The sequence below is a fragment of the Ictidomys tridecemlineatus genome, chromosome 2 (genome assembly GCF_052094955.1).
Source record: "Ictidomys tridecemlineatus isolate mIctTri1 chromosome 2, mIctTri1.hap1, whole genome shotgun sequence".
NCBI classification, from domain to species: Eukaryota; Metazoa; Chordata; class Mammalia; order Rodentia; family Sciuridae; genus Ictidomys; species Ictidomys tridecemlineatus.
The window spans coordinates 47740465-47805834 of NC_135478.1; the positions used below are offsets into that span (position 1 = coordinate 47740465).

General features: G+C 50.9%; 1 protein-coding gene across 6 annotated transcripts; it reads right to left on the reverse strand.

Annotated features, from left to right (window-relative positions):
- Positions 1–4650: 4650 nt before the first annotated feature.
- Positions 4651–35435, reverse strand: Prkcd (protein kinase C delta). Of its 6 annotated transcripts, none has more exons than XM_005317202.5 (19): positions 35298–35435; positions 31918–32030; positions 19139–19261; positions 17984–18183; positions 16363–16423; positions 16016–16178; positions 15894–15925; positions 14728–14813; positions 14321–14450; positions 13520–13620; positions 12660–12756; positions 12338–12438; positions 12012–12185; positions 11568–11659; positions 10912–10974; positions 9504–9642; positions 9157–9345; positions 8444–8572; positions 4651–5287 (listed from the first exon to the last, which is right to left on the reverse strand). In XM_005317202.5, the coding sequence occupies exons 3-19, from the start codon at positions 19251–19253 to the stop codon at positions 5129–5131; spliced, it is 2031 nt and encodes a 676-aa protein (XP_005317259.1). In that variant the 5' UTR covers positions 19254–19261; positions 31918–32030; positions 35298–35435; the 3' UTR covers positions 4651–5128. The 6 variants fall into 6 exon arrangements, with proteins under 6 accessions (XP_005317259.1, XP_021586736.1, XP_040145658.1 ...); XM_021731061.3 differs by having other exon boundaries at positions 12338–12441; XM_040289724.2 differs by having other exon boundaries at positions 12338–12489.
- Between the last annotated feature and the right edge of the window lie 29935 nt (positions 35436–65370).

Below are 65370 nucleotides of genomic sequence, written 5' to 3' on the forward strand. Positions count from 1 at the left end.
GGAATCACCTGCTGGGCACAGTCAGGGTGCAGGTGGAAACCAGAAGTCCCATCCAGCTTGGAGGGGACCAAGGAGGAGGCAGGTACATGGGGATCTGCAAAGGTGTGAACACTCAGCCTGTAGAGTGGGTTAGGGCCACAGTGGGAGGACCTGGAGTGCCCCCAGACCCCCCACACTGGAAAATGCTGGGCATGCTATCTTTCATTTTTTTCCCCTTTTTCTGGTACCAGGGATTGAACCCAGGGGCGCTTAACCACTGAGCCATACACCCAGTCCTTGAATATTTTATTTAGAGACTGGGTCTCAGTGAGTTGCTTAGGGCCTCGCTAAATTGCTGAGGCTAGCTTTGTTCTAATTTCAGAGATCACCATGCAATTAGACTAGGGCAACCCAGCCAACGGGTTCCAGTGTAAAGCCTGGGCTGAGACACGCTGGTTAGATCTTGGCGTGGTGGATAGAAATTAACCAGTATGCCCTGCACACTCCTTGCCTCAGCCTCCTGAGCCACTGGGATTACAGATGTGCGCCACCAAGCTCAGCTTGCTGGGCATGCTCTTATTTCTTGTTATTAGAACCTGTTGAAAACAGGGAGCTCCCAACTCTTATCAGTTATTCACACCTTAGTAAGGAATGTATTAGGGGAATGTGGCTGTCACGTTGGGATGGGTGCCAGAGAATGGGGTTGGATCTGGGGTAGCCACTCTTAAATGCCAGGGAAGGTGTAAGGTGTGTTACCTCCACGTTTCTGGGCCTCTACAAGATAGTTCTCTAGCATCTCCTTGCAGGCAGGTAGATCACACGCCTTGGAGCCCAGAGTTTCTTCCCATGGTGTCCTCACCTTCTAGGTCTGCGCCCTCTGCATAGCCCGCTAGGAAGCCACCACCAGAGGGCACTGTAGGCCAGCCAGGGCGGCGACTTCGCCACGCCAGAACCCGCCCCCCTACCCCCGGGACCCTCAACCCTTAGCATGTGATCCGAGCACAAGCCCGAGTTAGTTCAAGGAGTCAGAGTTGGGGCCTTCCCCACCCATGTCTGGGACGCACTGGCAGGTGACTCCGCCTTCCAGGGTGTAGCCTGTTCAGAGCAGCATTTCCCAGCTTCACCAGGAAGCCTGGACAAAATGCAGATTTCCTGATCTTGCCAACTAACTCTCCATACTGATGCTCCTTGGGCCTCAGGAGAGCTTCCAAAATACTGGTGCCAGACCCTCCTTCAGAGATCACCATGCAATTAGACCAAGGCAACCCAGCGATCGGGTTCCAGTGTATAGCCTGGGCTGAGACACACTGGTTAGATCTTGGTGTAGTGGATAGAAATTAACCAGTATGCCCTGCACACTGAATTTGAAAGGCAGTGCATTACTTCCCACTTGGACTTTGGGCAATCTATGCATTCATTCACCCAGTCCACACACTCCACTTTCATTTTTGCAGCCCCATCCTATGCTACCAGACTTTGAGTGCCCTCAAGAGTTGGCACATGGAACCATAGGGTATAATCACACCAAACCATTGATTTTCTGACTTATTTTTTTAACTGACCCGTTGGCCCTGCAACACTTCCCATGCCAGAAAAGTATTTAACCAGCTCCCCAGTTGTTGGGTCTTCTGCTTGATTCCGGTTATTCCCAATTAATCCACTCAGAGAGGTGGGCATCCTGGACAACCTTCCAGGGCCTGTAGGCAAGCTTCCTCAGTAGCTCCGGGCTGGAAAGGGGACTACAGGCTAGGCCATGGGGTAGTTGCACATTAGTTGCCCACCTGCAGCCCAGTCAGAAGGCGGGAGGAGTCCAGTGTGCAGCAGACAGGCCCACTGCCTTGAGCATGTGGGGTAGGTCACAGTAGGTGCTATTTCCTAAGCACCTACTGTGTGCTCAGCTCATGCCATGAACTTGTGAATATCACGGTCATCATCATTGTCTACAAGGCATCCTACTCATCCCCATTGCACAGTAGAGGAAATTAGGGCTCTGGGAGGTTGTCACTCACCAAGGTCAATAGGAACATACAGGATTTGAACCCCAGGCAATCAGCAAAGCTATGTTCCTGCCACTAGGTCCTGCTGTACCATGTTTCCCAGCCCAGTACAGGAAGGGTGCTTTGCTTTGCTCTTGCAGTGGAGGCTGATGTTGATGCTGCTCACATCTTCACTTGGTAAGTGTGGGGAGGGGGGAAGTGCCTGTTTCCAGGCCCCTGGAACCCAGTGAAAGTGTGGCTCAGGGCCCAGCCACGAGAGGCATTTCCTGAGGCCTCTGGGTCAGGTCTGGCACCCACCCAAAACTGGAAACAGGTCTAGAGCTGTGCAGTCTTCCAGGCAACTTGGCAGGGTCCCCGACAGCTGCTTCCCCATCCCAGGTCTCTTGAGGTGGACCCCACAGGCCTTGTCCTATCCTTTTTGCCTAGCACTACTGGACATCAGCATTGGCACTGTATGGAGGCCCCCAGAACCAGGAGCTCCACAAGGCAGCAGGAATTGATGGTTCCATTTTACAGATGAGGCCAGATGAAAGAACTGATCCAGATGACACTGTGGGTAGCAAAGTGGAACTCAAATTTCACATTCAATTCCAGGTCCCATGCTCTTCCCACTACCACCCAGTGCCTCAGACTGAGAGCACTTAATCCCCTGAGGGGCATTCCTGTTCAAAGCCCACTACAGATGGCCTCATGAGGGATCTTGGGGCCTGTGTGTGTTGTGGGGACGGGAACCCCAGGCAGCATCTCTGGATTCTCACAATCCGTGTTCCCTAGCCCAGCCCCCATCTTCCCCACCTGAAGGTCCCTCCCAAGGGGCTAAAGGTCTCTCCCAAGGGGCTGAACGTCATTTGTGGGGTTTTCATTGCTATTCTGGATGCCCAGGTGGCCCAACACAGGCATAGCAGGGGGGTAGGGAAGGGAAGTTCAGCTTCTATCCCTGCAGCCCCCTCCCCTTACCAGCCCTGGCCCAGATCCAGTCCTCTCCAGCTGTGGAAACTTGTACCTCATCCCAGAAGAATGAACTTGCTGGCAGTCAACTGCTGGGCTGCTGGGATCAGCCAATCAGGCACCGAGCAAGCCTCGCCTACCTCCAGGGACAAAGGGCCCTGCCAAAGACCTGTGCCCCAGAGAGCAGGGTGGGAGCAGTAGTGAGAAGAAGGGAGAGGCAGAGGGGAAGGCCCTGGAGAGCCAGGACAAAAATGGCTGCAGTCCATTTTGTCTCTTGGAACCAGGTTCATTCATCTGAGCAACCAGCACTCTGGAGCACACCTCTCGGCCTGGCCTAGGTACTCTGCATTTTCTTTCTTCCTTTTTTTTTTTTTTTTTCTTTTGTACCAGGGATTGAACTCAGGGCTCTTGGCCACTGAGCCACATCCCCAGCCCTATTTTGTATTTTATTTAGAGATAGGATCTCATTGAGTTGCTGTGGGCTTTGCTCAATTGCTGAGGCTGGCTTTGAACTTGCAGTCCTCCTGCCTCAGCCTCTAAACTGCTGGGATTGTAGACATGCAACACCACACCCAGCCTCTGCATTTTCTTACCTTCCTCTCCCACCCTGCCTTCCCCTTCCCCAGGTAGGCAAGGGCTTCTGAGAAATAGAATAACATTCCCCTGTCTTTTGGCTACTCTGGGGTTTAAATCCAGGTGTACCTGAAAGCTGAGCCGTTTCCTTCCTCTTCCTGGTTCTCTTGCCTAGTCTAGGGCCAACCTCCAAGCCTTTCTTTTCTTCCTCCTATATTGGAGATTAAATTCAGGGGTCTCTATCCCCTCACACACACTGCCTATTCCTTTTTTGTAACAGGGATTGAACCCAGGAACACTTAACCACTGAGCCACATCCCCAGCCCTTTATTTATTTATTTAGTGTGTGTGTGTGTGTGTGTGTGTTTGTGTGTGTGTGTCTGGGGGGTTTCTGGGGATTGAACCCAGGGCCTTATGCACGAGAGGCAAAGCACTCCACCAACTGAGCTATATCCCTTGCCCCCCTTCCTTATTTTTGATTTAGAGACAGGTTTTCGCTAAATTGCTCAGGGCCTTGCCAAGTTGCTGAGGCTAGCTTTGGACCTGCAATCCTCCTGCCTCAGCCTCCCTGGTCACTGGGATTATAGGCATGTACCACTATGTCTGGCTCCACCTACCCCTTTTGAAACAGGGTCTTAGTTAAGTTATCCAGGTTGGCCTCAAACTTTGATCCTCCTGCCTCAGTCTCCTGAGTCAGTGGGATTACAGGTGTGTGCCATTACACCTGGTTAAGCCTTTTTTTTTTTTTTTTAACCATTTTCTATGTTATTCTGGGGATCAGATCCAAGGCCTTGAGCATATTAGGCAAGTGCTGTACTACAGAGCTACACCCTGAGGTCTAAGCTTTTGTTCACGTTCTGGGCCTGGCCTCCATTTCTCTTCATTTCCAGACTGGCCCTCACTCTCCAGGTGGACCCACCTCCTCCCATCACCCCACAGAGACATCCGGGGCTCCTGCAGCCACCCAAAAAAGCCTCTGCTTTAGGCCCAAGGCTGAAGGGCCAGAGGAAATGCATAAATAAAAACACATTTGCATGAAGGCCCGGGGCTCTGCATCTGAAGCTAACAGTTCGGTTAACTTCTGGGATAGGGCTACCAGAAGTGAAAGCAGCTGCTACCAGCCTTCTGGGACAAACATGTCCCCGTAGCCAGGTTGGTGCCATTCAGTGTTTATTTAGATACACAAATAAAAGAACCTGGTGGTTCAAACAGCTTGTGTTTTTTTTTTTTTTTTCCCTTTTGGTCATACATATATATATATATATATTAAAAAGATCAATACATTGCCAGTCCCACATGCTTTCTCTCTACTGAGCAATATATACAGCCTATTATATATATGCATATATATATATATAATATATATATTTTCAATAGATAACTACATTCAAGTAATGAAACACAGGATTTACAATTTCCCTCTGAGGGCAGAGGAAAAGCAAATTCACACACAGTTCACAGAGGAAGTACCATAAGAGCCCAGCCAGCAGGAGCCGAGCCCCTCTGGGGAAAAGAGGGCAGCAGCAGAAGTCACGACAATCACACTGCTGCTTACCAGGGGCAGCGGCAGGTGCAGATGAGGGTGGGCTAGCCTGCTCTGCCCAGGGGGGTGAAGGACCTGTCTGGGAGCCTCAGTTTTCCAAGAGGTGCTCAAATCTGGGGTTTACAAAGGAGAAGCCGGCGAATGCTGTCTGGTCCATGGAGTCGATGAGGTTCTTGTCACTAAAGGAGAGGCGCGGCTTCTCCTTCAGGAACTCCAAGTCGAAGTTGCTGTAGTCTCCTGGGTGCTTCTGTAAGTAGAGGGCAAGAGATGGGTGAGTGGGACCTAAAGGGTTAAGGGCTCCAGGTATCCAGGCCTGGCATCCCTGTTGGGCTGGGTCAGGCCAGACCAGTGCAGTCCTTATGCAGAACAGGAAAGGGGGCCTCTCCCAGCAGCCTGAGTGCAGCCCCCACCACAGGTGCACACTGTTTCCCTAAGGGGATGAGGAAAGCAAGCAGATAGGTCTGGGCCAGGGTAAGGACAGGTGGACATCCTCCTGAATAGGGGCCTACAAGTTATGTGTGGCCTATAGGTCAGATCTCATTGGTTGCTACTTGTTTTTGTAGGGCCCAAAAGCTAATAGCTTTTACATTTAAATTTTTTTTTTTTCAATTGCAACGAACTTTTATTTTATTTATTTATTTAGATACAGTGCTGAGAATCATCCCCAGTGCCTCACACATGCTAGGTAAGCACTCTACCACCAAGCTATGACCCCAGCTCGGCTCTTTGTTTTTTAAAATATTTATTTGTTTTTTAGTTGTAGTTGCACACGATACCTTTATTTATATGTAGTGCTGAAGATCGAACCCAGGGCCTCGCACATGCCAGGCGAGCACTCTACCACTGAGCCACAACCCCAGCCCTCTTATATTTTTATACGGTTGAAAAAAAAAGAATAATAATAGTGCATGATGTGAAAATAAAATTCAAGTTTCAGTGCCCATAAAGTTAAGTTTTATGTATATGCAACTATGGCCATTTGTTGACATACAAATGTCTATGGCTACTTTGAGTCTGCAAAGCTCAACATGTTTACTATCGAGCTTTTTATAGGAAAATTTGGCAGATTTCCCACCCCTAAGAATATGAGATGATTAAAATAAAGAGGTCTCAGCTGGGGGCCCTCAGGCCAAACTGAAGTGGAAGGTACATTCATTTGGGGGTTTTTGTTGTTGTTGTTTTCATTGGGTTTTGTTTTTCTTCTTTTTTTAATGGTGCTGGGATGGAACATAGAGTCTCATATATGAAAGGACTCTACGACTGAGCTACATCTCCAGCCCCTAGTACTAGCTTTTTGATAGGATTTGAGCTAATATTTTCAAAGTGGACAATGCAACATAAAAATCCAGATTTTGGCCAGGCAGGGGTGGTGTGCGTCTGTAATCCCAGCAGCTTTGGAGGCTGAAGCAGGAGGATCTCAAGTTCAAAGCCAGCCTCAGCAACTTGGCGAGGCTCTAAACAATTCAACAAGACCTTGTCTCTAAATATTTTAAAAAGGATGTGGCTCAGTGGTGAAGTGCCCCTGGGTTCAATCCCTGGTGCAAAAATGAATAAATAAGTAAATAATCCAGATTTCTGGCTTCTTTTGAAAACTGGCAGATTAATGCAGCCCTGGGCCCACTTCCTATATTGTCTTTTTTTGTTGGAGGGTGGGCAGGGCTTACTGAGGATTAAACCTAGGGGCTTTCTACCACTGAGCTATATCCTTAGCCATTTTTTTTTTTTTAAATTTTTGAGTCAAGGTCTCACTAAGTTGCTTAGGGCCTCCCTAAATTCCTGAGGTTGGCCTCGAACTTGAGATCTTTCTACTTCAGCCTTTCGAGTTGCTGGGATCACAGGTGTGCACCACCGAGCCCAGCTCCTTATGCTATCTTATTTATTTTGCACCACAGTCCTGAGAGGTGCTACTATTTTGCTTGCTGATAAGGAAAAAGGCTCAGAAAAACTAGAGCTTTGCCAATGTGGCCAGAGAGTAGTAGGACAAGAACTGGAACCAGATCTTTATTTTTACTTGTCTAGCCTGCAAGAGTGCTTTACCACTGAGCTACACTCCCAGCCTCACAGGACAGGACCACTCTTGGATAGCAAGCTTGCCATCTCCCATGGGCAGGTGTTGCTTATCATCACATCTCCCTTATATGTTTCTCAGTGTAGAGGAAGAAATCAACCTCTATCAGCAGTGAGAGCCTGAGAGAAGGCTGTGTGCTTTCCGCAGAGCTGGGTCAGTCTGTTAGCTCTCTGCCCAGCTCAGGAGGCCTCTGAGTTTGAGATCCCTGCTACAGGAAGTGTTCTGCAGCCTCAAAGCACAGATGTAGGCCATGTTTTTGAGGATGCCCAGTGGGAACAGTAGGTCCTAGCGGAAAGGGAAAGCAAGGGAGAAAAAGAGTGGGATCTGTGATCATAGAAGGGCCAGAGTCCCAACTTCTAAGTGGCCCCAACCTGCCTCTGCTGACAATGCTGGTCCCTAGAAGCTTCTGTAGATTGTGAGCCTGGTTCAAACCATCCTCCACTCCACTTTGAAGGCCTCCAGCTGCCTTCTGCTAGGCCCTCTCTCCCTAGACCACTCACATACCACTTCTTTCAAGGGGACCTTTCAGACCACCTCATTTCCTGTACTCAGAGCTCCTTCGACAGATCCTCCCAATAAAAACTGATCATAATGGTCAGTGATATCTATCATACACATTTTTTTTTTTTTTTTTTGTACCAGGGATTGAATCCAGGGGGCATTTAACCACTGAGCCACATCCCCAGCTGGTTTTTTTTTTTTTTTTTTTTTTTGGGTATTTTATTTAGAAACAGGGTCTCACTGAGTTGCTTAGGGCCTCACTAAGTTGCTGAGGCTGGCTCTGAACCTGTGATCTTCCTGCTTCAGCCTCCCTAAGTCACTAGGATTATAGGCCTGCGCCAATGCTCCCAGCAAGTAATTATCAGACTCTTATGTCACAGATTATCATCAGTGTGCAAGTCTCAGAGCTGGGCTCCTCCAGCTCTGAGACTGTCTGCATGGTGGTACAACCCAACCCTGTGCTCTGTACCAGCAGGACTTAGCATTTCCAAAATTTACTGGAAAATGTGTTGGTTGGATGGATGGATAAAGAGAGGGAATGAGGCCTTAACTCTGAAACTCAAAGTATAGTCCCCTGCTCACAGCAAGTGCTAAAAAATATATTAAAAGGCAGTGGGATCCACAGTCCCCAATGTTTGTTGAATGATTGAGCAAGGAGAGGGGATGAGAACAGAAGTGCAGAGGCTGTGGCTAAGTGTCCCAGGGGAGAAGAGGGAAGAAGGTTTGCTGGAAAAACGGACAAGAGGAGAGTGTGTTGAATGATGCAGGAAGGAGGCATGCAAAGGAGAAGGAGCCCACCGGGATGGCAGGCAGCGTAGGGATGGAATCACATACCACTTTGGGCCTGAAGGGCGGCTCCACCTTCCTCTTCTCCAGCAGAGTCCAGTTGATGGTCTTGAAGAAGGGGTGGAGTCTGATGTTTCCTGTCATTCCCAGCCTCTTGGGTGGGTCCCTTTCAAATAACTGCAACCCAGCAGGGGCCCTGGTTAGTATTCTCGGGAAAATGGAGCTTTAGCAAATTGCCAGCAGGCCCTGGTGATGCCAAGGTGGGCCTGGCTCAGCATAGTGATGTAACCCAGGGAACTCTGGGGTGGAGGGAGGCTACTTCTGGGTGCCTGAGACAACAGGTCCTGGTCTGGAGTATCTAGGATTCTGAAGGTGGGCCTTATGAGTAAAAGCAGTGCCATTTATTGACTGTTAGTATCCTAGGTTTCTATTTACTTCCCAGTAACTCTGTGAGGTAGGTTCTCTCAACCCCTTTTTGCAGATAAGGAGACAGAATCAGAGAGGAGGGTTAAGTGACCTGCCCATGGTCACCAGCTAGTCACAGGCAGAGCCAGGGTTTGGTTCAGGTCTGTCTATATCCTGACCCTAAGCCTAGAGTCACCATGCCAGGCTGATTCCACGCATGGGACTCAGACAGGAGCTCCTGGGGACCTGGTGAGAGAGCAAGACCCCCAATATGGAATAGCAAGGCTGTTGTTCCAGAGCCAGAAAGGTGCTGCCTTCCTGCAGCCAATGTCTGCCAGGCCCGGCTCAGCCCCCACCTTCTCCAGGATGTCCTTGGACTCTTTGGTGATCCAACGGGGATAATGCGGTGTGTCCAAACGTATGGACTCGAAGAGTTCGTCCTCATCATCACCATGGAAGGGGGACTGACCAATCAGCATTTCGTAGAGGAGGACCCCAAAGGACCACCAGTCCACAGAGAATGTGTACTTCAGGCCCTGCAGGATCTGGGGGGAAGTAGTGGTCAGGGACAAGGTACCAGTGCAGACAGGACCCTGTGCATGTGCCCTGGCTAGGCCCCTTCACCCTCAGGGAGCCTTCCAGGAGCTCACCCTGCTGAGGCAAGGTATCTGACTGGACTGGGGGCGGAAAGGTATCCACTTACTTCAGGGGCGATGTAGTCTGGGGTGCCACAGAAGGTGCTGGCTAGGTTCTCCCCAAATATGTTCTCTTTGCACATCCCAAAGTCGGCAATCTTGATATGGCCATGCCGGTCTAGCATCACATTGTCCAACTTGAGGTCCCTGAAGAGGAAGGGCAGGACAGTGTGTCATCAGGGGCCAATTCCTCTCCTCCCTAAGACTTCCCACAATGAACCCATTTGGGGCCCAATAAGTCCAGGACTTTCCCAAAGAGTATAAAAGAATGAGGAAGCAAATGGGAAGCAGAAAAGGAAAGAGATGCTACATCCCAGTGCTCCTGATAAGGCACCTACTGTGCACTAAATGCTGGACACAAGAGATCCTACTCCCCGGAGCCCAAAATGAGACTCCAAAGAGATGGTTATCACATGCGCTGGGTCATCTAGCTGGTAACAGATGTGAACCCCAGCTCAGGAACCACAACCATTTTTATGTCTTTAGTTATTTGAGTAGATAATTGATGCACAAAGAAACAAACACTAAACATTTCAAAGTTTATCTTCCACTAAGCTCCACCTTTCTCCCTGGAGCAATTCTAGGCATGGACAAGAGCACTGTGCACCTAACTGAAAAACTGAATTCTGGGCTCAGTGGTGGAGCGCTTGCTTAGCATGAGTGAGGCACTGGGTTCGATCCTCAGCACCACATAAAAATAAATAAATAAATAAATAAATGGTATCATGTCCACCTACAACTAAAAATAAAATAAAATCAAATGCTACTATTTGAAACACACAGTCCCATGGGTTGGTTTTCTATTTGACAACATAGCTGGGTGTTACCCCCACATCAGTGTATAGAGCATGGCCTCTGTTTTTTCTTTTTCTTTTGTACTGGGGATTGAATACAGGGGAGTTGAACTACTGAGCCCCATCCCCAGCCCCTTTTTATATTTTATTTAGACACAGGGTCTCACTGAGTTGCTAGGGCCTTGCTAAGTTGCTGAGGCTGTCTTCGAATTCATGATCCTCCATATCTCTGCTTTTTTGATGGGCATAGAACATTCCATCATAGGATGTGACTATAATTGATTGCACAAGAATTTATGGAACCAGTCCCCGTGGAACCAGTTCCAATGGGTGGAAGCTTAGATTGCCCAGATGGGGCTTCAGCAAGAGACTAATGGGTCCAAGAAAAAAAGACACTGTGCCTATTAATGGCACCAAGGATAGGCAGAGAGTTCCCAGGTTCTGGAGCTGTGCCAGCTTCAGCTGAGGGGCCATAAGAATTCTAGCACTGGAATGGGGGTTTAGGCAAATACCCAGCTAAAGACTCACTCCTCGCAGCAATGAAACTGTGACTAGGCCAGGCCTCTTTGAAGCAAAGATATGCTACCCCTCCCAAGAGCCCCCCACGGCCCCACCTCTGCACCTGTAAATGATCCCTTTGTGGTGTAGAAACTGCAGTCCACAGATTATCTCAGCTGCGTAAAACCTGGGCAAGAGAGACAGTGTTCCAGAATTCTTACCCACCAGTCCGCTTCTCCTTGGGCCCTCCGTCCCACCCTCAGGGGCAGGAAATGCTGTAAATAACTCATAGACAACCTGGACCTGATCAAGCACATCTTGTATCAGATCAGGCAAGCGAGGGCTGGCAGCCCAAGCACAAAATTTTGAAGGGAAAGCTCCAAATAAGCCGATTCTGTCACAGAGTACGATGTACACGATATACACATGTGGGCACACATGCATACGGTTAGTGGGGTGGGGGGCATGCAAATGGGGAAAGGGTCACCATGCTAGTCTAGGGACCACACTCCAGGATCTGGAGTTGGGCAGGACCACTATCTATGAGGCTGCTCTGGCTGAAACCCAAGAAGGGGACAGGACCTGGCATGTTTGTGCTGTTCCCTCAGCCAGAACACACTCCTCACCAGGGCTTCCCACAGCCCAGGCCATCCCCAGGGCTCCCCAGCTCCAGCTCTAGTCTGGTTGGCTTCTCCAGGGAGAGGAAAGCCAGAAATCAGGGCAAACTGGCAATGCCCTCTGAGCCAATGTCCCTGCCCCACCACAGGACCGTCTACGTACGTGGCCCGGTAGAGTTCAAAGCGACCTTTATCCTGGATGTGATACATCAGATCTCCCCCGCTGAGGAACTCCATCACAAAGAACAGGTGGTCCTGGGGTGGGGCAGAGGGTGGGAACTTTAAAGGGGGGATTGGGCTCAGTTTCACCCGGGGCATCATCCCCAGAGACTCCTGGCTTCTTCTCGAAACCCTGGTATGTCCCAACAGGCTCCGGAGATTCTGAGTCCAGCTTCTTGGAGGATCTCTGGGGAGGGGACAGAATCAGAGGCAGGACAGCAAGAAAGTAGAGAGAACAGGTTCTGGACTGAGGGGGGCAACTCAGCCCTGGGAGGTATGAGCAGGGAAGACCCTGCCTTAAGCGATCTAGAAGGAAGGTGAGGCCCGGCTGTCGGGGAGTCTAAGGGGGCTGTGGCACTTGGGCAATGATGGGTGGAAGGCCAGGCACCTTGGTCTGAAAGGTGCAAAAGAGGTGGGTGAGGAAAGGATTCTCCCCGGCGAGCGCCAGCACTCGCTTCTCCACCATGGTGCACTCCACGTCATCATCGATCAGAACCACGTCCTTCTTGAGGGCCTTGATGGCAAAGAACTGTCCTTTGCCCTTCAGCTCTGCAAGTAGCACCTGCGAGGTGAGGGGGGGTGCAGATAATGAGCATGATGGGACTGGGCACAGGCCACCCATAGATGCCCAGCCAGAAAGAAGCCAGGGTAGTTTGGGAGGCAGGTGGCCCTGGACTCCTGAGCCCATATGTCTTGGGCTGCCTAGGGACTTACCTTCCCAAAGCTGCCTTTGCCCAGGATCTTGTGGAAAGTGAAGTTCTCAATGCGGCACCTGGAGCTTCCCTCCCAGATTTTGCCATACGTCTCACTGTTGTCTGCTTGAGAGATGGTGCCTGTAAGATCTTGGTCTGGAATAGTCCCCTTCCCTGGGATCCAGGATGGTTTAAGTAAGGAATATTGGAAGGGAAGAGGCCTGGCTCCCCAATAGGCTACACCTTTTGCTAGAACTCACTCAGTAATGGGAGGGAGGGTACACCCGTTTCTTTTCCCTGTTGGAAGGTGGGAACTTTAAGGGGGGGATTGGGCTCAGTTTCACCTGGGGCATCGTCCCCAGAGACTCCTGGCTTCTTCTCGAAACCCTGGTATATCCCAACAGGCTCCGGAGATTCAGAATCCAGCTTCTTGGAGGATCTCTGAGGAGGGGGCAGAAGCAGAGGGCCAAGCAGTCAGAACACTGTCAGAACTCCCAGACCAGAGAGAGCACTCAACCATACCTCTCCCTCAGCACCAGGGAAGACAAAAGAAGCAGGGTCCAGAACACCCCAGTGGTGTGTGCATGCACAAGTATGTCTCCCCATCCCTTTCTTACTCTCCCAGCAGCACGGGGAAGCCTCAGAGGTCAGGAAGGCACTGATCACAAAGAGAAGCTTTGTAAATTAAACTCCACCTTCCTAACAGTTACTCGATACATTTTACAACTGTCTTTTTTTCTTTTCTTGTTTTTACTGATTCTAGAATTTTCCTTTAAAGTTTTGCGGTGGCATCCTTGAGCCATACACACATAATCTTAATTCACAGTGTTCTAACCCTGCAGTTTCCCAGATTCACCCTCAGGAAAAAAAAAAAAACTGTCTTAATAATTGATTCATTTTCTCTCCCTTCCTTCCTAGAGATTGAACCCAAGGGTTCTTTACCACTGAGCCACATCCTCAGCCCTTAAGTTGCTTAGGGCCACACCAAGTTGCTGAGGCTGGCCCCAAATTTGCAATCCTCTTCCCTCAGGCTCCCAAGCAACTGGGATTACAGGAGTACACCACTGTGCCCAGCTCTGCTGCCTAAATTCTTGAATCAGATCTTCCAGAAGTGATTCACTGACCACTGGGGTTCCCCAAAACTGCTGCCAATTCAGACTACCCTCTGTGACCAGGGTCCCAGAGTCCCACAGCACTTGCCCACCTGGCTGACTTGGTTCAAGGCTTCAGCTAAGAGCTTCTGGTTGATACCACAGAGGTTGGCTACCTTCTCCCGGCATTTATGGTGCACGTTCATGCCACAGTCTGGGGTGAAGAAGAAGCAGAGCCATAAGTCTTGGGGTTCAACCAAGGGTAGGAAGGGATAAGGAGGAAGCAGGAGAAAGGGCTTTGGTGGGGTCTGCTAGGCTTCCTGTCTTTAGGAGGGAAAATATCTGTATTTGAACATTTCAAATATTTCATGATTTAAGAAAAAAATACCGAAAAAGGAGAAGATAGACAAGTACTCTTCCCCTGAGCTACATCCCCAGGAAGGGACCTAAATGCTTTAAAGATTGTCTGGGACAACTGAGATGAGCTGTTTTACTCCTTCTAGTTTTTACTCTGGGGATGAGGGGAGGTCTGGGGGACACATTTGGTCACTGAGTACCTGCTAGTGTGCAGCAGATCTTGGCTAAATGCCTTCCAGACACCTGACCTTCTCGGAGAGTCTCTGGGTCCTATTCCTCCCGTCTGCGCCCTACTCCCCATTTTACACTTGAGGATCCAGCTCAGAGAGACAGAGTAATCTGTCTGGTGGTCACAAACAGGTAAATAGCAGTGCCAGTCAGGCCAGTGGGGAGAGGCCACTGAGGCTCACCCATGTGAAATTCCCAAATGAGGTGTATACAGATGGGATTCCTTTGACCTTCAGGCCCCATCTCAGGGTAAGGGGGTGAAGGCTGCATAAGATAGCTGGGGTTCTCGGGGTCCAGGTGGGCAGCACGGGGAGCTGAGTGGTACACACCTTCACATTTCAATCCCTGCTTCACCAGCCCCCACAGCAGGCTGCCACAATGGTCACAGAAGGTGGGGCTCATATAGTTGTTGACCTTGAACCGGTGCGGCATGTCAATGTTGAAGCGTTCTTTCTGGAACTGGAGGGAAGAGAGCATCACCGTTGAGCTGCCAGCTCCAGCCCCTTCCTCAATGTTTCCCTCTCCCCCAACCCAGTGCATTCCAAGATGCCCACGAGGGCTCCACTGGGAGGCTGGGAAATCAGAGGCCCGAGGAGCCAAGGCGGAGTACAAAGAAAGACTAAGAAAAATGGAGAGGCAGGGTAAATCCCACAGGGAAGGGTGCGGAGGGCCCAGATCCCTCCCACCCACCCAAGTCCCCCAAGCCCCCAACCCCCCATTCCCTGCCCCGGCTCACGATAGTGTCCCGGCTGTTGGCGGCAGTGCCGGTGCACCGGCCAATGATCTTGTCAATACATTTCTTGTGGATGGCAGCATTGCATTCTTGAAGAGGCACAGGCCCAGGAGGAGGAGGGGAAGGAACCAGGCCGGACAGTCGTAAGCCAGCGTCTGCCAGCCTGGTCCAACCCTCTACACAAAGCCAGCCTTCTCCCTGACCTCCCACACCCTCACCCCACAGAGGCCTAGGGCCCAAGGCTCCATTTTTCCCTCCTCCCACCAGCCTATGCAGGAAGGGCCAGGAGAGGGTGGGGCAGGGGAGACAGGCCCATCTATAGAAATTAGGGAAGGCTCATGGACCTGGTAGGCAGGGGGGTGGGAAGAAGTGAGGGGGGAATGCAAACAGGGGGACGAGAGGGCCAAGAGAGCCCTCTTTCCCTCTTCTATGTCACAGGACAGCATACTGTTCCTAAGCATGCACTCTCATGTGCACTGAGACAGGCCCCAACATATACATCCAAAGCATGAGCAACCATGACAATGGACTTAGACTGAATGCTTACCCCGTGCAAGGGACTTAGAATACAGCTTTACATATTTTACCCATTGGATCTTCACACTATTAGCTCTAATTTGTGGATAAGGAAGCTAAAGCACAGAGAGGTCAAGTAACTTGCCCGAGGCCCTACAGCAAGTAGTAGATCAGCCTGTTGCTCATAACCCCAGCTGCAGAGCTCAGTGCATACAGGGAAAGGCGCACATTCAGGGAAAGGTGCGCACCTCACACACCTGTGCACCAGAGATACTCATATCCATGGGAAGCCCACAGCCAGGGGCACTAGCAAAGGCCTCAGAACCACCCTTTTGTGGGGAAAGGGCCCTGATAAGTGGTCTCGCCTGATTTTTGTGTAATACTCGACTGCAGCCTATTTTAGTCTACTGCCCTGATGTCCCAAGCACAGAGCAGGGAAGGTATGCACAGGACTGGCTTTGATGAGCTGCAGCAAGCCAGCCCTGGCGCTCACTAAACATGGCTATTACAGCTGCACACACAGTCTGACGGGAGAGTGCTGGCAGGTACATACTCACTGATGCAGAGCCCCTGTCCACACACACCACCTGGACCCGGGGACCCACGGGTAAACACACTCTCTCATGCACCAACTAGGCTGCGGAGGTACTTACGCCTGCATTTGTAGCCTTGCTTGTTGAGGCCCCTAAAAGGTAAACCAGCAGGGTGAGTGCAGGGAATGCTGGGATTGGGCACCCCCTACTCTGACCACTCCCCGCAGGTACCCAGCCCTCACCAAACAAAGTCCCTGCACACAGAACAGAAGGTGGGCTGCCTAAAGAAGGTGGCGATGAACTCATGATTTTTGATGTAGTGGATCTTGGCCTGCTTGATGGCTCCACGGCGATTCATCGTTGGAAACTTGGCCTCGTCCTCACTACGCATAGACTGCTTGCAATCTGGGGGTCACAGAGTGATGAAGTCAGCCCCAGTGACCAGGAGGGGTAGCGCTCCTGCAGTCCCTTCTAGATTGATCCTAGATGGGACTGCTGAGGGGGCTGCTTCCCTGGGCCTTAGTGCTGGCTCTGGCCTCTGCCTGGCAGGTAAGCCCTGTCCTTAGTCCCGATGGATGGATGGTCTTACCTCCGTCCTCCAGGAAATACTGCACAGACATCAACACTTTGGCCTGGGGCTGTAGGTCCAGCTGTGGGGGTAAGAGGAGGGGCCATTAAGCTCAGTGAGGCGGGCCTGGGCCAGATCAGACTCTCAGAACCCGCCCCCATGGCTGGGGTTCCTTGGCCTCCCTGAGGCCAAGGGAGCCCCCTAAAACCTAATCAGACACCTGTCTGCCCAGTGTGGGCAGGGCCCCACCCCAAGCCCCGCCCCAGCCTGCACCCAGGGGTATTATTACATTTGGGGAAGTGAAAGGATCCAGCCCACACCCAGCCAGACCTCAGAGCCAGGGAACAGAGTGGGAAAGGAAACTCCCCACCCTCACCCGCTGCTGTCCACAGCGAGGAGCTTAGAATGGAGGCTTGCTACCCCACATGCCATGCAGAGACACAGACATACTCAGCCTACCACACCCACACTGGTTCTCTCTGGCATGGGGCTCCTCATGGACTGGACAATCTGGAGGACAGGACCTGAGCCTCTATTTCCTCACCTCCCCCAGGACCCAGACCTGGTAAGGGACATCCTCCCTTAGGGGAGTGGGGAGAGCACATAGCCAGAGGCCCCTCTGTCCCTGCTTGATTGGCCAAGGGTCAGTACAGACCCTGTGTCAGCCTCTCTCTTATCTTGACCCCTTTATTTCTCACTGGAGGCTGATCAGAGCCTCCAGTGGTCACGAGGCCTTTGCAGTGGAGAAATCTGAGTTGTAGGAGTCCATGTGTAACCCAGGGAGGTTTCTTCCAGCACCAGTACCCAGAACACGGGCACAGCTGCATGTGGCCATGTGACCACAGGCCTGCACTGAGTCCTAGTTTCGGCAGGTGAGTGAGTGGTGTCCTCGGCCTTCCCCTTGTCCCACCTCCTTTCTGCTGCCGATCAGGAGGAACCCCCCACCACGCCTGCCTAGGCCTGGTATATCTGCAAGGATTCTAAAAAGCACTGGAACAATGGGTGCCTCTGAGAAGGAGCCTGTGGCCTGGTTTTGGGGAAGGTACACACCCTTTCACAGAGTTTGAAATGTTTCACTATGTGCATATCCTGTCTTTTCAAAATTAAAAGGGAAAAAAATAGTCACAACAATGAGGGTGACTTCCTTTAGTACCCAGTATGTATCAGGTTCTTTTTTTTTTTTGGTACTGGGGGTTGAATTCAGGAGCACTTGACCACTGAGCCACATCCCTAGCCCTATTTTATATTTTATTTAGAGAAGGCATCTCACTGAGTTGCTTAGCGCCTCGCTTTTGCTAAGGCTGGCTTTGAACTCCCAATCCTCCTGCCTCAGCCTCCCGAGCCACTGGGATTACAGGTGTGCGCCCCCACGCCCAGCTGTGGGCCACCATGCCCAGCTATGAGTCAGGTTCTTGACATCCAGAAGCCCTTGACCATCAGATGCTCGTTTCATCTAACAACAGACCCTGAGGTAAGAACTTTAAGCAGCTTCTCCTTCACAGAAGTGGAAAGAGAGGCTCAGAGAAGCTGGGGACCTGGAGCCAGGAACTGGAGCCCGAGCTGCACTGGTAGCAGATCTGCACTGGCAGCTGGGCACCCCCACAGCTGCCCTCAGTGGGTCCCTCACACACAAGCCCCTCACCCAGAACTCAGCCTTGCCGTTGTTCTTCTTGCAGCGTTCGGCCAGCACCGACACGCCCACGGTCACCTCCGATACTGGGTCCTCAGCTGCCCGCATCAGCACAATCTGGATGACGCGGCCCTCGTAGATGTGAGCATCAAACGTGGTCTTCCACTCAGGATACATGGTCGGCTTCTTCTGCACCAGCGTCTTCCCTCGTTCTGCAATGGGGTCAGGCAGGTAAGGTCAGTAAGGACCCTGTGTCCCACCCTCCCCAGTCTTCACCCTGCCTGCCTCTCCTGTCCCCAGGATCTGCTGTGACTCCATAGAATGCCCCAGAACACTGAACTGTCCCTAGCAGGGTCCACCTCTAGGGCTTTGCTCTTGCTATTTCCCCTCCTGTGACCCTTTTGCTCCAGCTTCACTGAAGTGTCCCCTTCCCTCAGGCATTCACTCAGTGAACCTCTGCTGAGAGTTGCCAAGTGCCAGCCACAGCACGGGAGGTGAGGAACATGGCAGAAAGAAAAGTCAAACCTGGGGCCTGTCCTCCTGGAGCCCCAGTCCAGGGCAGAGACACAAACCAAGGCATTCCTTGAGTAACCACTTAAGTCACAGCTGTGACGAAATTAAAGAAGGCAAGGCCAGTGGTTCTAAGGCCATCCATGGTCAAGTGGCCTGACCCAGCCTAAGGGTCAGGGAAGGTTTCCTGGAGGAATGGACAGTCAGCTGGGTCTTAGAGGTGAGCAGAAGCACAAGGGACTGGTAGGAAGTGTGCCTTCTCCTCCAGGAAGTCCTCCTAAGCCTAGGCCATGGTGGTGCCCTCTGTAGCTTTCCTCTCCACAGGACTCATTGCCTGGTGATATGTCCAGCTCCCCACCTAACTGTGAACCCCATGAGGGAAGGACTTGGACGGTCCAGGAGCATGACAGGGTCCTCAGATGGACACATGGAAACGGTTAGGTGGAACAACCAATAAAGCCAGAAACTCCAAGGCCTGGTGGGGTTCAATTTAGCCAAGCCTTGAGACCCTGTGGCCTCAGCTTTCCTGCATCCATAGCTGGGCAGGGAGATAAGAACAAGGAAGATACCTTAGAGGTTCCACAGAACAAAGTAAGGCCCCTGGCCCCTCCTGCTGAGCCTCACACCGCCACCCCAGGGTCTAGGCTTCGGCCCTACCTGTGCTGAGAGCCTCCTTCATCTTCACGGCACAGAAGGGCTGGTTAGCCTCATCCTCAACCTGCAGGGAGCCCAGCTCGTAGGAGTTGAAGGCGATGCGCAGGAACGGTGCCATGGTGGGGCCTGCAGCAGGGTTGGATGTAGAGGGCTGATGAAGTCAGGCAGCACTGGGACAGCCCCAGGACATGCTCAGGTACCTACTGCCCCCGGGGCTCCCACTCCTTTGGACTTGGCCCACATGGTGTGGAAAATGCACTAGTCCTAGTTGCCAATGGTAAACATGGGGATGTTTTATGTATGTCTGGACTTGAGGCACCCCTGGTAAAACTGGAAGATGTGCCACTAGGTCAACTGGACAGTAGCCTCTGGATGGCTGCCTCTTTATCAAGTGACACCAGGCCAGGGACACTGTCTTCACTGCTCTCCAAAACCTGCACCTTGGAGGCATCTGAGTCTGTGACCTCTGAAGCATTCATTTGGGGTCACTCAGTCAGTGCCTCTGTCAGTAGCCAATCACTGGGCTCCTGCATCTCAGTGCCAGCAATCATCCAGCAAGAGGAACAAGAGAGCACCTCCTCTCACCCTGCCCCTGGCAGCCCTTCTTGGCTCCGATTTTGCTCATAACTACCCAGGCAAAAAAATGGGGCCAAGTGAGCACCCCCACGGAAAAATGAAACTCTGAGGTTTAGCCACAACTAAAAGCAGGGGTTCCACTAACTTAGCACCTACTTTGTTCTAGGACCAGGGCAGTCAGAGGCTCTGCCCACATCAGTGTACTTGACCCTTCTGAACTCACCCCTTGGCGTCACATGCCTCCCGCTGCCTGCACTTTCAAAATGAAAATTTTTTTTCCCCAAATGTAGAACTGTATTTTAATTTTTTTCTTTTTTCTTTTTTTGGGTACCAGGGATTGAACCCAGGGGCACTGAACCATTGAGCCACGTGCCCAGCCCTTTCTAATATTTTATTTAGAGACAGGATCTCACTGAGTTTCTTAGGGCTTTGCTAAGTTGTTGAGGCTGACTCTGAACTCATGATTTTCCTGCCTCAGTCTCCCGAGCTGCTGGGATTACAGGTGTGCACCATGGTGCCTGGTTGTATTTTAATATTGACTGTAATGCCAGTTTCCACACTGTCCTCTTTCTTCACTATTCCTCAGTCAAGGGTCATTACAGGAGGTTGATTCTCAGGGTCCTCCTGGGTTGTTCATTTGTGGAGGACATTCATGTGGAAGGCCACAGGTGTACACTCATACTCCTCTATGGACACTGGCTCTTGGCCCAGGCCCCACGTCCGGGTGCTCCATAACCATAGTTGAACGAATGCTCATTCATGCTCATTCCACCCTGAACATTACCTGCATATGTATGCGTTCATACAGCAGCTGCCCAACCCCCAAACAGCCCCCTCCAGCTCCTGCACAAGGCAGCCAGCATAGTGGCCAGGTCTGCTGGGAGCTCCCAGCCCAGATGAGCTCACAGGAAACACTGACCTCAGCCTGCAGCCCAGCCCAATGTGCCCGGCCAGTCCTCTGGGGCCAGCTGCCAGAGCAGAGCGAAGGAACCTGGTGAGACAGATCCGACCACATCCCCTGCTCTGGCTCCTATTCAGTGGGAATAAGAAGCCAAGGCCTCAAGCCTCTGGCCTGAGAGTACCAGGTCCCAGGCCAGCTGCACACAACCTCTTGGCAGGTGGGGAGGGGGAGCCAGCAGTGGCCTGCTAGGGGTTCATCCCATAGCTGGAGCACATGTGAGCATGTGTGTGTTGGGGGACGTGAGTGTACATGTGGGTGCGATGGGTATGCACAAATGTGACTTAAGTAGCCAGAGAAATGCATGTGCCTGTGAGGCCATGGGAGTGGCTGGCATGTGGTAGGAGTAGTTAGTGGTAAGAGTGAAAAGAAGCTGCATGGGCCTGGCCTAGAGCCCATGTGTAGGAGTCTGGGTGTGTGTCCCAAACTCCCAGGCAAAAAGGGTATCTTTCCCCTGGGCTGCTTTGCCTAGCCCTGAGGTCCAAGGCATCAAGCATCCAGATGAATGCTGCCTGGGGTCTTAGGTGATAAGCAAGATCCCTGCACAGCACACACTGGCCACAGGCCTGCGCCTACACACTAAGAGACACAGCTCAACCTTGCCTCTCATAAGGACAACCTGGAGACAGAGCTGGGGTAGTGAGCAGCTTTCTGGGGTAGTGAGAGGATGAGGGAGGGCTGAGTGACAGGAGGGCAGAGAAAATGAAGGAAAAAGATGCTGTGGCCTTGGCTCCTGGGAGACGGGCTGAGGGCTGACCAGGTGGCAAAATCACAGTCAGTCTGGCTGGATGCGACACCCACAATATCAATGCTGCCTTGGCTGCAGGACTGTACAAGTCTCCCCTCCCCCCATCTTCCAGATGAGGAATAGTCCCTTAGTTCAAGGGTCATCATGCTGATGAGGATCAACACCAGCCTGATAGGCCCCAGAGAGGGGGTATCTCTCATCAATATCACTCCCTTGCACTTGGGAGCACCCATCTCTCATCCATGCACCTCCCTTTCCAAGCTACAAAATGCAGTCACTCCCCCAATGAAGGCTTCTGCCTGCCCACCAGCCTGGGGAGACGGTCCTGGCTCTGTCCCCATTGCTCAACAAGGAAACCAAGTCTGTAGTAACATTTGGCAACTCATCCTGGGGCGCCAGGCACTCAGCACACCTGCTGGTCAACTCCTCCTCCCTACCACCTTCCCCTGAGGCCTGGTTCTGATGGCCTGTAGGCTCCATGGCTCCCCTTGCCCCCAGTTTGGCCAGCAGGAGCTATGTGACCAGGACTATATGGAGGAGAAGAGGGCGTCAGAGAGGGTGAGGCAGAGCCAGGACTGGCCCCCTGCCCTATTCTGCGGGCTGCCCTAAACCTGCCCTCGGGCTCACAATCTGAGCATTTGCTGCTTACAGAAGCCACTGAGGGAAAACCACAACCACAGCGGGCTGCGGCCCCAGCCCTAAAACTGTGTAGCTAGGCCACAGTGCACAAGCACAGGGGATCCATGGTCTTGGTGGGCTGCCATGGGGCTTCTCAGTAGTAACCTTAGGGCCAGAACCTGTAGCCCCAACTTGCTACGACTAAAACCAGGTCAAAGGCCTGGCCCAACGTTCCCATTCCCTCAGCCCTAAACTGGAATCTCCAGACCCCAGGAAGGAGACAGTCACCATGAGCTGGCATCTGCTTCCATTACTGTGTGATCCTGAGAGAGGTCCAGGGCCTCTCTGGGCCACAGGTGCCCCTCTGCACAATGGAGTGTGAATTACTCACCTACCTCGTGGTGTCTGAGCTGTGGCGGGAACGTGAGGGGCGAGGCAGCAGCACAGAAGCAAGGTGTGCCCACTATTTATAACCTCCATGCAAATAGGCCCAGGCCCACAGGCCCAAAAAAAGGCCACCAGCTCAGCCCCAGATTCTTCACAACTCTGCAGGGCCAGAGTCGTGGCAGGAGCTGGACCCCACACAGTGTCACAGGAGGACCAGGCCTCTCTCCCCACTGGGTGGGCTCCTAGCCTCTGTTCTAGCTTCTCAAGCCCACAGCAGAGGCAGCCCTGGGAAGCAGAGAGCACTGGACTCAAGCATCAGTCTAGTGGAGTGTCAGAGCGTATACCCATAATCCCAGCAGCTCAGGAGGCTGAGGCAGGAGGATCAAGAGTTCAAAGCCAGCCTTAGCAACTTAATGCAGCCCTAAACAACTCAGCAAGATCCTGTCTCAAAAAAAAAAAAAAAAAAATGGGGGGGGGTTGCTGGGAATGTGGCCCAGTGGTTAAGCATCCCTGGATTTAATCCTCAGTATCAAAAAATAAAATAAAATAAAATGGGCTGGGGATGTGGTTCAGTGATTAAGCATCCTTTGGTTCAATCCCTAATTCCAAAAAAGAAAAAGGAGTCAGTCTAGGTGTGAATCTCAACTCCCACTTCTAAGAAGGGTTGTCCTTTTCTGAAGCTAACAGTGTGCTGCTGGATTGGCTTTGTAACTGCATTAGCTCACTTTATCTCTATGTAGCTCCAGAAGGTGAGTATTTTACATATGAAGAAATCAAGGCTCAGAAAAGCTAACTGATTTGCCTAAGGTAACACAGCTAAAGGTTTAGACCCAGGCATGCCTAATGTTGCATCTCATGTTCTTTCCAGTATACCATTTGGGGAAGAAGAGACAAATGGAGGTAAGGGTCTAGGACCCTGTGGTCAACCAGTCTATTCAGCCCTCCCTACTCTTCATCCCCAGGCCTCCACTTGCCATAACTTGAGGAACTGGCCCTGCTCCCCACTCTGCCCTGCAACAGCCTGGAGGTAAGGAAAGGCAATAGCTAGACCAGGCCCAAGTAGGCAGGTTGCCTCCTCCAAGAGCAAACAGAAACCTGTTTTAGGCCAGTCCAGGGTAGTAGGCAAGGCCAGCCTCAAGGTGACCAGAGTGACCTTGCTGTAGGTAGACCCCAATAGAACAGTATGTGGGTTGCAATTCCACACATGCACCAGCAAAGAAACTGGGGTTCCAATAGGAACCCAGAATGCATTTTCTAACTCTTCTACATTACGGGTAACTTGTTTGAAACAACTTTGTCAAAGATAAAAAATAAAACTCACCAAGCTGAAACCAATATGCTCATCTCCTCATTGTAGAGAGGGAAACTACAGCTAAGGTCCTGCATTGAGGATCCCTCAGCTCCCAGACCCAGCTTGGTCTCTTCCCTGCCAGCCCTTCCTACCTGAACAGTTCTGCCTCACAGGGTGCAAGATGGTGCCCAATGAACAGAGAGTAAACTGGGGTTGGAACTAGAGAAGAGGCATCTTGGTTCAGCTGTTGGGAGAAGGTGTCAACAGGCTCATGAGAGAGATCAGCTGCAGCCCCTGGTGAGGAGCAGGGGATGCCCCCATGCCACCTCATGCAGCCCTCTCCCACCTACCTTGGGCCTGTCCCTGCCTTCTGTGCATGGAGGGTACCATTGCCTGTCAAGCCAGACTGGATGGCAGGTGATAGCAAAGTGAGGCCCTCCTAGGGACGCAGCCCTAGCTGTTATGTAGGCCTTGAGGGATGAATGAAAGCAGGAAGAGCAGTCAAAGGCCTGGTCAGAGTGGGGAGGGGGTTCAGAGTGAGAGGTAGTATGGCCAGCAGGCAAGAACAGAGCAGGCCCTGGCAGTTAGGAAAGGCCAAAGGCGCAGGCTCGGCAGAACAGCCTGGCCTTTCCAGACAGAACCAAATCAAGGAGGCCACAGGGTTTCACAACCCAGGAAGTGGGCTCAGCAAGAGGAACAGGAGGTGGGGGAAGAAAGGGCTAGAAACTCCCTTCCAAAGACCTCCACCAGGAATCTTGTCCCAGCCCCCATGTGCCCAGCTCTTCCTGAGAGAAGAACCACACCTGGGCTCTCAGTTCATGCCTGAGTGCCACAGCAGGGAAGGCTCCCCAACTCTGCTCCTCCCCAGGACTGGCACCTCATTTTCTGGCCAGAACTCCTCTTCCACTCTTCCTTCACCCTACACAGACCAATCACTGCCCACGATCTCTCCTCCTCAGACTCCCCAGGGCTCTGCTATTCCTCACTGCTCTCCTTCTCCGGCACACTCTCCCAGCTGTCACCATCCTGGTCCCTTTCCTAGCCAATCTTCCCACTATGTGGAACCCCCTTGGTTCCCACTGCCCTGGGACCTCAGCCCAGACCTTGGCCTGGCATTCAGGGCTCCCCACACCTTGGCTCTGCCCTGTTCAACTCCCATTCTGGCCACTCTATACCTCATTTTCAAGTCTCTATGGACTTGCACATGCCGTCCCCATAGCCAGAAGACCTTCCTGAGTCATGTGTCCTTCCAGGCAATTCAAAAGGCCAGCCTGGGGATCTTTCCCCCTTCCTCAAGATACCAGCTACTTCCCTGCTGGTGACCTATGCCAGTATCTGTGGTCAGTTGTATCTGAGGACTTGGGTTTGTGGTCTAGGGGTATCTCTGCCTCCTGGTCAGCATGCTCATCCCTGGTTACAGAGCTGACTTTCTGGGGCCATTTCAAAATCCCACTGGCAGGCCCAGCCCAGTCATCTGAAATTCAGCAGGAATCAGAGGTGGGGCCCAGGCGGCACGAGTGTACCTTTTAATTGCAAAGGGGGTCCTGTTATTATAAGAATCCAATGAAAGCCAGGAGTCCTCTTCCCAGGAAAACACACTCATGAGATGATATGACTGTGTGCACACACAGAGTTAAGAGCTGAGGCCCCCAAGGCCATATAAGCCCCACATCACCTTCAGCCCACCTCGGGCCCAGCTAGTGGGCATCACAATGACAAGACATACCAGGCTGATGGTAACTACAACCTGGTGGGGAATATCACATAAACAGTGGCTACAGAGCAGGATGACACCATACGTTGCTCAGGCAGTGAGAATAGCAAGACAGGGCAGGGGATAGAATCAGGGATGGGCTGGTTGGCAGGGAGGGAGCTTCCATCTCGGGGAAAGCAAAGGTGTTACAGTCCACTTATCCAGAGGGTTTGGAAGGCACAGAGGGGCAGGACTAAGGATGTTGAGTGTCAATTGGCTCAAACCATCTGGGCCAGGTTGAATAGGACCTCCTTAAAAGCACAGCCCACACTAGGCACAGGCCTGAAGTCTCCCAGTTGGCCCTGGGTTGGGGAGCCCTGGGTTCAGTCAGAAGGAGGGCTCCAGGCACCCTTGAGGGAGTAACAAAAGCTCCTTCATGGCAAGAGCCAGAGAGTCAGCTCCTATGAAGACAAGGGGGCCTCTGTGTGACCCTGGGTGTGGGGAAATATATGGACTTCTCCAAGAATAACGACACACATGTGCACACATGAGCACACCCACAAAACCAAACATACAGTTACAAATGGGGAGCCTCCCTTGAAGTTGGACGTATACGCACACATTTATAGCCACAGTCACATGTGACAGCTCAAAAGGTGCACACATACACACACCCACACACAGTGCTCCCCCTCCAGTAGTTTCTCAAATATCAACATGCATCCAGGCCCACAAAGACCACACCCAGCCATACAGGATCCATGTGAATAAGCCATAACACACACACGGGGACAGGCATACTGGGCAGACACAGAGATGAATACATGAACTTGGAAGGATCCCATAAGCCTGACTAGAATCTGGTACCCAAATGCCACTGTTCCTACTATAGTCCCCCTGGGGCACAATGGCTGGAGATGGGAAGGGCATCTAGGAATCAGGCCAGGCTGGGCCTCCCCACTGAAGGAGGTCCAGAGCAAAGTCCAAAGTGTGTAAGGAAGGAGTGGGTGGATCATGCACATCCCTGTGCAGACCTGCCACCTTGCCTGAAGGGCCTGGGAGGAGTTGGGAGGGGGGGGGAGTCAGTTGAGGCTGAGGCTGGGAGGTCACAGGTGGCAGTCACAGGCTTGGCACACGAGAGCAGGGGAGGGCTGGAACATCTGCAGGTGGGGACAGCCCACATATGACCTCCATGAGCTCTAGGCTTACCATGCAGAAAATGACAGAGAGGTTAAGTAATTCAACCAAAGCCACAAAGCCAATGGGGCAGACCCAGGTGGAGGGGGAGAGAGACTCCAGTTCCAGTGCTCAAATGGCCCATCTGGCCTGCAGTGCAGCAAGGGGATGTGTTGGCAGGTGGGAACAGCTCCACTAGGTGGTCCCAACCCCACTCCTTCTTTTTTCCATAGAGTCCCCAGGACTTTCCTGATTATTTATAAGAAACAAATGTTTTTGTGTTTGGGAGAAGGTAAGGTGGCCACCTAAGCCTTTTGGTGTCTGTCAGTCCCTCTGCACTAGGTAAAGCCCAGATGATGCCCCCCGACTTCAGGGACCTCGAAAAAGCTGGGAGAGATAAGACCAACCCATGTAGCAGGCCATTCCCAGAGGGCAGGAAACAGAGGAGCTGGTGAGCATGGGCATGAGTGGGCTGGACAGACCTAGTTCAGATCCAGTGCCCTGAGAACATGGCTGAGTCTTGGGCAGGCATGCTGAGCACCAGGCCTGACACAAGAAACAGTGCCAACACCCAGAAGCTGTCACCACTGTCATCCTCACACCCTGCTCTGTCTCTGCCCATTTTCATCTATCCTCGGTCACTCAGTCATGGGGTGCCTGGCCTGTGAGAAGGGTCTGGGGTGGGCTGAGGCAGCCTACATCCATGGGCAGAGCACAGGCCTCAGCTTCCCTGTCTTAACAATGGAAACCCTCAAGATTTCTCCAGTCCTGATACTGGAGGACCCCAAGAGCCTCCTCTCACACCCCCAACCTTGGCCCTGAAGCCTATACCACACAGACATCTGATCCGACCTTGGCTTTGGTGACTGGCTGCTCGGCTGCTCTTGTTTACCCAATACAACCATAGACATGATCCAAAGCTTCCGGGGTTGTTTTGAAAACAGTGGCTCAGCCACCACAAGCCTGCCCTCCTGGCGCCTGGGCAGGGACCTTCGAGGGACAGCAGTTCCAGCAAGGACCCTCAAATTCCCCCACCAATGGCTTGCTGAGCCCTCTTCTCCTCAACCTAGGCTTTAGATTCTCAGGTCTCCACCTTTAGCCCAGACCCTTCTGGACCCAGGCTGTGGCCCCACCTGCCTCCCTAACCTCACCACGTGAATGATTCTAAAAGTGCTCAAATCTGCCCACAGCAGCCCACTGGTGTTCCCCTTCCAAGTGCTTCTCATCTGTTAGGGGCGCCCACACTCACACAGCTGTCAGGCCAGACACCTGGGGCCAGTTTGCCTCCTCCGGGGCCTCCCCACCCAGTCCGCAATGGTGTCTGCCTCCGCAGCGAAGATCAAGACCTTCTTTTCTCCACCTCCTGCCCCATCCTGGCCACCACTGCCATCTCCAGGCTTGGTACCTGCCTGCCCACGGATCTACCTCCCCTAGTTTGGCCCCTATGGTTCCTCTGCTCCAGCATCCAGACAGGGCTCTTAAGACTTAAGAGTACAGCAGACCTCATCACCCTTGCCTAAGCCCCTGGAGTTTCCTATTGCTCCTTGGGTAAGCTCAGACTCCTTTCCGCCAGACCTGTGGCCCTTACCTTCCTGACCCCCTTGGGAGCTGCTCTCCCCTCATTCCAGTGTCCTAGCCACAATGACCCCTTTCAGTTTTCTGATCAGACAAGTTCCTTCCTGCTGAGGAGGCTCTGGGCTTGCTATTCTGTCTTCCTGTCCGCAATGCCCCACAGTGGTTCCTTCCCATCATTCATTTCTCATAAGGATACTCCCCTATCTGCCTATTTCACAGAAATAGGAAGACTTACAGCCATCCAGCACCTGGCTCCAGGGGACACAGCCAGGAAATATTAAATAAGGGACTGTCTGATGCTTGCAGAGGTCCTTTTCCTAAATCTGCAGGATTCCCTTGCCTTGATGGCCCAGCCCTGCAATGATCTCCAGCCCTCCAGGCTCCTGAGTCCTGCCTGCCATATCGCCATCATTAACTCTTCAACACCGGAGAGCTCAGCCTCTTGGTCCCAAAGAGTGAAAGCCAAAGCTCATCCTAGTTCTCACTGAGCTGACCTTCTGTTTGTTCCTGGGATAGGCAGGCCACCAGCTGCCATGGGTTAAGGATGGATGCATGCACCAGTGTATGGGGGGATTTGTTTCTCCCTGACCCCTCAGTCTCCTCAGTCCAAGATGACTGCCCCCTACCCTGTCCAAAGGCTGAGGCCAGGGGTCTGAGGGTAGGTAGGCTGGCAGGAGGGCTCACCTCCCACTTCCTCATTCCCAGCCAATTCTCTAAGCCCAAAGTCCTGCAGTAGCCCAGAGTGGGAGGGCTGAGAGGAGCCCTGAGGGGGCAGGCAGTTAGCTGCCTGCTTCCCTTCCCCAGCATCCTGCATCTATTTGTCACGAAATCTGTTTTCTTCTCTCTTTGAAAGGGAGTGAGGGGGAGACAGCGGGAGGGGGCTGGGCTGCTGAGTGGGCACAGCTGCTCCACCCTGGCACTCCTTCCTCAGAGGACAGGGAACCTATTGAACCAATGGAGCTCTCCCACCCCTGGTATTGCTGCCGAAGGCAGAACTGAGGGGGAAGGAGGGAGCCAGAGACCTGACTTAGTTGGGCTCCAAAGCCACCTGGCCTTGTGACACTGGGACAGTCCTCAGCCAATCAGACAATTATGGCCCATTATTAGTACCATTTGCTGTTTTCTGAATAGTTACCATGAAGCAGGCACTGAGTACTTCACATGACTGACAGAAGATGTGCCAAGCATGGTGCTGGCTACTTTGCACACATTATCTTATTTTCCATAGAACCTCGCCAGGGTACATGATATTGCACTTGCCAGAGGGGGAAACTGAGGCACTGGGCGGCAAAGCCACTTGGCCAGGCTCATTTATACAGTTGCTTAGTGCTGCTGAATCTCCAAGAAGCAGCCTGACATCTCCGTCCCCAAGAGACTGTGCCTGTTGAAGTTGATGCCTCTGATTCTTGGCTTCCAGGCTTGGAGGGAGGGAGAAGCCAGAGTTGTGGGGGCTGCAGGGGACTTTATGGTCTCAGCACCTCATCTTTCTCCTAGAGTCTCTAACTAGGCTAAGCAGCCCTGGCAGTAGAAAGCCTGATCAGTCAGCCTAGCCCACAGGCAAGATGCTGCTCCCCTCGGAAAGCAGGGCAGGGGCGGGGCAAGCCACAGGCAGAGGGCTGGTCAGTCCCACTCTGAAACCACTTCCTGGGCAGCCCAGAGGAAGTGAGCCTCCGGAAACGCCTCGGACAGACAGTCTTCTCCCCTGGGTCTAGGCCTTGGAAAGTGGACTCTAGGAGAGAGTACCCTGCCTGCCTCCCGGACTCCTGACCCTAGCAACTCCACTGTCTCCAGACATAGACACTGGGTTGGACAGAGGGGCTGTAGGACCCCCACTGGCCCGTGAGCACCTCAGCCTTATGGCCAAACAGCCCACTTCCTCCTCTGTGGCAGCAGCCACAAACGGTACTACAGCAGCTGACACAGCCCCTCCCCCACGCCCATGTCCCCGGTCTCCAGTACCAAGCCCTGGAGGCCTGAGTTAGATGGGCAAGACAGCTATTGACTGCCCACAGCATGGCCCACCCAACTCTAGCCTCTGGTCACAGCCACACCTGGACTCTCACTGTCACATCAGACCCAGGCTACATGGCTAGGCTGTTACCCTGCCTAGGGCCTCACTTCCCTACCCAGCATGGGCACAGTGCGGTATGTGTGGGCAGACATCTGAGTGCATGATGACAGAGACGAGTGTGTGTATGTGCATATTAGTGTGCCCATGGGGGTGCATGTGCAGGCACCAGGCACCTATGGCACGTGTGCCCAGTGCAGCCTGGCATTCTGTATGAACACGTGCACATCTCTGCTAGCCAGGCAGGTGATGCTTGAGAGCAGAAAGTGGGTGGCTCCAAAACTAATTGAATTCCTTAGGGAAGGAGGTTGAGTGCTGGGAGGGACTGGCTCCCCTGGCCTCAGGGGGCAGAGGCCCTTAAGCCAAAGGTACTTCACATCCTCCCTACCAGATAGGTTTTGGAGTAGGATGAATAAGCAGAAGACCATCTGTCCCCAGTGGAGTGACAGCCCTGTCCCCAGAGTCAGGCCCAGGGAGTCCAGCCTCCTCAGGTTCACTCAGTCACCCTAAACCTATAGTGCCTGACAGCCAGTAGGGTGGGAGTAGGGAACCGATCAGGGAGGACTCCTGGAGGAAAAGCCATCCTTCCCATCCCCTGCTCCTATCCCCCCAGGTTCCAGGTGCCCTCAGCACACACCCACACACCCATTCAGAACCTGGCTTACTGGGGATTTAAACACTCAGTGAGTAACACTCCCCCCCCCTTCCTTTGTTTGTTTGTTCCTTTCTTTCTTTTTTTAGGGGTGAGGGGATGCAGGGGATTGAACTCAGGGGCACTCGACCACTGAGCCACATCTCCAGCCCTATTTTGTATTTTATTTAGAGACAGGGTCTCACTGAGTTGCTTAGCACCTTGCTTTTGCGGAGGCTGGCTTTGAACTCCCGATCCTCCTGCATCATCAGCCTCCCGAGCCACTGGGATTACAGGTGTGTGCCTGGCTGGTTCCTTTCTTTCTTTCTTTCTTTCTCTTTCTGGGAATTAAACCCAGGGCTGTGTGCATGCTAGGCACCTGAGTTACACAGAGCTTTATGCCCCAGCCCAGAAGACTGTTTCAATTGTAATGGGGGCTGACGAAACCAAGGCTGGCCCCAAAGGGAGGGATTTCTAGCTTCCTGAGGCGCCTCGGAGACTGCAGCCTTCTTGGGCATTCCTCAGAGACACTGCCCAGCTTGCCTTGAATCTAGAGGCTGGGAATTGGGATTTAGAATCCCTCCTCAGGCCCCAGAGAGGCTGGGGAAATAGAGTGGGGGAAATGGGATATGGAAGAATATCCAGCTGTGCTGAGAGACCCCATTCCATTCCCAACCCAGCATCCAACCCACCGTGAGGCCTAGGTAAACCTCCATTTCCCTGTGTAATGGCAAGGATGATGTGACAGAGATACAAGGAGCCATGGAAAAACTGACACACCCTCCCCCAACCCTTGGCTCACATATCACTTTCTAACTGACAATAAATTGTCATCACTCCTTCCCCCAAACAACTGGTGGGCTCCAGTCCTCCAAAGCCAAAGCCTTCCCTGGGTCACAGCCAGGTTTTAGGCAGTGAGTTCCTTCTAGGCAGAGCAAATGGCTGCTTCTTCTGGGCACCCAGGCCCCAAACCACCCAATCCCATAGCAAAAAGGGAGGAGTCCAAAGAAGAGTGTTACTCCCAGCCCAATGTCCTTCTGCCTAAGAGAACACAGTCCTACCTGGGGCTCCCAACTCCCACTTGTCCTTGGTCTGGGCTCCTGTTGCTGCTGCCACTCACCAACCACCAGGAAAAGTAGGCCCTCCGCCCTCACTGGGCCAATTCCCAGCAGACCTGCAAGAACAGGAGAAAACAGCTGAGCCGGGAAGCAAACAGGATCTCCCCATCAGCATGGCTGACACAGACCCGCTCAGTCTTGCCTGACTCTTACATCTTGGACCTCTCTGGACTTGACTTTCTCTTCTGTGAAATGGGCTGCCAGGCACAAATATTCTTGGGCATTGGCTATGTGTCCACTTCATGTTAGGGGTTGGAACACTGTGTCCCTGCCCTTGGAATATTTCCAGCCTGGTAAGGCGGTCAGCAGACACAGCAAAAAGCTGTTTCCAACCTCCTTCCACCACCACCACCACCCCCACCCCACCCCCTCTACAGGAGGTTGCCCTGCAGGTTTTGGAGTCCTAGGGTGCAACCAGGCACCACCACTTTAGGGCCTGGGGGAATTCCTCTGAGCCTACTTTTTAAATGGAGAAAACATTAATACCACAAGTACCTCTATGGTTTCAAATTTTATTGTGTCAGCTCCTATGCTAGATTCATGTTGAAACAAATGAATGGTGATTTTTTTTTTTTTTTTACTCCTTGTTTGGTATTTTATGGTTCATTTGATTCTCCCATTATTTTGTGCCCATTATACAGCTGAAAACCTGAGGCCCGGAATGGCAGTGACGGCAAGGTGCACTAGATCTTTTAGCTAAAAGGCATTTCCTCTAAAAGACCAGGTCAGGTCTCCACAAGATTTTCTTCCTTCCCCAGGTATAAACTCCTCCCTACCACACAGTCCCCCATCAGCACTCCCTGGGGGCAAAGGTATCCTCAGGCTTTTTCTTTTTGTCATTACTTTAAATTATTTCTAATTTTAATTTAAATTCCAATTAGCTATGCCATCTAAATGGTGTCAGGGCCCTGCAGTTACAGCTCTGAATCACCCCTCTTCACCCTCTCCCCCCATCACTACTGCAGAGACTAGGGGCTGGCCATGAGGAGTTGGAAGGGTTTTATCATTCATTCAGGCTGAACAGGGTTGGGTCTTGGAGTTTCCAAACACATGCTCCCTCCCACAGACAGCTTGATCAAGGGGACAGGAAGGGGCAAGAGACCCACTGCAGGCAGGAAATGGGGTTGGGGACTATGGGAGATTTCGTAAATCCCAGCTTCCAAGAGAATGGGGATCACGAGCTGTGGGGTGATCTCCAAATAAGACTTAGTGTGTGCTGTGCGCTCACTCTGGGTCAAGGCTGTGCTGAGGATCAGTGACGTAGGATCTCTACTACTCACAACTTTCTCCATGCTGCAGACAAGGAAACTCAACCTCTCTTGCTCTTAATAGGTACAGTGAGTATTTGAGCCCATGTCTGTCTTGGTCCAGAGCCTGAGATCTTGGTCATAACACTACAAACCCCAGAACTCGCCTATAGCTTTCTCCATTGCCCCAGGAGCCAAGGTTGGCTTTGTGCATGCACAGCGCACACCCACGACCTCATGTTCTTGCACATGGTCTCACACACGGGGGCTCTCACCTTCCCTCCCAGCACTGTCACTACATACCTTGTCACATTCCCTCCTGCACTGACACCCACACCCAGCCATCTCAGTTCCCTACAATCACAGTCACTCCCAAGCACACACCTGTAGTTTCATACAGTCAGACTGTGAGTCTGTTACCAGTCATAGGCTTCCACCATAGCCCCACACTGCCAGTGTCACCTTCAGCAAAGTCCCAGCACACACAGGAGCTCTCATAGCATTCTACAGCCAGGTATAGCCACCTAAACATATTCCCCCCACCCCCCAGCTGCCCTCTGCCGGTCTATCTACCACACCCCAGCCCAGTCCATAGCAGGAAGGAGGAAACCCAAGGGACCAGTCTCCTCCCTCTGGTCCAGGTCAGCCTGGTCACAGTAGCTCAGTGGCAGAGGGACAAGAAGAACCAAATGTGAGTGCACACACACACATGCCACATGCACACTTATTTAGACACACTCACACATGAGCCCGGTGGGCTGGCACCCCAACACCAGGGGCTCCCACAATTAATGGATCTAATGTACTCATGGCCAGTTGGTCACCATGATATACCCAAGTGCAAAATAGGACACACACAGGGACACCCCACCACCACCACATAAGGGCAGTCTGGTGACACAGAACAAACACATCAAGATCTGGTGTGCACAGTTGCAGAGGACACACAAAGAGCTTCAGGACACACAAATAAACACATGTACATGTGTAAGGCACACACGTGAAGAAGGACACAGAATCACAGGGGCACGTCCCACAAAAAACACATAAGAAGACAGACACACAGCATACCCACAAGTCCAGATACAGGCAATGCAGCACACGGTGATAGGGTCCATGCAATAGGGTAGGGGCCAGGATCCTCCCACACTCGCACCCTAGCCAGGTTTAAATGGGGTACTTAATAGGACTCTCCCCGCCCCCACAGAGAGGGAGTTGGGGAAGTGGGAGCAATTGTGATGGTGCTCACCTCCTCCCTCTCCAGAGCTGGCCAGCAGGGTGCCCCCATCTTCACGCCCCCTTCCCTTACCAGCCTGGGCCCCCAGGGAGGTGGCGCCTGGGTTGGGGAAGCTGGGACTTACCGTACCAGGCAAGGCCACCCGGAGAGGGGGCTCAGAGGGGCAGGGTGAGAAGGGGGATGGTGGAGACTAGAGCCACGCCCAGCCCAGAGACAGATGGAGAGACGGAGAAAGACATCAAGACTGAAAGAAGAGATAGAGAGCAGGAGGCGCCGAGCGGGTCCGCCCGGATGGGACCCAGGGGCGGGAGATGAGGCGTGGCGGGCCGTCTGGCTCGGGCTCTAAAGGAGAGGCTGCTGGACAGGCACCGGGCGGCGAGCGTGGGCCGGGGGCGCGGCTGCGAGAGGACAGGATCGAGGGGGCAGCGGGGTGAGTGGTGGGGGTGGGGCGATGGAGCACGCGGAGGGCGACTAGCAGACAGACCCGGTCTGGGGAGAGGCGGACCCGGGAACACAGAGGGAGTGAGGGCACAAGAACGGACAGAGGGCCCCAGAGAGATCAGGGAGGGACGGTCGGACCCTCGGAGCGGCCGGGGCACACAGGAAGGTAGAAGGCCAGGGAGCGATCGGACATGAGGGCCTAGGCTCCCACCGTCGAACAGAGGGACAGACGGACGGGGGCACCGAGATACCGCGGGTCTCGGCACTCGGCGGGACTTTTGCTGGTCGCAGCTCAGTTTCTCAGTTTCAGAAAAGGGAACCGGAGAGCGGAGGGGGAAGGGAGGAGCGCTGAGCCTTCGAGGTAGGTAGCCCCGATCCCGCGCCCCGCTCTCACTCACCTCCTGGCGCGAGGCCAGGCGCCAGGGGTCGCGGCGGCAGGGGTCTGGTTCCCGGAGCTGCTCCCAGGAGTGCGCTCGGACGGGGATTGGTGCAGGCCTGACCCGGACGGGTCCAGGGGCGGGTGGGGACGGCCCCGGTCTCAGCGCTGCTGCCAGATACCAGGGGTCGCTTTGGGGATCCCAAGCGGCCGCCGCCTCCTGCTTGGGCGCCGCTGCACACGGAAGTGCAAGGGGGCGGGGCGGCGCGACCTCACCCAGGTGCCGGCCTCAGCCCCGCCCTCGCTGAGGGCCCGCCCACAAGTGCCGGCCCCTCCAGGGCCCCGCCCCCGCCAGCTGGAAGCTGAGGGGTCCAGCGGGTTTGTGCCTCTCTCCGTCTGGCTTAAGTCTTCTGACCTCTCTAGCCTCCCCAGCACTGCCTCCAGCCTCTGCCCGCCAGTAGTCCACAAGCCGGCATCTGGAGGGGACCCCATTTTACAGAGGAGGAGGCTGAGGTTGATGGGGCCCCAACACACCCTGAAGCCCAAGAGGCGCCCGCGGGGGTTCCCCGGCTCCTCCCGCCCACGCATGGGACTCCCCACTGGCCGCTGGCTCTCCCAGCCTGGCCTCACTTCTTCTTTTCCTGTTGGCTGGAGTGCGGACGCAACCGGGCTCAGTGCCCGCCGCCAGGCCTGCTGGTCCAGGCCCTGCCCCAAAGACGGAGCTGGAAAGACTCCTGGGCTGGCTGTTCTAGTTGATCTGCGTCTATACTGCTCATCGGGCACTTCTGAGAGCTGCCTCTACCTCTCCCGTTCTTCTGCTGTCCTGTCCCTACCTTCCAGAGTTTCCATAGCCCTAGGCAGGCACAAGAACTCCCTTTCCAGACATGAAAATTCGTTGTCAGCTACAACTCATTCATTCATTTTTTTTTCACCCAGTGTACCCTGGACCTAGAACAGTTTGGGTCTAGGGAGTCAATCCCCCTGCTCTTAAAACTCAGAAACCCAAGCCATTATCTCATACTTAGTCCAAGAAATGGCATTTTGCAGAAGGCAAAAAAAAAAAAAAAAAAAACCAGGTTCTGTGCCCGTGGCCTCCTGGGGGACCACCTTGAGGGGATGAAAATAGTCTAGGCCGCTCTTCCTAGCTGAGACAGGGGCTAGAAGTGGGGGATGACCACTGAGGAGGCCTGAATTGACTATGGGGCCTGTGGCAGAGACAGGACACAGCTAGAACCTTAGTCTTCTGCAGCAGTGGAAGGGTGGGGAAGGCTGTTTCAACGGGGCGCCCATGACAGGTTTAAGGGGGCTCCTGGGAATCAGATGAGGCAGTGGGTGGGCTGGCAGGAAGCAGGAGGCTAGGAGAGGTGGGGTAAGAAACAAAACACGAGGTTGAGGTTGGAGAAAGTGGGTGGGAAGAAGAGACCTGACTAGGTAGATTGCAGGGCTGCAGGAATTGGGGTGGGGGTTGACCATGAGACCAGGGATGGAGATGCCTGGCAAAGATGTGTTGAGGATCTGGGCTGGAGAGAGAAAACCACAATGACTCCTCCACTACAGAGGGAGGGCCCTGTATCATATACCCTGGAAGGAGGCAGAACTCTGTTTGAAAATTAATTAGTGTCAAAGTTCACAGCCTTGGTCCCCCGCTCTTCACACTAAGCTGGATCCCTCTTGCCACACTTAGAAACACTTTTGAACATAATATTTCCTGGATCATTTCCTGCCCATCCCCATATCTCTGTATTTCTTGGTTATGTCCATTCAAATGCCACTCTTCCCTGATGCCCACTTGCAATCCAGGGCATTATCTTGAACATGGGTTGGGCTGAAGGAAAAGGTGGTGTGCTGCAAGGTGAGCTTTGAGTGACCTTTGCCCACCTAGAATCAGGTTTCCTTTCTGGCTCCTTCTCTGGGTTCACAGTAGCCAACCCAGCCTCTCCCTCAACATCAACAATAGCCCTACCTTGTACTAGGAACTGTAGAGGATGTCTAGACATTGGGGAGCTCCAGGTCCAGCCACCAGACCTTTGTTGCCACATGCTACCTTGGAAAAGGAAATGAAGAATGATGGCTATCAGTCATGGAGCTACCCTGTGCCAGCCTGTCCTAGGTGCTGGATGTGTGCAGTCTGCACAGTCCTCAAGTCTCCCATAGGTGGGGGCCACCTTCCCAGAGGGTGATGAGCAAACTGAGCCTAAGAGAATGATGAAGCTACTTGCCCAAGAATACACAGTACACAGAGGCAGAACTCAAAGCAAGGTCTTCCCAGCTTCAAAAGCCATATTTTGCATCAAGGATTCTCAATTTCGGCACTTAAAGACCTTTGGGCCACATTATTCTTTGTTCTGGGTGTTTTCCTGTGCACCCTAGGATGTTTAGCAGCATCTCTGGCCTCTATTGCTACTAGACATCAGTAGCAATCCCATGTCCCACTCCCTTCTACACATAATTTGTGACATACAAATAAATCTCCAAATGCTGCCAAATGCTTCACAGGGGCAGAACTACCCATTGTTGGAAACATCTGCTTTAGAGTTAACTAGACGAATAATTATAGGAATAACTATAGGAATAAACCAACAGGAAACACTCTCCTGGTCTTTAGGATTATGTGGGCTCATGAGTTTAGGGACTGTTACAGTTTGGATGTGAAGTGTCCCCAAAACTTCATGTGTGAGACAATGCAAAAAGGTTTAGAGGAGAAATGATTGGATTATGAAAGCCTAACTCCAATCAATGAATTAATTCCATGATGGAATTAATTAAATGGAAATTGAAGGCAGGTAGGGGGTGGCTGGAGCAAGTGGGCATTGGGGGCTTGGCTTTAGGGTATATACCTTGTATCTGGCAAGCAGAGTCTCTTTCTCTCTCTCTGGTTTCTGATCATCATATGAGCTGCTTCCCTCTGCCATACTCTTTCCACCATGATGTCCTGCCTCACCTTGAGCCCTGAGGAAAGGAGCTGGCTATCTATGGACTGAAACCATGAACCCCCAAATAAACTTTTCCTCCTCTACAATTGTTCTGGTTAGGTCTTTTAGCCACAGCAGCAAAAAGTTAACTAAAACAGAGACTTAGAACGCACATCAGCCTCAGTCTTTCTCCTCTGGAGAAGCACAAGGAACTCAAAAAGAGGCAGAGAGGCTAAGGCTGTCCTGGTCATGCTCTAGCAAGGGAAGAAGAGGGATGAAGGTCGACTTCCTTCCAGAGACAGGCCCTGGGTCCTAAGGCCCCAAGCATATGTAGGGTCCAGGGAATGCAGGTCAAGCTTGCCTGGTGCTGCAGCATCCTGAGCTGCTTCTGGAGCCACGCTGGGTGGGCCAAGGCAGAGTCCAGATGAACTGACCCCTGTGCACACATTACCAACCCAATAAGGTCCTTCTGTGGCCTGGGAACAAACTTTGGCTGTGTCCCATGCTAACTATAACTCTGGTCAGGTGACCCCACCTTTCCCAGGCTGAGTCCTCACCTGTAGAATGGGCTGGATAAGGGTTAATGAGATGATATGTACAGAGCCTCATCCAGGGTAGACACCTGTTAAGGGTTTGCTTCACACTGGCTAGGGTTACAGGCATGGTCCTTGTGCCAGATCACAGGCTGTCAGCCTTGAAAGAGCCCTTGATGGCCTCTCATGACATGAAATGTAAATCCCCAAGTAGGGCTGGGCTCATAGCAGCCACCCAGAAGTGACGTTTTCCTCCTCCAGGTTCACTGCCAAGGAAACAGCTAAGAGTAGAACTAGGAACCATCCACCCAGGCTCTATGGGCCCCCTGGAGGGTTTGTCTGGAGAAGATGAAGTTGACCCCTGCCACCCTTGTCCCATCTAAAGGTTGCAAATACTATGGGCTCCCAGACTCCTCCACAGGAAGTCAAGGACTAAACCACACAACCTGGAAAAGACCTGGACCACTTTCTGTCCCAGAGGCCCACCCAGCTAAAGTTAGAACAGGGTCCCCCATTTGATGTCTGCCAAGAGTTGGTCCTTGTTTTGGACTAAAGGTCCCTGTTTCTGTCCCTTCTTATCACTGAAGTTTTGGCTGCTAGGTCCATCTCTATCACATCCAGAGCACTGGCCTGGCCAAGGGAGAATGGGTTCCTGTTTCTGGGGCAGGAGGTGTAGGTCAGCAGGGATAGTCCTCCTGTTGGGGGTAGGAAGGACACTCGGGGCGTGCCCATGCCCCAGGCCACCAAGACTGTCATAGACAGGGATTTCAGTCTGGAAGCAGGTGAGGGGCAAGCAAGGGCAGGCTCAGAAGGCAGTAGCCTTATGGGTATTACTACATGGCAGGGAAGTGCCAGGTCAGGAAGCTGAAGGGACCAGGTTACAGCTTGTTTCTGCCAGGGACCTAAGTCTTTACTGTGCCTGGACTTCCTCATCTGTGGAATGGAGATGGTAATAGTAATGACCTCAGGTCATTGAGTGGACCAACCAGATCAAGCTTCTGAGACACAGGGAGTGAGCTCAATCTCTGTTGGTGTTAACTGCCAAACAAAGTTAGCAAGGCTGCAGGTTCCCTCAACAAGTTTGTGTTTGCATAACTTGAGAAATACCTAGTGTGTGGGGGGGGGGGGGGTCAAAGGAAGGTGCTTCCTGGGGAAAGCAGGACGCAAGGCTATTCTGCCATTCTCGCGAGTGTGCAGCCAGCCCTAGACTGCCTCAGCCCTGCTCGATCACAACACAACCCTGGCCAGCCTGAGACTCTCTTGGAGGCTCCACTGTTCCTGTCCCCCAAAGGGGCGTGGGAGTGGGAGGAGGGGCATTGGCGCTGGGGATGGTCACCAAGGACAGCTAGGGAAGCAAGAGAGTCCCCAGTCGTGCTCTGTCAGGTCTCACAAGGCGGGGGCGTGCTCAGTCACACGCAGCGGGCAGGCGGGGAGCGCTGGGGTCTCACACAGGTCCCCTTGCAGGGCTTCCTTCAGGGGACTCTGTCTCTCCCTGCAGACGTTGGTTTACTGAAAGCAGCTTGGCTCGTGGGAACCGCGAGAGCAGGGCTGAGCTGAAAGGTGGCCCTCGAAATGGGGAGGGTGGAGACGTCCGCAGCCACCCCAGGGTCCCCTAACAGCCGCGCCCCACAAACACGATCCAGTAGGCACGACTCCCGCGCACTGCCACCGACTGCCCCGAGGTCCTGCCCCGCCCCGCCCCAGAGAAGTCTTTCCCGGCCAGGGGCGGAGACGCCGCTCAGCCACGTGACGCAGGCCCGGCTATAAAAGACCAGGCTCTATTCCCGGGGTCAGCAGCCACCTGGCGGCTCTTGAGGCGCCAGCACCTGGGCGGGGCGCCACTTTCTTTTGCCAGCCACTGGCTCCTTCCTGGAAAGTCAGAAATACCTAAGCATACCCATTTTGTGGATGGTGCAACCGAGGTCCTGGGTATAAGGGTCATCCAAGGCACTGCAATCAGCCTCTTAACTGGAAAATAGATCTTAAGGACCAGGTGCTGGGTGGGGAATGAGAGGTTGAGAGGGAGAAGCATAGAAACCTAGAAAAGTAAATACAGGTTGGGGGCTGGGATCGTAGCTCAGTGGTAGGGCGCTTGCCTAGCATATGTGAGGCCCCACGTTCGATTCTCAGCACTGCATATAAATAAGTAAAATAAAGGTCCATCCACAACTTTAAAAAGACACGGATTGGCAGTTCTGATGGAAAAAATAATACATTTCCATTAAAGCAAAAGAGAAAGAGAAAAGTTTACAGAAGAAAGTAGACATCTCCTATAATTGTACAGGTCATTTCATCACCCCAGACAGACCTACTCTCCTCACTGTCACACACCTGTAATCCCAGCCACTCGGGAGGCCGAGGCAGGAGGATCACAGGTTCAAGGCCAGCCTCAGCAATTTAGCCAGGCTGTAAGCAACCTGATAAGACCCTGTCTCAAAATAAAAAGGGCTGGGGATGTGACTCAGTGAAGTACCTCTGAGTTCAGTCCCTGGTACCAAAAGAAAAGAAAAAAGAAATTGTTCTTGAGGACACAATCAGGACAGGCTTTCTGAAGAGGCTGTGCAGCTCTCAGAGACTGAGATGGACAGCCTGCGGCTCAGGACCCCTTAATCCTTGCCTGAGGACTGGGTCGGGGAATCTGAGGCCCCTGACACAGACTTCACCCAGGCTCTGCCAACATCTCTTGCCAGAAATGTGAGCAGGGGAAGCAGTTGAGAGAAGTCGTTGGGCTAGTTGGACCAGCAGAGCCTGAGCGAGGCACCTGCATAGCCAGCAGCCTCCACCCCAAGTCCTCCAGAGTCTCAAGAGGCTCCAGAGGCACCAGGACACTTCTGCTAAGCAACCTCCCCCTGCCCGGCCCATACACACAGACACACACACACTGCCTGCTCATCAGGCCTGGCCTCTGCTCAGGCCATGCTTTGCCCCAGAGTCCTTGTCTCAACCAGATGTTAAAAGTCCTTTTAACATCTAACCAGTCCCCATGAAAATTATCCTCCTACAGGGGGCCTCTGCAGGAGCACAGCACATTGGCAGAGGCTCCAGATAGGGAAGAATTAGCATGCAGTCTCCATGCTGACTGGTTGTGTGACCTGGAACAAGTGCCACCCTTCTTTCAGCCTCAGTTTCCTCATCTGTAAAATCCCCACCTTCTGGGACTGCCCGGAAACTAAATTAAAATATTGGATGCAGAGGGCTCAGCCCTGTGTCCAGCACTAAAAACAGGTGTGCCAGTAATTCCAATGACTTAGGACACTGAGGCAGGTAATCGCAAGCTCAATGCCAGCCTGGCCAACTTAGTTGAGAGCGTATCTCAAAATAAAAAATAAAAAGGACGGGAGATGGAGCTCAGTGGCCGAGAGCCCAGGGGTTCAATCTCAGCACCAGAAAAAGAAAACGAGGGAGGAAAGAATAGAGGCAGATGGGCTGACTGTGTTCCCCTCCCCTGTCAGAGTTGTGTCTTCTCCACCAGAGCCCAGCAGATGTGATGGGCAAAGGCAGAGGTTGGCAGGGGAGGTACCTCCTCAGGGGGATGAGTCTTACCCTCAGGCTGCTGCCCACCTTACCACTTTCACACGCCTTGGCCCTGCCTCTGCCCACAGGCAAACTGTAGGCACAGGCTGTTACCATCTTGGCCACAGTGGCTAGGCAGGCAGCCAGGTTGTTGGGCAGGCCTAGGCAAGAGGAATAGTGAACCCTTGGGGCCAGAAACACAGCCAGTTCCCAGGCCAGCCCCTCTGGGCCTGTGGGTATAGGGCAGTCATGCCAGGGAAGGGAGGTGGGGGTGGAGAAAAGGCTATAATTTCTGGAAAAAGGGTGGAATTTGGGTCAAGGACTGGGGTACAGAGTCTATGCCCTCTGGTGGGCACTGTGTGGGGTAGGGACTCAGACATTGACATCCAGCCACACTGGACTTTCCAGGGTGGGCTCTGAAAGAGAGGCCTCAGCTTCAGGTACTAGACCCAGGATCACAGGAGTCGCTAGGTCCAGAGGAGATCTTCAGCCCTGTTTGGGGCCATTGTGAAAAAGATGAACTCTACCATGCGGCCTGCGCAATGGTTTCATTAATGAGGTTCTAGGCATAAAGTTAGTTAGAATAGATTGAAATAAAACACACAGACTCAGTTACCTTATTTCTATTGCTAGGTCCGAGACAGCTCACCTCTCTGGTTCCTACCTCTAACCGCCCAGCAGGGCAGCGAGGATTACTCAGGGCTAGCAGGAGAGAGAGAGAGTGAACATGCCTGGGAGTAGCCTTTTATTGGGGAACAAGAGATTCAGGGGAGAATTCCATCCAATGAAGGTTGAGGGGGGGACTGCACTCCAAGGTCAGGGTCAGTGATTGGGTCCCCGGGGTCAGTGGTCAGGCACACCCCTACACGGATGGGCTCTCTCATCAGGAAAGGGCCCGGAAAGCTTCGACACAGCCAAAGCGCCTCAGACCCTTAACGAGAGTCACCCAATCACGTGTCAGAAATGGCTTCCCACAACGAACTAGACTTTCAACTTGCTCTTAGGTTTCACACCTGCTCTCCTGGGAAGTTCATGTCGAGGTCTGTCTCAGCTCCCTCATGTTGCCAGAGCAAGCCTGCTGGTCTGTCTCCTCCAGTAAGAAGATGGCTTTCCTATATGTGGGTTGCTTCTCCCCTGTGTGTGGTCTTCTCCTAGTTCTGGGCATCTCTCTGAGGCTGGAAGATTTAGGAGGTGCTTAACCACTGAGCCATATCCCCAGCTTTTAAAAATATTTTATTTAGAGGCAGGGTCTCATAGAATTGCTTAGGGCCTTGCTAAGTTGCTGAGGCTGGCTTTGAACTTGGGATCCTCCTGCCTCAGCCTCCTGAGCCTCTGGCATGTCCACCCAACTGTGTCAGTAGATTTAAGTGCTGCAGTGGCAGTGTTCTGTAGAATTTCACTTTCGGTTTGTGTTGTGTGTGTGTGTGTGTGGTGTGTGTGTGTGTGTGTGTGTGTGTGTGTGTGTGTGTGTGTGTAGGTAGGTAGGTAGTGGCTGGTGTGTATGTGAGGTGCGGGAATACTTGCAGGGAAGAGGGTAGGGGAAGTACCTGGTCTTCCCTCCTGTTCCTTAAACCCCCTCCTTTCACACTGCCCATACCAAGCCACCAGAACCCAGAGGAGAAGTCCCCAAGGAAGCTTTCCTCTCCCCCAGACCGTCAAGAGGTAGGTGTTGTGAGGATGTACACGGCTTAGCCACAGCACAAAAGAAGACAAAAGGAACTTCTTCCCTCAGGAAGGAGTTTGCTCCCAGACAGAGGTGCCAGGGGAAAGGTTCCTAGGCCCTGGACTTGGTCCCAGTGGGCTTGCACTGGGCAGCCTTCTGTTCTGGTCTCCATGCCCAACCTCACCCTGACAACACCCCGTACTCCTATCAGACTCCAGTTCCCTGTGGAAGCCTGCACTGATCTCTGTCCCCATAGTGCCTCAGTTTCCCCATCCTGACCTCTCCATTTCTCCCTGCCATGCCGGCCTGGGCTTCCAAGCTCTTTTGTCTGACTATCTCAGTCCCCTCTACTCAGGTCACTATGTCCCCTCCCCCAACAATACTTTCTCTTCACAGCAGCCACACTATCCTCCTAAAGTGTCAAGGACAGCTCCTCCCCAGTCCTGAGGCTGACCATGGATCTCTCCGAATAAAGGCCAAATCTTGAGGTGCCATTGGGCCCACACAACTGAGCCCCTGCCTCCTCTCCCCTGCCAATCCCTGAGTTCCAGAAGGAGGCTCTTCTTTGCCCCTCACAGACAGTGCCCGTGCTGTTGCCTCTGCTTGGCTCACTACACCTGGTTAAGTCTCCATCTTCAAGTGGGGCCTGGCTTCCTCCAGGAAGCCCTCCCCTGCTAACTGAGGGTAAAGGGTGCACAGTCCAAGGCCTCCCCATTTCCTCCTCCCTCCTTACCCATCCCTGTCCAGCTGCCAAGCCCCAGTCTGACATTCCCTCTCAGCCCCAGGTCTCTGAAGAAATGAGAACACCAGATGCCCAGGAAGAAGTGAGGGCAGGGGACCATCATGGGGCCTCAGGATGCCTCCTCACAGCCCTGGCTCACCTACCCTATAGGCCTTACTGTGAGCTGGTACCACTGACTATCCCCCAAATCTGCCTCCCCTAGGTTGCCCGGTCTCTTAGGGTCCACCACTGATCTTGGTCCCCAAGTTGTGCCTCAGCTCTGAGGGAACCTGAGCAGTGAGTGAGGAGAGGGCCTGGCTTCCTGGGTCCTGTCTGATGTGGGCACAGGTGGGTGTGGGGTGAACTTCTGGAAGGAGGGCCGAGCACTGACACACCTACTGAGCAAGAGTGAGCCTGAGTAAACATAGTGAGTGAGTTTTTGTTGGGGTGAGGGGTTGTGGTCCCCATGGGTCCCTGATGGATGTGCAAAGATATGTCAGGCAAGGCAACAGGTGGCTGGACACTGCCCTGCCATTCTCAGACTTGCCACTGGATCATGAGAGGTCCAGACCTCTATGGCTCCACTGCATAGAGAAGGTGATGAAGAGTTGATATTAGGCTGTCACCAAGATGACACCAGCTGCCATCAGGGACAAGCTGAGCAGTCAAATAGCCTCTAGTTTAATGCTTGGGGCAACCTGCAAATAAAAGTAGATTTTTTTTTTGTGCGGGAGGACCGGGGATTGAACCCAGCGGTACTTAACCAGTGAGCCACATACTCAACCCTTTTTTATATTTTTATTTAGAGATAAGGCCTCGCTAAGTTGCTGAGGCTGGCTTTGAACTCGAAATCTTCCTGCCTCAGCCTCCGAAGCTCCTGGGATTACAGATGTGTGCCACCATGCCTGACTCAGTAGCCCCATTTTTTTTAAAAGAGAGAGTGAGAGAGAGAGAGAGAGAGAAGAGAGAGAATTTTAATATTTATTTTTTTAGTTCTCGGCGGACACAACATCTTGTTTGTATGTGGTGCTGAGAATCGAACCCGGGCTGCACGCATGCCAGGCGAGCGCGCTACCGCTTGAGCCACATCCCCAGCCCAGTAGCCCCATTTTATAAGTGAGGAAACTGATACTGAGATAGGTGAGCCCAAGGCCACTCTGTAGGTCAGGTGGCAGAGCCAGGCCCCTACACCTCCAGTCTTTCAGGAAGAAACCTGGCTTTAGAGGTAGGAGCCTTCTAAAGACCTACCTCCTGGCTTAGCTTTCACTCTGTGTGTGACCTCGGGTAAAGTAACTCAGCTTTTCTGAAAGGTGACAGGAGGATGATGAGAGTCTCAGCTGTCAGTGGTCATGAGAACTGACCAATGGGGTGATGGCGGGAGAAGGAGGAATCCTGCCTCCCTGTCTCTCCTTTCCCTCCTTCCCAGGTGTGCTTGAGGATCTGATGGAAGCATGAACAGGAATGGGTGGCTCAGAGAGGTACAAGGGCCAGGTCCTGTGGTTTCTCCTGTCTTGTTCTGCATTGGGCTAGAATCCTCTCCCAGGCACCATGGAGAGGAGAGCCACCTAACTGCTAATTTCTTACACCCAGGATAGAGCAGGTATTCCCATCCTATAGACAGAGGAGGAAACCAAGGCTTGGGTGAATCCTTGCCCATGCCCACACATGTTGTTGCAGGAGACTGAGCCCAGGATCTGGGTAGGCTCCCTAGCCCCTTCCTTGGACAAAGGATGGGTGCTGTGATGAGGGCTGGCTTTGACGCCCAGTAGTTGGTTCTTACCAGGCAAGGCCATGACAACTTCTTGGGAAACTGGAACAGAGACACAGAGACTGACATTCTGTAAGAAATGCTGTGTGTGTGTGTGTGTGTGCGTGTGTGTGATGGGAAAAGATGGCAGCCTGAACTTTGGCCCATGTTCCTTCCAGAGGAAGGAATGGAGTCCAACAAGATTTGAGAGGTCATGTACCTGTTTTGCTCTGTCCATGTGGTCCTGCCATGTGCCTAGGTGACTTGCTCCTCAGGACTCCCTCTTCCCTTCCATATACCTGTGGGCTGGCAGAATTCCCAGCCCACAGAGCAGCCAAGGCCCCAGAGTCTCATCTTCCTGAGAGAGTCAGAATGCATTAGTGAAAGGGGCTATTCTTACAAATCATGTTGAAGGGTGATGGCTAAGGTTGGAAATAACTCAAGTGAGGGTTGTGGCAGGTTGACCTTCTTGCAGAGAGCTTAGCTACTAAACTGTGTGAGCCTGAACAAGTCACCTTTCCTCTCTGGCTTCAATTCCCTTATCTTTAGGGGGGACTATTAATAGGCTTATAGAGATCAGCCCAAAGGGAAGTTCTAGCCTGGTGCCTGGATCAGAGTGAGCACTCCATAGATTACTGTTATGATTTTGTATAATTTTGTTATGAACAGGATGTAATTTGAAGTGCGACAGGGAAGGTTACTTAGCTTCTGTGTGAAATCTAAGACTCTCAGAAGCTTACTTCAAACCATGTCATCTAACTTCCCATTGGGACATATAGGGTGGGGAGACTGAGGTCCCAAGAGGCAAAGTGACTTCCTGGCAATAGATGCCAGTAGAACATCATCCATTGCTCTGCCCGTACTGCAATCACTTACCAAGCACCCACAGTGTGCCAGGCCCTGTGCTAGGACTGACAAAGCTGATCAGTCTCCATGGAAAAGACACTGAAGGAGTTCCTTAGTGATGGAAAGTTCGAGAAGGTACTCCAGGTGGAAGAAACTGCCTGAGCAAAGGTGCAAGGTAACAAACCTGCTGTGACCACAGCCGCACCTAGAGAACCAAGAGGCCAGCCTGAGGGCCTGAAGCACAGTCACAAGGGACTGGTTATTGCTGTCAGGTACCAGTGACCAGTGGGGGAATAATTCTCTCAGTGGCCTTGGATGTCATGCAAAGGCCTAGGCGGATGCTGAAGATAATTGGAAAGAAAGCCATGGAAAAGGGGTTTTCCAGGCAGAAACTGGAAGTAAGGAGATCTGGAGGAAGGGTGAGGAGTCAGTAAGAGCAAGGGCCTGGAGGTAAAGGTCAGTGTCACAGGCACCTTAAATGAGTGAATAATGAATGCATGGCCATTATTATTTGTGGCCAACCTGATGCTTCCTGGGTCTCGTGGCACCAACAGACTAGGGGCTAGAGTGCCCGGTGCCACAGGTAGTGTGCATGCCCAGTGCAGGGTTAGAAACTCAGCCTGATACCACCACCTACCCACATGCCTAGCTTCCCTATCCAAAGAAAGTGCCAGACGATGATTACACCTGCTCCAGGAGCATGAAATTTGCCCACATGAAAGAGCACACATGGGTATAAGTCCAGGGAGCCTTTTCCATAGTTTCTGCCCTTCTGACCTTTGCTTAGAGAGCTTGACTGGTTCCACCCTTAATGGCTCCTGGGACTCTGGCCTGCAGACCCATGGGTGACTCACAGGGAAGGGTATGAGTGTGTGTTGGGAATTCCTGGGCCACTTTGAAGATCCTTTCTTCCCTTCACTGTCAGTTCTAGAAGGGTGCTTATGGGTCTCTGGGCTCCCAGGTGCCATTGTTCTGGCAGTTGAGCTAAGATCCTGTATATCCTTTTCTTTCCTTAGCTGCAGGGTCATCCCCTTGAGTACCAACCATGTCCTCTCTTCTTTCTTTTCTTTTTGTACCAGAGACTGAATCCAGGGACACTTAATCACTGAGCCACGTTCCCAGCCCTTTTAAATATTTTATTTAGAGACAAGGTCTCACTGATTTGCTTGGGGCCTCTCGATAAGTTGCTGAGGCTGGCTTTGAACTGGCAATCCTCCCCCTGCCTCAGCCTCCTGAATTACTGGGATTACAGGTGTACACTACCACGCCCGGCAATGTCCTCTCTTATTGATCATAGCTGCCACACACATGGCCTTCACCCTGTATCAGCCAGGTGTGCAGTAGTTGCTAAGTGCAGACCAGTTTTCCCATGGTAGTACTGTTTTGCCCAGAGATAGCATTCAGACATATTTGTCTACCTTGACCACATATTTATTACTCCTCCCCCACCACCGCCGGCGTCTCCATTTGGCAAAAGCCAGGGAGCGTCGTCTCCATGGAATCAAGCTAGATGGGGTTGGTATGGATCTTTGGGGCTGCCTCTATCCAGATGTGTGGGCAGGCCTTGCCCTGGAAGCCCCTCTGGGATCCAGAGACACCAGGGCCATGCCAGGGAAATCTGATACAGCAGGCAGGAATGTGTGCGGAAGGACAGGGGGCAGCAGTCTACGACTTAGGGCACGCTCACCTGTGCTAACACCCTTGAGTGCTCATGAGTCCACAGGTATACATGAGGTTCTTGCCCTCACCTGAGTCTGACTTCTGGGGTTCCCTCCTCTCTCACTGCTTTAGAATGGGGAAGCATTTGGGGTGGGAAGTCACCACCACTTCCTTCACTGATACCCCGGCCATTGTTGAAGTGTAAGTGGGCATGGATACATATATGCCTGAATTCTTTTTTTTTTTTGTACTGGGGATTGACCCAGGGTAACCTAAGGAACCTAATCACTGAGCCACATCCCAGCCCTTTATTTAGAGACAAGGTCTCGCTGAGTTGCTTAAGGCCTCGCTAAGTTACTGAGGCTGGCTTTCAATTCGAGATCCTCCTGCTTCAGCCTCCTGAGCTGCTGGGATTACAAGCCTGCACCACCATGCCTGACTATGCTTACATTTTGTGTGTGTGTGTGTGTGTTTGTGTGTGTGTGTGTGTGTGTGTAGATGGGGGCAGGGTGAGAGGGCAAGAGGAGGGCTAGGTGGAAATAAGCAAGTATACATGGCCTCCAAGAAATGGCTCAGGCTCTGAAGCTGCCCTTGAGGTGATCTTGCTCCATACTACCCCATGGAAGTTGTCCCAGTCTCTTTCCACACAAGATCAAGGTCTGTGCAGATGGGGGAGGAGGACAAGGCTGAAGAACCCACTGTGCTTCCCTGGCTCCTCCCACCTGCTCTACACTCTATTCCGAAGGCCCTGGAGTGTTTTCCACCTGTTCTCCTGGCTCTCCCAGGTCCCCAGAGCAGCTTCTGCCCCTGGGACCTGGACAAAGGGAGTCTGTGCAGATCATGGGCTCTTGAACCTTGGACCTTACACTCAGAGGTTAGCCTCCTAGGAAAGGTCTCCTCCTCAAAGAAATCAATCTTTGTCCTCATCTGGCACTGGCCAGTTGGCATGAGGCTGCCCCAGGGCACTGTCTGGGTATCAAAATAAAACGTGAAAATTGCTGCCCCTGCCCAGGACTGCAGAGCTCTGTTGGAAGGTAATTATAGGTGGCCTGGGATGGCCAGCTGTGCCCACATGCCAGTGTTCAGCTGGCCCAGAGCCACAGGGTTGCAGGGAACCCTGTCCTGTCTTCTTCCTCTTGTTCTCTGCCCCAGGCCTTCAGGGTCAGAGCATCCCAAGCCCACACTCTGGGGCCCTCCACCAGCCCACATACCTACTATGTTTTTTTGTTTTTAATTTTTTTTTTTTTTTAGTTGTAGACAGACTCAGTAGCTTTATTTTATTTGTTTATTTTTATGTGGTGCTGAGGATCCACCCCAATGCCTCACATGTGCAAAGCAAATGCTCTATCACTGAACTACAACCCTAGCCCTCTGGTTTTGTTTTCACTTTTTCTTTTGTTTGCATTACTGCAGATCGAACCCTGGGGCTTTTGCATTCTAGGCAAGCACTCTACCACTGAAATACATGCCCAGTCTCCCACTCTTTATTTTTTATTATTATTATTATTATTATTATTATTATTATTTGTACTGGGGATTGAACCCAGGGGCACTTAACCACTGAGCCACATTCTCAGCCCTATTTTGAATTTTATTTAGAGCGGAGTCTCACTGAGTTGCTTAGGGCCTCGCTAAGTTGCTGAGACTGGCTTTGAACTCACAAGCCTCCTGCTTACAGGCATGTGCCACTATGCCCAACTATTATTATTTTTTTGAGACACAGTCTCTCTAAATTGCTCAGGGTGAATTTGAACTTGCAAATCTCTTGCTTCAGCCTCCCAAGTAGCTGAGATTTCAGGTGTGTGTCACTGCACCCAGTGCCTACCGGTCCCTGTAGGGGTACCTTGGGAGTCTGGGTGGAAGAAGTGGGAAGAATATGAGCTTGGTCTCAGGTTGAAATCCTAGTAACAACAGTGTCTCCAGACTGCACGTAGCAAGCACTCGTCCTCAGCTAACACTCGACATTGAAATAATACTTAACATTGAGCTGACATTAATTCACAAACTACTCACATATCCCTTATGTTGTAGGTACCCTCATTAGTTCAGGAACAAGCATGAGACAGCTAAGAACTTGCCTAGTGGAGTGCAACAAGTGAGTGGCATGGAGATGGCTGTAGTAGGTGGGGAAGGACAGTGTTTCCCTTCCAGAGGCACATTCCCTGACCATGAAAGCTTTTACAGATCTACCTGTGTGTCAGCAGATATATGTGTCTAGGGACAGACGACAGACTGGGACACATGCAGTGTGGCTGCATGTGTCCTCTCAGCCAAGCTGCTTCCTCTGGTGTCTGCACAGATTTTCTCAGCCTAGAGGAAGCTTCCTAACTTTCTGTCATTGCCTGCTTTGGTCCCTCCCCCAACAGCTTGGGAAGGGGCAGGACTTTTTTTTTTTTTTGGGGGGGGCCCTGTGCAGTGTCTTGGACTCAGTAGAATTGCTTGAGTCTGGTCAGCATAGACCATATTCCTGTAGCACAAGGATGCACTGCCTAGCCCCTTGCCAAGATTTATCTCTGGAATTTGCTTTGGAAAACTTCTGGTCCCTGCTGATTAATGAAGACCAAGCTATGACTGCCTTTGTCCCTGAGATCAGGGTCTCAGTCCACACTGCCAGAAAGCTCTTACAGGCCTTTGATTTCTCACTTGCTGTCTGTCATTCTCTCTTATTCTCCCTGATTCTTTTCTGGCTCTTGCAAATACAAGATGCAAAAGGCCACATGTTCCTATTTCTCATCTCCAACTCATTGCTAACTCTAAATGATCTCTGCACTGACCTTGTTACTAATCAAGAATGAACCCACTACTGGACACAATGGCACACACCTGTAATCCCAGCAGCTCAGGAGGCTGAGGCAGGAGGATCACAAGTACAAAGCCAGCCTCAGCGACTTAGCAAGGCCCTAAGCAACTCAGTGAGACCCTGTCTCTAAATAAAATATAAAAAAGGGCTGGGGATGTGGCTCAGTGATAAAGCACTCCTGGGCTCAATCCCTGGTACCAAAACAAAAACAAAACAACACACACACACACAAACACACACACACACACACACACACACACACACACACACAAATTTACCCACCCTTGTACCAAAAAAATAAAATCTAAACCCATTTACCCTCCCTGCCTTCTGCTGAGTATTGAGGCCAGGGTCAGGCTTCTTGTGCAAGCTGTCCTTGTCTTGTCCCACCTCACACTGCCTGTGTCCTGATTTCTTTGTCCTCGTTCTCAATGCCCTGACACAGGATGGGGAAAAGGCAGACAGGATCATCTGTCTTTTTGTCTCAGGTTCCAATGAGGCTGTGATAGCCTGGTTAGGGACACAGACACAAAGTAGAATGGTGCCTTTTGGACAGTTGTGTCAGAACACCTTCCACAGCCATCTCCATCTCTCCAACTGGGACCCTTACCCAAATGCAAGTCTTCACAGAGCTTCTCTGGGTTTGGGGGATCACAAGTCCCTTGTTCCAGACACCTGCTCCCAAGCTGCTTGGTGTGCATTCTTTCCCAGATTGAGGACCAGAGCCTGACTTCTCTTTTGCCTTTTCCAGTCATTCAAACATGTGGGTTAGCACCCTTTGGGTGCCAGAGACCATAGGAAGGGTCAAAGTTCTCCCTGAGCAGAAACAGAGCAATCCTGACTTAAGGAGCTTGATTGAGATCTGCAGGGAGAAAAGGCAAGTTCACAGATGTAGTATATTTTTAAAAAAAAATACTTTTCGTTGTAGAAGGAAACAATACCTTTATTTTACTGATTTATTTTTATGTGGTGCTGAGGATCAAACCCAGTACCTCACACATGCTAGGCAAGCAGTCTACTGCTGAGCCACAACCCCAGCTCCCCAGATGTGTTCTTGAGAAAGTATTAGACTCGGATCACACAGGCCAAACTAAATCCCAGCCCTGCCACTTGGGCCTCAGTTTTTTTGCCTATAAAATAAAGATAAACACAGTAATACTTGCTTCCCAGATTTATTTCAGGATTCAATGCTACTCCATCCCTCACCGTTACTTGTTGAGTGCCTACTATACAAAGTTCTGCACATGGCTCCAGGGAGATGGTTGCTCTCTTGGAGCTAATAATCAGAGCAAGAACTGACAAGTTCCCAGGAATCATCATAAGCCAGGAAACAACCACAGAGTGAGCAAAGTCCAGAGGGGGGAACCCCAAGGATTGTGAGAGCCAGAGGGACCCCACCATCACCCAGGATATTAAAAAAAATTTTTTTTCCTACAAGAGATGACTCCTGAAAGAGGAGGGAGAAAGTTGTTCTAGGACTAAGCAAAGGCTAGGCAGTGAAGATGGTGGGTAAAAGGGTGCCCATCTCTGGGACACAGCATTTGCTTAAAAAATACAAAGCAGGAGAGGCACCCAAACAGACTGTCCTAGGTGCTGGATGTGGGACAGATGAACTGGGTCGGGCCTGTCCAGGGAGCTGCATTATTTACTGTCCTGCCTATAAAATATTTACACAGGCTTCCTGATGATTTATAGTGTTTGCTTTCCTACCTCCGGGCTCTTGGTAGGTAAACCATGTGCCCTGCAGCTCACCCTTGAGAGCAGTCCTGGGGCACTGGCGCCAAGTTTCTAACTGGGCCAGAAGGAGGGCTCTGGTCCAGCAGGCCAGGCTGTTGAACAGCTCTGAGCTCTTTTAACAAGGTGAGAATGGCACAGACATGAAGCCCCCAGCCTAGGGATCCTGGGGAGAGCCAGGAATCCAGGGGTGGATGGAAGAGGCCCTGACAGAGGTCAGGCAGTGGGGAAAGGCCCACACCAGGGCAGAGGCAGAAGCAATGGTGTACCTGTACTCCCTCACTCTGTGACCTTGGCCAGTGTGCTAGACTTCTCTCGTCCTGTTTTCTCCCTGGTAAAATGGGGCTAACAATAGCCCAGTGTTTTGAAGAGTGAACTGAGATCACACAGCACAGGGGCTCAGCTTAGTCACAGGCAGCTTGAAATTCCTGCAGGTTTAATGAAATGTCTTCTAAGTGTAGGGCAACCCATCAGTTGAAGCACACCCCAATTCTTCCCGTGATTTTAAAGTGATATTTGTTGGACTAGGGTGGGCTTAGTGGTAGAGCACTTCCTTAGCACATGTGAGGCCCTGGGTTTGATCCCCAGCACCACCACAACAACAAAAGAGAGTTTTGTTTTTGTTTTTTGCAATACTGGGGATGCTAGGCAAGCACTGAGCTACATCCATAGCCCTTTTTATTTTATTTTGAGATGTGATCCTGGGAAGTTACCAGACTGGCCTCCAACGTGCTGTCTTGCCTCAGCCTCCCTAGCAGCTGAGATTACAGGTGTGAACCACTACACCCAGCTTCTGAAGGTGTACAAATTTGGGAATGGGTGCATTTAAGCTGCTTGGACCAGGAACCAAGAGCCCCCAAAGACCTTAGAAGGACCTGATCTCAATTCCTCCCCATACAAGAGAGACAGAACAGAGGTCTGGAATCTTTCTAGAAGTTTCCCAGTCTCCTCTTTCTTTCTGGAAATAAAGAAAGGAGGAACTTCAACAGTGGGAGGGAGGTGGCTCAAGTGGACCCCTGCCCAGGTCTAGGGGTATTTCCTACTCCTCTGAGAAGAAAAGACTCTTCTGTCCAAGCAGAAGATGGAAGCCTGGGCAGCTGGAATCACGGGCCTGAGGATGGGGGCCTGGGTCCCAGGTCATGGGCTCATAGAGACTGGGGAGAGGTGGGTTCTAGCCTGGGGCAGCAGGATGGAAAAGACATTAGGTGGACAGGGATGGTAAGGTCTTTAGATTCTTTTTTTAATAACTTTATTTTATTTGTTTATTTATTTTTTTTTGAAGTTTTATTTATTTTTTTTCATGTTTTATTTATTTATTTATTTATAATTTTTAATTTTTTTTATTGGTTGTTCACAACATTACAAAGCTCTTGACATATCATATTTCATACATTAGATTAAAGTGGGTTATGAACTCCCAATTTTACCCCAAATGCAGATTGCAGAATCACGTCGGTTATACAATCACAATTTTACATAATGCCCAATTAGTAATTGTTGTATTCTGCTACCTTTCCTATCCCCTACTATCCCCCCTCCCCTCCCCTCCCTTCTTCTCTCTCTACCCCATCTACTGTAATTCATTACTCTCCTTGTTTATTTTCCCATTCCCCTCACAACCTCTTATATGTAATTTTGTATAGCAATGAGTATTTGTTTATTTTTTTATGTGGTGCTGGGGATTGAACCTAGTGCCTCACAAATGCTAGGAAAGGTCTTTAGATTCTTGAGAGGAGCTTCCATAAAGTCCTGGCCTGGATGTAATGAGAAATCAGTCCACATACCCAGGGTCCCAGAGCCCTTTGGACCAGCCTGACCAACACGCCTCCCCCAGCCCCCATTGAACCTGACTGACACATCCCTCCCAGCATCTCCTCCCCAAACATTAAGGCCAGAGAGAGGAGGAATCAAAAGGCCACCGAGGATCAGAGCAGGACAGAAATCATGTCCTTGCTCTAAGAATCCTAGATCTGTGGGCATTTAGATAGAAAGGGTTCTCAGAGACCATCCTGTCCAATCCCCTGCTGTGGTATACAAAAGGGGAATGTACCCATCATTAGTCTTGAATCTTTCTTCATCCTTCTTGGCTCAGATCTTTCTCTATCACAGAGGGCCCAACTCTTTTTTTTTTTTTTTTTTTTCAGGCTGTATTCCCCCATTCATCTATATAGTTTGTTTTGGTCTGTGAAAAATGGAGGAAGACAGAAAGAAAAACACCTTAGGCAATGTTTCCAGCTGTGACTGCATTTCCTCTGTGGCCTTAGTACTCACTCCCACAGAATAACGAGGTTCTAGCTTCTACTGGATGACCCAAGTATCACAGTAAGTCATACTTGAGCAAGAATTAGTTGATGAGGCTCATTAAGTTCCCAGCATTCCCAGACAGACTTCCACAAAGGAGAGGAAAGTTGGAAATAATGGTCAGCTCAAAGTTAAGGCAAAGAAAGCATATCTCCAAAGGGAAGTGGGCTGAGGAATGCAAGGCTAGACTGCCGCAGGCAGGACACGGGCCCTCACCTCTCTGGACTTCAGGATCTAGTAGGAAAAGAGAAGCCATTCTAGGTATTTCAAATAGAAGGAGTTGAATGTAGGGAACTGTTATCCAAGCCATAGAAAAGTGGAAAAGCTATACGGGGAATTGGAAAGGCAGCTAGAAAGTAGCACCAGAGGAAGCACTGCCATCCCCAGGCTAAAGGGACAAAGAGGAAGGAGTAGTTTACATGAGCCACCCCTAGAGTTCACAGCCTGGTGGATATTCCCCACTGTGTTTCTCAACCATGTGTTTGCAGCAGGAACTTCCCCACTGAGCACACACTTCTCTCCCAGCAGCTCTGCGGGGTGCAGCTGGAAGAACCTTGCTGCTTCTCTTGCTGACTTGTCCCTGAGCTGGAAGGATTGGGGCCTCCTTGTTGCCCCTCTACCCCTACAGATCTATGGACTTTCAGATACCAAGGCTCTTCAGGGACCATCGGATCCAATCTCGTGCTGTACACAGAAGGGGAATGTATCTATCCTGGGTCTGTAGGCCTCAAGTCATTCCCCATGATTCAAGTGAGCCAGGGGCCTGCTAAGCCCCAATATCGGGGCCTCCAGGAAGATAGCTGAGAATGAAGGCCCCCTAAACAATGCCCCAGAAATTTGAAGTCTTCATCCCACTGTCTGGACTCCAAACAGCAACTGCCCCTCAGGATCTTGAGGTCTTTACAGAGCATCTAGTGTGTGCAAGGCACCTTTAGGATGTCTTGGTCTTACTTGACCCCAGAACCTGTTAGATGGATGTTATTACATAACTCCATTTAACAGCTAGAGAAATGAGGCTTGGAAGGATCAAGACACTTGTTCAGGGTACCTACACTAAGAGGGAGCTGTACTATTTTGATTTTTTTTTTCTCTCACAGTCCTGAAGTACAGACATGGAGAGCCCTTGATATTTGACATTTCAGCATCTGGAGTCAAGTATTTGAGAGCAACTTTGAAGATTAGGGATTTTCTGTCATTTGTTGCATTGTTGAGGCAAGAATTTTTAGCCCTTGGTTGGTTAAGACTGGTTTTGGAGGAAGTCACTGATTTTGAGGATTAAATGAGGCAAGGCAGGCTGAGCTCTTAGCTAGCTCCCTTTGGATCAGGTTACCGGAGCCCTACTATAGTCATGTGACCTTGAGCCAATTCCTTTACCTCCTTAGCTGTAAGATGAGATCCATAAGCCTGACCTTGAAGGGTTCTTGTGCAGACTGGGATCATGCATGTATAGGTCCTCATGCTCCTGGCCCATAGTAAGGACTATAGGACAAGGATGCTGACTGGGGCCCTTGTAAATGGAGACATGATTTCAGGCTTTCTGGCAGGTCTGAGTTAGAGTGAGACATGACAGTCAGACACACAGGTGGGGCTGCGGTGTATGCTCAGCATTTTAGTCTTGGGGGCACAAAGGCCTTAATGCTCCTTCCTGGTGGTATAACCATTGTGCAAAACACTTTAGCAGGACCTCATTTTCCTTATTTGTAAAATGGGTGCGACCCTAATGCCTATTTCCTAAGGTATGTTGAGATTAAATGTAGTAATGCTCGTGAAGCACCTGGAATGAGTTTAACTGTATTATTTAACATCAGTGGTCACTGTGATTTTTGTGAAGGCTAGATTAGTGCATCAGTGGCGGTTGACAGATAGCTCCTCCCACACTTAACAGGGATTCCTGGGCCAGCAGCCTCAGGCTCACTTGCTTCTCAGCTCTGGTCCTCACCAGGATTCCTCTAGTACTCACAGGAGGGAGGTTTTTCTCCATCATTTCCCATCAGAGCTGGACCAGGGATGTGGCCAAGGCCTTTTGACCTGTGGCACTGCTACCTGCTCCACCCACTCCAAGGTCAGTTAGGAAATGAGTCTGAATACCCGGTTAGGAGGATTTGGCTCCTGCCTGGCCTCAGCTCCAATGTCACTCTGTAGAGGTCTCCCTGACTGGCCCTCTTCTGCCCAGCTAATGTGACTCAGGATGGCATCACTCTGTCTTCTTGACTTTGAGACACTTATCTGGGACCTGGAATTATCTTATCAGCTTGGTTATTGGTTTACTGTCTTCCTCCCCACCCCAGAAGGAAAGCTCCTTAAGGCAGGGTCCCTGTCTGTGTCTGTAGGCCTATTTTGATGTCCAGCACATGAGGCATTCATAAATACTTGCTGAATGAATGAATGAGGAGCAGGGAGGCAAAGATGTATGTCACCAGGAAGCCCAAGACCACTGGAAAAGAACCCAGGAACCCTAGGCTAGGATTCCAAGCTAGCTCTTCCTCAACAGCTGTGTGACCCTAGCTCTCAGTCTCCCCATTGACATCATGAGGTCTTTGGGGAGATGGATTTTAAGACCCTTCAGGTTCCAACATTCTATGCCTCTGAGAAGTCCCTCCCAAGTTGCAACTTTTGGACGTCTACGAGGCCATTGCATAGCAGGGAGTCTCCATAACAAATATAAGCAGTCTATTTTGAAATATTTTCTCAGATTGGTTGTGTTGAATCTGAGTGACTAAGCCCAGAGAATTCTCTCTTCCCTTGGGGCCTCCTCCCCTTGCATGTGACTTGAAACATACACACTCACACTGTATAACAACACATGTTCAGACACACACACAAGTTCAGGCACACTCACATAATCTGTACTCATGCACTGTTACACTTGCATGTACTTACTTGCATGTACTCACTGACATAAGTTCATATATATATCACACAACATAGGTGAACACACAGGCATACATACTCACACACATTCTCACACACACACAAAACTCACACATACACCCTCACACATGTATACACACCATGATCATGAACATGGACATAAAATCACACACATTTTCACTCTTCCAGGCTCACAGGTCAATTTATGCACCATTGTATACACAGTTACTGGCACCCACTCACACTCACATGATACTTATGAAGGCACACACTCAAATATGCACAAGCTCACATACTTTCACTTCACATGCAAATGCACTGACAGTCTTTCACACAAGTGTTCACATACTCAGTCTGCATGTACACACTCATATAGGCACATACTCTCACGCACGTTCACACATACCAACACACACATATATATCTACATTTATTGTTCATTTACTGTTCATGCAATCATGCACAAACTCATTCAGTCACACACACACACACACACACACACACACACACACAGCGCCTCTTCTGTTGCATAAGCCCAACCCCCATCCATCAGCAGCCTGCCCCTCCGCAGCTGCCTGTCTGATGCAGCTCCCTTTTCCCTCTTGGTTCTATTTATTTTTCTTAGCCATGATGAGCATATTTGGAGTAGGATCTATTTTCACCCTATCTGGAAACATATTTCCCCTTGGCCATGAGCTCAGCAGGTCAGTGAGAAGGCTCCTAGCTGCCATCAAGTAGGCTGGGAGGGCTGAGGCCAAGCCAGGATGGAAACCAGAAAGCCACAGAGGCAGGAGGACTTCCCAAGATGGCCTGGCAGCCTCCACCTGGGGTGCTAACCTTGGCATCCTTTCTGGGTAATGCTGTATTCTGGGCAGCTGCTCCTCACAGAGGCAGTGATGGCTACAAGAGTTGGCCCTTGGCCTTCTTTTTTTTCATGCAGGGGATCAAACTCAGGGGTGTTTTACCACCAAGCTACAGATCAAGTCCTTTATTTTTTATTTTATTTTGAGACAGGGTCTCAAATTGCTGAGGCTGCCTCAAATTTGAGAACCTCCTCCTCAGCCTCCTGAGTCACTGGGATTACAGGTGTGCATCACAGCGCCCAGCTTGGCCTTCTTCTTTGCTTATTTCATCAGACCCGAGGATTCTCCTGCCTTCTTTCCACCTCTGTTTTCTGTAGGGCTGTAATAGGGACTTTATAGATAATTTCATCCTTTTTAGCTTTTAGGTAACAAAAAATTTCTGTTTTAATAAACATTTTCTTGTCCTATGTACATGAAACCCTCTGCAAGCATCATCTCATTTTGGTTCCATAACCATCTGGACAGGTTGTGCCATTATTCTTTACAGATATGAAAACTGAGGCCCAGAGAGGCCAAGGACATTCATAAGGTACTCAGCAGTTGGGGGCAGTGCAGGGTCCTTCTGTCTTCCTATTGCCCAGGCCCCAGAATCCCCACTGTCTCTTGCATTCACCCTACAGACCTGCCTGGAGATGACCAGGGGGGGTGGCTGACAGGGTGTTGGTGGGTTTAAACTGAGACTTGAGGGCACATATTTAGAGGGTGCCTGCCCTGTTGGTGATCTACAGTGATGTAGTTAGGCCTCAGGGAGAGTGGATTGCACAGATAGAGCCTCTGAAAACTGAGGCCCTTGTCTGGTCTGTACCTCCACCCTTTTTTGAGCCATGTTCCTTGCCATGTGACAGCCCTGGGAGGCAAAGCAGGGCAGGCCTTCATGCTCCAAGCAGAGTCCCTGGCTTTGTGTACCTCTTCCCATTCCCCAATGGCATGCAATAGGGGCTCATTAAATGTTAGCTAAAATCAAAAGAATTTTAAATAGGCTAAAGATTTAAATAGACATGTCTCAAAAAATATATACAAATAGCCAATGAGCATATGAAAAGATGCACAATATCACTAATCATCAGGGAAATGCACATCAAAATCTTGCTTCATACCCACTAGGATGTCTACGATCAAAAAGATGGAAGATTTGAAGAATGTGAAGAAATTGGACCCCTTACACGTTGTGAGTGGGAATTTAAAATGGTTTAGCCATTGTGGAAAACAGACTGGCATTTCCTCAAATAGTTTCACATCAGCTGGGTGTGGGAGCACCTGCCTGTAACCCAAGCTACTCGGGACACTGAGGCAGGAGGATTATAAATTCAAGGCCAGTCTCAGCAATATAGCAAGACCTTGTCTCAAAATAAAAAATAAAAAGGGCTAGGAATGTGGCTCAGTAGGAAAGCATCCTTGAGTTCAGTACCCAGTACCACAAACACACACACACACACACACACACACACACACACACACACACAGTTTCATATAGTTATCACAAAACCAAGCAATTCCACTCTAAAGAAATGAAAACGGGCTGGGATTTTGGCTCAGTGGTAGAGCATTCACCTAGCATGCATGAGGCACTGAGTTTGATCCTCAGCACCACATAAATGTAAAAATATTGTGTCCACCTAAAGCTAAAAAACAAACATTAAAAAAAGAATTGAAAACACCCGTCCACACTAAAACCTGTACATAAATATTCATAGTTGTATTATTCATAAAAGTCACAAAGTGGAAATAACTCAAATGTCCCACCAATTGATGAACAAATAAACAAAATGTGGCATGCCCATACAATAGACTATTATTCAGCCATATAAGGAATGAAGTACATATCTCAACACAGACCCACAAAACAACATGCTAAGTGAAAGAATCCAGATGGAAAAGACCTCATTTTGTTGATAGAAAATGTCTAGAACAGGCAAACCAAAAGCCTTACAAAGTAGATTAATGATGCCAGAAGCTGGGGAGAAGGGCAATCAGGGAATGATTGATAATGAGTATAGGGTTTCTTTAACAGGTGTTGAAAATGTTCTAGAATTATATAGTATTGATGGCTGCTCAACTTTTAAAAGGGTACATTTATAGTACAGAATTATATCTTAACATAATATTTAAATGACCCTGATGAAGGAGAAGGAAGACCAGTTAAAAGACTCTCTACAAGGTTGAAATGTGAAGATCCAAAAACATTGGGATTACACATTTTGTTTGCTTTTTGGTACCAGAATTGAACCCAGGATATGCTCAACCACTGAGCCACATCCCCCAGACTGTTTTTTTTTTTTTTTTTTTTTTTTTTTTTTAAGTAGGGTCTTGCTAAGTTGCTGAGAGTGGTTTGCACCTGCATTCCTCCTGCTTTAGCCTCCTGAGTTGCTGGGATTACAGGTGTGCCCCACCACACCCAGCTTGTTTATTTGTTTGAGAGTGTCTCACTATATTACCCAGACTGGACTTGAACTCATAATTCACCTGCCTCAGCCTTCCAAGTAACTGAGATTGATGGGAATGAGCCACCATGCCCAGCTCTAAAATATTAAAAGCTTTTCCAAGGTCACAGGGAGAAGTGATGTCAACACTGTTGGTATAAGTACAATGACAATGAACCCATAGCTTCTATTTGTTGAACATGTTTGTTCTACGTGTCTAGCAGTGTGGAAGCTTCTAGATGCAGGATCTCATTTAATTCTCACCCTATCCCATGTGGCAGGTCTTTTTGTCTCCATTTTACACAGGAGGAAATGGGTTCAGTGAGGTGAAGTGACTTTCCCAAGAAATATTTAAGTTTAAATCAATCCATCTCTAAATGGTAGCAAATGTGGTTCTATGTTTTTGTTTGTTTGTTAATATGGCAACCTGCACCCTCCATGTAAGGACAGAAAAGCAAGTTGGTGGTGCTGCTGTGAATGTTAGGTTGCCAGGGCCCAGGGAGGGGTGCTCTGGTCCCCAATTCCACACTGGTCCACAGGATGGGGCCCCAGTCCTCTTTCAGGATATATGCTTATGAGAAGATTTCAAGAAACTGACCCAGGAAAGTCTGATGCCACTCTCCACACCAGATTGGTTTTTGTTGTTGTTGTTATTGTTTGTTTTTATAATGCAATCCCCCTTTTTAAAAATGTTTTTTGGTTGTCAATGAACCTTTATTTAATTTATTTATTTTTATGTGGTTCTGAGAATCGAACTCAGTGTCTCATATGTGCTAAGCAATTGCTTAACAACTGAACTACAACTCCAGCCTAGACTGTTGTTTTAAGGGGCAAGAAACACAACACTCAGGATGGGGACCTCAGCTGGCTCTGGCTCAAATTCTTTGTCTTTTCAAATAAACAATGGCTGCCTCGTTTCACCTCTGTGTGACCTTTCCATGCGAGTTGCCCTGGGCCCCTAGAGATAGGCCTCAGGGACAGTTCCTCTCCACCTAGCATATGAGAAGGCCTGGGTGTCTGTGCTGGAGCCAGGCCAGCCTTTAATGTACCAGGGACATTTCCTCGACAGAAGCTTTTAGAACTGCTGAGAAGCAGCTTATAGGAAATAGTAAAAAGGGGACTCGGAAGTCCCACAGCCGGGGTGGGGTCAATCCCTGCTCTTCTGGTTTCACTCCAGCAAGTCACTTCACCTCTCTGAGCCTCAGTTTCTTTGTTACATGGAGATAATCACTCATAAGATTATTATATATTGTTCAACCAGAGAAATGAAAAACTGTGCTCCGTTTATGTATGATGAATTGAAGAACATTCTGCTGTCATCTATAACTGATTAGATCAAATAAAAAATATTTTAAAATTAGTAAAAGAAATAATAAAGATCAGATCATAAATAAATAAAATTGAAATTTAAAAACAATGCAAAACATCAATGAAAAAAAATTGTTTTGGGCTGGGGATGTGGCTCAAGCGGTAGCGCACTCGCCTGGCATGAGTGAGGCCTGGGTTCGAGCCTCAGCACCACATACAAACAAAGATGTTGTGTCCATCGAAAAACTAAAAAATAAATATTAAAAAAAAATCCTCTCTCACACACACTCTCACTCTCTCTTAAAAAAATTGTTATATATTGTTATAAACCCATCCCTTAAGATTGATGGGGGGATTCATTGAGGTGATGCACAGATTCTGGGGACCTGACACAGAGTGAAGACTATAATATTGACCATTATTACAGCTACAGGGGCCATGAACTTATAATCAGAAAATCTGAAGCTCATCCCAGAGTGCTGCACTTTTTTTGTGTGTGTGATACTAGAGACTAAACCCAGAGGTTCTTTACTATCAAACTACATCCCCAGCCCTTTTAATTTTTTGTTTGTTTGTTTGTTTTGTTTTGAGACAAGACCTTGCTAAATTGCCCAGGCTGGCCTCGAACTTGCAATCCTCCTGCCTCAGCCTCCAGAGTCTCTGAGACAACAGGAATGCACCAAGACATCTGGCTCAGCACACATTTTGTATACTTGCAGGCATGTACACTTCCATACCTCCACATGCTGCATGCCCGTGACCTTGCATTCATGCTTTCACATCCATCCATACATATAAATTCACGAGCATGTCTATCTATATTCATGTACATATGTACCTACTCAGATTTGATCTGAAGGCAGACTCTGGCAAATAGGCCTGCACACACATGCAAATATACACTTGCCTTCCCCCCAAACACATGAATGTATGCACCTGGATTTGTATTTATTCACATGTATTCATCTAGCCCCATGCACTTGCTGATCTCAGGATCATCAGCTCAGTACTGGCTATGGACTGGTGGGTGGAAGAACTTCTGAGCCCCAGGGCAGCTACAGCCAATTCCTGGGTCCTCCCACAGGCTCCGCCAGTTCCCTTCTCCAAGCTTCACTGCACCTGTTCTCTCTGCCCAGCATGTCCCTCTGTTTGGCTAAACCCTCTGGCCCTTCAAGGTTCACCTGAAAACATCCCCTGCAGGAAAGTTTCCCTAATGCCCTGGCCAGAAAGATCTGTTCCCTAACTCCCAAGCCCCCCTCACCTGTTTTTGCCACCTCAGCCTGCTTGGTATCATTCCATGTTCTCCCCAAGAAGGACCCTGAGCTCTGAGAGGACAGTGATTGTAACTTACTCGTTCTGTGCTGGCTCTGGAATAGGAGGCTGAACTGAATGAACTGTGCTGATATGCTGGCATTGAAAGTTACTCTCGTCCCTTTGCACAGATCAATGCCCAGGAGTCTGAGAAAAACCAGGACCCTGTGGCTGCTCTCTCAGGGACTTACTCTATCTCATGGGCAGATCTGGGGCCCAGGGGCTGCCCTGTACACCCTTTCTGGCATAGAACTCTCTCAAAACCTTTATTTGGGAACCATCTCCAGGTCTTGTTCCCCTGACCACAGGTTCTCAGAGTAAGACCCATTAAAGGCTGGACAAGCCTGGGGGTAGATCTCATAACTCGCTTTACCTGCTTTGAGCAGACAGACACTTCCAGCCCACGGAAAAATGCAGCTTTTCCAAGGTGCCTGGAGATCTGCCCTTAGGGAGTGCTTTCCAGTGCCTGATTTGCTGTAACAGAACCAGCCAGGGTGCTGGCCAATGAAGATTCCTAGGCCCATCCCAGCTTTCCTGAATCAGAACTAAGGTGGAGCCCAGGAATTAGCAGTAACAATAAACCTTCAGGGTTAGTCCTAGTTAGAACTAAAAGCCACACTACTGAGTTCAAATTTTGGCATTGTCATTCACTAGCCTTTAAGCAAGTCCCTTAACCTTGCTGAGCCTCAGTTTTCTGGTCTGTAAAATGGGGATGACAACAGTATCTATCTTGTTGGGTTGCTATTGGAGTTAAATGAGAACGCCAAAGTGAGATGTCCAGCACAGTGTACAGCCCAGGTAGGTTCAATAAGTGTGGAATATTAGTATCATAGCCTTATGCCCTGGGACTTTTGAGTGGAAGGCAGAGTCTTGAGGTTCTACATTGGGAAGGG

What these genes read in the sequence shown, in the direction of transcription:
- Prkcd (XM_040289720.2), bottom strand. Translation starts at nt 19,253, where the DNA reads ATGGCACCGTTCCTGCGCATCGCCTTCAACTCCTACGAGCTGGGCTCC. An exon ending in GTATTTCCTGGAGGACGGAG is followed by an intron (nt 16,179 to 16,362) that starts GTAAGACCATCC and finishes TGTGACCCCCAG; the next exon opens with ATTGCAAGCAGTCTATGCGT. An exon ending in GCAAGGCTACAAATGCAGGC is followed by an intron (nt 14,814 to 15,893) that starts GTAAGTACCTCC and finishes TGCCTCTTCAAG; the next exon opens with AATGCAATGCTGCCATCCAC.